Source organism: Tachypleus tridentatus, chromosome 11 (genome assembly GCF_004210375.1).
Source record: "Tachypleus tridentatus isolate NWPU-2018 chromosome 11, ASM421037v1, whole genome shotgun sequence".
Lineage (NCBI taxonomy): Eukaryota > Metazoa > Arthropoda > Merostomata > Xiphosura > Limulidae > Tachypleus > Tachypleus tridentatus.
In genome coordinates this window covers 49,319,421-49,391,509 of record NC_134835.1, presented here as the reverse complement: position 1 = coordinate 49,391,509, position 72,089 = coordinate 49,319,421, and the positions used below count along the sequence as shown (strand labels likewise).

At 32.8% G+C, this 72,089-nt stretch overlaps 1 protein-coding gene across 4 annotated transcripts; it reads right to left on the bottom strand.

The window, feature by feature from the left end:
* Window positions 1-14,996: 14,996 nt before the first annotated feature.
* On the bottom strand, window positions 14,997-58,500 carry LOC143232115 (uncharacterized). Of its 4 annotated transcripts, none has more exons than XM_076467200.1 (7): window positions 58,254-58,500; window positions 28,058-28,263; window positions 26,328-26,454; window positions 24,500-24,976; window positions 23,858-23,944; window positions 21,474-21,599; window positions 14,997-18,410 (listed from the first exon to the last, which is right to left on the bottom strand). In XM_076467200.1, the coding sequence occupies exons 1-7, from the start codon at window positions 58,291-58,293 to the stop codon at window positions 15,481-15,483; spliced, it is 3,993 nt and encodes a 1,330-aa protein (XP_076323315.1). In that variant the 5' UTR covers window positions 58,294-58,500; the 3' UTR covers window positions 14,997-15,480. The 4 variants fall into 4 exon arrangements, with proteins under 4 accessions (XP_076323315.1, XP_076323314.1, XP_076323316.1 ...); XM_076467199.1 differs by lacking the exon at window positions 58,254-58,500 and adding an exon at window positions 48,614-48,764; XM_076467201.1 differs by lacking the exon at window positions 58,254-58,500 and adding an exon at window positions 31,962-32,200.
* Window positions 58,501-72,089: the final 13,589 nt, after the last annotated feature.

The window sequence follows — 72,089 nt, the reverse complement described above, 5'->3', positions numbered from 1 at the left end:
GCTAGCGTAGATAGCCCTCGAGTAGCTTTGGGCGAAATTCAAAATAATCACATCAAAACCCGGTTTTTAGCGTTTTAAATTCACAGACATACCGGTCACCATTGCGGAAGGGGGGGCCAGATCATCTTGGTCACTTCAGTTGTTGAATATCTTTCCTGAACGACGCTTCCAGAATGAGAATGATGCATATGTGTACTAAAATAGAAAATATGAAAACTAACAGTTGAAGTATGTAAAGCTGTTAGCTGGGATACAGAAATATATGTTCATGAAGTTCATGTAGCTACGATTAACAACAAAGAAGAAATATACAAGTTAAAATGAATTTTAACTAAAACACTAACGTTAATTCTTCACAGCTGATCTGTTCAGTGCTTGTGCCAACAAAATTTCAAAAGCGAATTCAATTTTTCCAAAGCTATTCGGTTCTGTGCTGAGTTTTGTTAAATTATTGCGAGATACCCATATATTAAGTAATACCATTAAAGACGTTCAAGAGATGTTGGTGAGTTCTATTATTTAAATGACTGTCTTTTAGCTTTTCAGAACTAAAAATGACTGACATATATGTGGGTTTTTGGAGCTTTAAAAATAAGTAAATACACTTAGTAGCTCAGGAGTTACATGTATCTGAGGTAGGCAGAGTACGTATAACCTGTTGTGTAGCTTTGTGCTTAACAACAAACAAATTGGTATATAATCAATTTTCGACAGCGATAGACAAAATACATATTTAGAAAGTAGATAATATATCTATAACACGAAGAATTGCGGCAGTGATGCTGTGGCGTATTACTATAAACAACATATACTGTGTTAACTTATCAAGCTTCTACTAATTACTATTTCTTTTCTCACAATCGTTGTTAAAGAATAACCCGTGTTAACTACACCTGTGTGAACGGTGGAACATGTCAAGATCTGCTCTCTACGCCTGATGTTTACTTTCTTGTCAATTGTGACTGCCTGTAAGTGTTTGGAATGTATCATCGTGAAACTGATAAGCCACGCTGTCTTCTGTCTTCTTTCTTTGTTTTTGTTGTTCAGGCGTTGTGGATGTTTGTTTTTGTTAGAGTTTTGTAAAACTAATAATATGTAACTGAACAAATTGTCTTCCAAATGTGGTATTGCTTTAGACTGTCAGTGTAGTGGCTATTAACGGAGTTATAAAGAAAATGTATAGTGTTTTATCTAATCGTTATTATATTTCATGGTAATATTTACTCTCAAGGTTACGTAATTCTACCGTATGACTTCTAGGTCCTTAACTGCTATATTCATGGGAAATAAAACCATATTTAGCAGTTATCTTGTCGAGCTGGAAGTCTCAGGTTCGAAACATGGTGTTTCTAAACATGCTTCGCACATTTAGTTGTGCATGCGTTATACGAGAGGCACTCTATTCTGATAACTGGTTAAAGATTCTCGCTTTAAGAGGATAGTTGCTGTTGACTTGTTGCCCGTTGTGTTGTTTGTACTTAACTTCAAAACAAACAAACAAACAAACCAGATCTGTGTTCTGGGCTTAACTCAAACTTCTATTAAATAATCTATGTGGAATATGGAATATATATATATATATATATACATAGCTTAGTTTTAAAATAGCTAACAGTTAACAGTTAATTTACATATTAATAATTAGTTTAAAAACAAACTTATGGGTTAAATAATGAGGTAAAAACATTATTGTTATTAGTTTCGTAACCAAAGGCAATAAGTATCATTACGAATCTTACAAAAAAAATTTTTATTAAATCAAAGGCAAAAAATGGTTTTGTTTTGTATTTTGGGCAAAGCCACACAATGACTATCTGCGATAGCCGTCCTTAATTTAGCAGTGTAAGACCAGAGGGAAGGTAGATAGTCATCACCGCCCAGTCCTAAGAATTGTGGAATTGACCATGACATTTTAACGCCCCACGGCTGAAAGGGCGTGCATGTTTGGTGTGATGGGGATTCGAGCCCGCGACCTTCAGATTACGAGACGAGTGTATTAACCACCGGGCCATGCCAGGCCAACAAAAAGTGCCATCATATGATCCAGTTACTTTGGATTTTTCACGATGCCAACACTCCACTTCGGATTCGACTAACACCTGATTGCACAATCAACTTGAAAATGTGAAATTCAAAGCTAACAAACTAAATGAGCTTTATATAAACAGTTTAAGCATGCAAAAATATATTTTGTATATTCGACAAAGTGGACTCGAAATGAAAATAGTATCAATCTGTTTTCTTTGTGATTCAGCTTTTTTCCTTTTGTTTCCGTGTGTGTTTTTCTGACTGCAAAGCCACATCGGGCTATCTTCCGAGCCTATCGAGGGGAATCGAGTTCCTGATTTTAGCTTGTAAATACGTAGACTTACAGCAACACTAGCGGGGGGGCTTATTGTTTGCAGATCAATGCTGAAACAAGCTTTAAAAGTAAAGAGTTCGCCTAGATTTGCTTTCTGAAAGTAAATTCACTGCTAGAAATTTGGAAGACATTCAAGAAAAAATCAGACCAGAAATTGTGGCTCATTAATTATATTTTATAAATTAACTTCAATAAATTACAATGTTAAAAATCATAGGAAATTAGGAAGCAAAAATTAAAAATCTATAATTTTTTTACTATAATATTTATCTCAATTTTACTGAAAATGTTACACATTCTTATCATTGCAAGATAGCTCATCTAAAGTGCATATAAATTTATATTCAACAAGGAGAATTTCATCTTTACTTCGAAATGTTGTCTGGTCAATCATTTTATTAATTACTTAAGTGACTTTTATCAGCTTCTATTAAACATTTAGTACTTGGTTAGTCCTCCACTTACTCTAATAACCTCTACACGACGACATCGGCATGCTGTGGATGAGATTATGGATGTATTGCACCGTAACTGCATCCAAATTTGTCACTAGAAAGTGCTGCAATTCAGCTATAATAGTTGATTCACGGTCGTGGCAATCAATTTTCCGGTTCAGTTCTACCCAACCGTTCACAGTGGCTATGTTATTCATCTGACTTCCTCCTGTTAGAGATAATCCCGTACAATTTGCACCCTTTGTACAGTGGCATTGTCATCTTGAAACACAAAGTTATTGCTTGTGTTTTTTTACCATAAAGTCACACCGAGCTATCTGCTGTGTCCACCGATAGAAATCAAACCCCTGATTTTAGCTTTATAAATCCGAAGACTTACTGTTGTACCAACAGTGGACCAAAGCTATTGCCTAACCTTAACTTGTTTGATCATTTTGTGGACTGAAGAAATATGAAAATCTAAGAAACTACGGCAGGTACATAGCACTTTTTATGATAATATCTAACTAAAATTATATAAAGTTCAGGTATTTACGAAAGCCACTGTTCAAATTAGGATTTGAGGTCATATTTGAACAGATTTCGTCAATTGCGCTCAGAAAAATATAGTTTCACATATTTTTCTATTAACTAATAATATATACAACAAATTAACAACATTTTCAAGGTAGACCACTTTTCTGTCCACCACATATAGGTCTTAAATTAAAGCTATGAACAACAACTGTTACAAAATGGTATTAAAATACGCTAATATATGCATCAACATTATTTACAGGCCACCATAAGTCATTTTGAGGTCAGTTATAGAGTTACAATATGATTGACTGTTCAAAGTAATCTATATTTTGTTGTTGTATGAGAATGTACTTATCACTTTCTATCACAAATTATTTTCATCTGCCAGTAGATGCATCTCGATCGAACTCCAATTTTCAGACTTATAAGTTCTCAAGCTTACCGTTTAGTCAGTCACTTTGCATCTAAATGAATTGTGTCGAACGAAAACTGAAAGTTTAATGGTGTGTTGATTTCAGAAATATGCATAATACCTGATACATGTATTGGTTGATAGTATGTTATTTACATTTTTGATTACTTGGAAGACAGCTATATTATATTAGAGGGAAACTGATAAACTGGATTTTATAGAAACTCTAATAATGACCGAAGTAGGCAGTCTTTAGATCACAGACAATTTTAACAAAATAATGAAAGCGTAAAAATAAAAGGAGATAACATAGGTTAATACTGAGTAAGAATACATACCTTGACATTTAAAGTGAAGGATAAACAGAGTGTGAAGTTCCTACAACCATTAATGGTGTTGTAATTGAAATCCATATTGTTCCTCGCCGAAGAGGATCGAGTTATGTACGAAACACAAAAGTTTACACAAGGAGGAGTTCATTATACTTGCTAATGTAAACATTATTGTGCAGGTGCTCATTTACTTGTTAATGAATCAAAGTGTCATTCAACTTTTTTGGCAATAACAGTTAACCAATAAAATTATCGCAGTCATAACTTTGACTTTTATTGGCCAACATTTACAGCATGAAACTAGCAAAGTATTATTTTATCAGTAGGGAGTTTTAATTTTGATCTTGTTTTATAATATATATATTTAAATACGTATACTACACACAACTTTATTTTATACTTTAATAATTTATTGTCCAAAGTTGAAATGCAGAATTTCCAAAGAAACTGTTTTGGATAAGTTTCTATTATTGACCACTAAGTGGCTTTTTAAGAAATACAAAGAACCTTCGTGAGTCTTGTTGTACTGTAACACATATTCATTACCTCTCATAGTTTTAATATGAGACTTTCAATGTGTCGCTTTGATTATTTTAAAAATATGATCTCCAAACGACTACTTCTGATCTCTAGTTGCCTCTACATGCATTCATCATTTTCGCAAATTACGGTAATATATCTTCAGTTCTAGAGTGGACTATGCTATACTATGGATAGGGATGTCTTGCAAAATAAGATCTTTTTCAAGATCCACATGTAGTGCGAGATTTGTTCGTGAGTCTTGTCGGTGCATTGTTTAAAAAAAACAGCTCCTTTTTATGTTTCGTTAGTTAGACTTTTAAATAATACAGACATAAGATTACAATTAGAGCGACATGAAAAGTTAAGAGCAATCATAGAGATTGCATATCATCATATCTCAAGACGGCTGGTATGGGTATTAATTTTTTATTAAAATAGAGTAGAGAACAACGTTTCGACCTTTTTAGGTCATTTTCATGATCAAAACTGCCCACAAATAAATGGCTTAAGTATGGACAATCCCATGTCACCAGTTTTAGCCAACATTTTCATGACACAGATTGAATCACAAAAGATCAATTCAGCCTTACACCCGCTACTATACTGATACAGATATGTTGACGATACAATTGCTGGATTCACATCCACAGAATACACACCTAGTTTTTCAATCACGTTAACTCCATACACCCCAACATTAAGTTTACCTGTGAATACGAAAAAACTAACCAACTAGTATTTCTGAACCTCAAGATCACAAGAACCGATACACATTTCAAAACAGAAATGCACAGAAAAAATCAACCATACTGGACATTTCATTCCCTGGGACTCGGCACATGAAACAAATAAACACAGCCACAAAGTTATGCTCACCCGATAAAATTAACAATGAAATCAACAAAATAAAACAACACTACATTAACAGCAACAAATTTCTTCCAAAAACCGTTGAAAACATTACATATACACACCTAGATCAACACGGTCAACAATAAACAATAATAAATCCCAATAAACAATAAACTACAATAAACTTCACGTTGCTGCATACCATGTGTTCCCGACATATGCGAAAATAAACCAACACTTGGATGAAACTTATAACAAGACACAACACTCCAGCAAACACGAAATTTATTCAAAAACCAGGTACAAAACTAAAGTATATTCCATGCAAAAACTACACTGACAAACACAACACCAACATAATTTGTAAAATACAATGCACCAACTGCCACGACTTCTATATTGAAGGAACAAGCAGAAAAATAGGAACCAGGTTCAAAGAACAAAAAAAGCACCTTCATACGTTTTTGAACACTGCAAATCAAATAAACACAATATAACCATAAAAAACACTCACATACTAAGAAAGGAAACAAACATAAACAAACGCAAAATTAACACGATTAGTTACTCGCGTTGGGTAGCCTTACGGCAAGGACACGTTGAACTGAGATCTTCACTAAAGAAAAATGCCATGAAGAGAAACTGAATTTATGAAATTTAGAAAGTGTATGCACAGATGGTGCACTTTCTGTGATAGGGAAACGTAAAGAATTTGTGTCGTTATTACAGAAAGAATTGCCAGATCCAGACACTTCGACTTTTTTTTATTGTATTTTGCATCAACAGAATCTCTGTGCCTAATCTACTGTTTTAAATGATACATTAATAAAGTTATTGGTATTGTAAATTACATTCAAACAAATACATTACGTCATCGCTAATTTCGCAACATGCTTTATCTTGATGATGAAACATTTTGTGTGGATCTGCCATATCATTCTAAAGTGCATTGGTTATCACAAGGACAAATAATTGTCAAACTTTTATCTTTGTGAAAACAAGTCACAAGATGTTTCTGAGGAATTAAATCAACCGTGTGGATTTGAAATGAGGATTTCTGCATAAATGCAAGGTAAAACTACAAATATACATGATATGTGGCTAAAAATTCAGGCACTTCGAAACAAAACTGATCTTTTTCAAAATTCTCCTTACGAGATCGGAACTTTCAGCTTAACACTTCCCTAAACTAAGTAATTAATACAATCAACTCATTAAGGAAATGTGACATGAAAGAATATACAGCTCTTCTATACTTCCTGATTGAAGAATACAATGAGAGGCTTACAGATTTTGAGAAACATGACCTGGCACTGAAACTAGCTTTCCAATCACACCTACTTGATGTCTCCAAATCACCTGATGACTTATAGATGGAATTAATTGAGCTCTCAGAACATAATATTCTGAAGTGTCAATTTGACGATAAGAAGGATTCCATTAAAATATCGAAAAATGCTGTTGAATACCCACATCTATGTCAACATGATCGTTGAATGCTGTCTTTTTTGGCACAATCTATTGTTGTGAATCAACATTTTCAACTATGACACAAATTAAAATGTGTTTGAGATTTCAGATGACAGGTATTTACCTGGAGGACTAATTAAAGCTACGGTCAATGATGTTAGAAGCCAGTATTTGATTCCTATCTTGTAATAAGCAGTCACAAAAAAGTTTTGTTTGTTTTGTAATTTCGCACAAAGCTACTCGAGGGCTATCTGTGCTAGCCGTCCCTAATTTAGTAGTGTAAGACTAAAGGGAAAGCAGCTAGTCATCACCACCCACCGCCAACTCTTGGGCTACTCTTTTACCAATGAATAGTGGGATTGACCGTCACATTATAACGCTCCCACGGCTGGGAGAGCGAGCATGTTTGGCGCGACTCGGGCGCGAACCCGCGACCCTCAGATTACGAAGCGCACGCCTTAATGCGCTAGGCCATGCCAGGCCCCACAAAAAAGTCATTAAATGATTTGTTGTCTAAGTTGTAAACTTATTATTAACTCTATTGTCAACTTTTTCAAACAAATATGTTTTTTCTGAATTTTCATTTTGTTTCAAGATCTCATATTATAGCAGGCCTTAATTAAACCTAGTTAATATGTGGAAAAAATATAACATGTTGATGTAGCCCCCCCCAGTGGCTCAGCGGGTATGTTTGCGGACATAAAACGCTAAAATCCGGGTTTCCGTGATGGGCAGAGCACAGATGGCCCATTGTGTAGCTTTGTGCTTAATTCAAAAACAAAACAACAACAACATTTTGATGTGCATGATAAATTACACTATGTAACAAAATTTTTAATTTTTCTTGTTCCTGGGAGAAAGTGTTATTTCCCAATTACTTATGTTCAAAGTAAATGGAAAATACCTATTTTTTAATTGAAACTTTGCTTTTGTGACATGGGGCTTATAACGAAAACATGATGAGAGATTATATTTGGAGGTTGATACGTGAAAGTGATTTACATTACAGTCGCAAATCTCAAAAAACTACTCACTTCTAAACATTTTTGTATAACTTTATTATAAATACCTGTAAATCTTGATTCATATGTTGTTTTATTCAAACCTTATGTAAATGAAAATGTGCAAATTAGCCCGTTTTTACAAAGAAAATAGGTTAATATCTAAATTTCATTATCCAGGTCGCAAAAGCAAAGTTTGAAGGGAATAATAGCCATTTTCTGTACTTCTACAACATAAGCTGTTTGTTTTTGTTAGTTTGTTTTGAATTTCGCACAAAGCTAATTTAGCAGTGTAAAACTAGAGGGAAGGCAGCTAGTCATCACCATCCACCGCCAACTCTTGGGCTAGTCTTTTACCAACGAATAGTAGGATTGACCGTAACATTATAACGCTCCCACTGCTGAAAGAGCGAGCATGTCTGGGGCGACGGGGAACAACATAAGCAATTAAGAAATAACACATACTATCCAGGAAACAAAAATTGTGTTACATAGTGTTATCGACATACAGCCTAATAGAATATGGGTTAAATAAAATGTGGCCCTGCAATTTAAAAAGGTTACCCACCTCTGAGTCCTAACATATACTGCAACGCCACCTACATTCCCGTATCCTTTTACACTCTCGTCTTTAAGACGTGTGCCCGGCAACGGTTTGTTGCAAACTCTCTTTGTTAACCTAAAGATGACCTTATAAGGTCGAAACGTTGTTCTCTACTTTATTTTAATAAAAGTTTTAGTGCCCATAACAGCCGTCTAGAGAAACATTTTTACTTCAAGAAGGTTTCTCGTCATCACGGTTTCCTTTCGAGATTAAATGCGTTTGTATTAGGTAACATCACATTTTACCTTTGAAAACTCAGAAATTTATTTTCAGATCCGGATATGATCAACGACCCGGAGCATTTTAGTAGTGTGACGAGAAGTCTCAGTCTTAATATGCCCCTGAAATCTGGCACAAATCCGATTACACTATATAGAGTTATGAACCCTAAACCGCAAAATCTTATCTCTTTATTATAAACAAAAATACTTTAAAGTGATCTAGAATCCAGACTAAATTTGGAGAGGACTGTCCAATACTAACTTCCCATCTTTTGTAAAATATTCATGTACGTCGATGTATCAGTTATCGAGATACGCGCACGGAAACAAGGACCTTACTGTAACTCCCTCGCCCCTTCCTCCAGGTACGAGGATGATAGTATAACTGATTAGATTTGATTATTTCTGTTTACTGTGCTTTAACTTTGTTAATGAGAAACAAGCTTTATCGGTTAATAACAAGTACAGGAACGTTGATAGGTACAGCCTACGTCGGCTGTGACACAGATTTTAACACCTTAACATTTTTCTACTTATGTGTATATATATATATATTGTGTTGTCAAATATTTCATAGTGTTGTCTTTGGAATTTCACTACAATTGCTCTGTGTGGTTTACAAAAAAGCGAGAAAAAATTTGGCATAGTTAGTTTCATAATCACTGCGAACACTTGTGTTGGTGTAGATGCATTTCAGCGCATAATAAGGTGTACATATATACTGTGAAATGTAAATCTGAAGTGAATAACGAATAAAGGAGAAGAAAAAATGTGCACTGTGAAACCCTTCTAGAAAATAAGTCGGGAGTGAGATTGGTCTTGTCTTCTAGGAGGAGTTGTGTGGGGGAGGACACTTAAATAAAACAGGCAATTGTTAGTTTGATTCTGTTTTGTAACATACTTATGTGAGTTTTAAAGTTGTCTCTTAAAATAAGTTATCATAGTAAAGTTAAAAACAATCGTTGGTTTCACTTGAATTTAACAACAATGATAGTAAATGCTTGTAGAGTGACGTTTGAATGTTATATATCTGACACTATATATCAACTTCGTGGTTGTATTGCAATCCTGAAAATGCGTTTCTTAAACTACACAAGGAAGAATAGGTTATCCTAGATATGATTTTGAAATGCAAATTAAGAAGAAATACGTGTCTCAATGTTCATATAAAGTGAGGATAGAGTGTCGAATATCTAAACTATATTTTGTCATTGTTTTTGTTCATAGATAGTGGGATACCGCCAAATATTTATAATTTTCTGTGAAGGTTATGTAACAGTACTCTCCGGTGTAAAATTATAAAGGTGTTCTGAGATTGGGATTTATAATTTCAAAAACGGGAATATCCTTATACGTATTGACACTAGAAATAAGAGAACTGCAGATCATCTTGGAAAACCAGGACCATTGGGAAAGATGCTTTCTACAAATACCCAGTTGGGAGTACAGTGTGGCGTATTATAACAGCTGAGAATCTAGTGTCAAAAGGTCAGTGACAAAAGACTTACACGTGTCTCAGACAACAATACGCCAAATAATCAAGAATGATTTCCGTCTGGAAAGGCGACACAATTCACAAACAGACATGTTACTTCCACGATATATCCATTCAGTTGTCGCATATATTGAAATTAAAGAGGGTATCACATACTAAGAAACAACGACCAAGACACTAAATGCAGTTCCTAAATATCTCCGAACGATCGACTGTTGAAACAAGCGCTGGAAAACTGTTGTCCATATACAATAAATGGCTTATGGAAAGCAGTTAGTGAAGCCTTTTGCAATAAAAATTACACTGCAGTGCTCTTTTAAAATGCACAGTCGTGAAATAAAATATGATAAGAAGTGACAGAATATAAAGACTTGTTAAAGTTTAAAATCATTTTGATATAGTGTACTCAACGTCTGAATATCTAAGACTTGTACACAACAAAATTAATAATAGTCTTATCTGCAGAAGAATATTTGATATTGACTAAACGTAAAGAATCAACTTAAAGTGAATATTATAAATGGGTATTATACAGTTACGACAGAAAGTGTTCGTACCCATGCGTCCCGAGTGGTTTTTTGCTCATAACTTAAAAAGTATCACGATTAGGATAATAGAAGTACAATATATTATAAATACTATACCAACACACATCTACATAAATTTTTTATGTAAATTAAACGAAAAATAACCAAAAATAGAAGGAGCAGAGAGTGCTCGTACATTTCAGAACGTGTGAAAAAAACCGATATTCCCGTAAAAATTTTGTTTAGTTTGCCAAATAAACTTCATTATACCATTTCAGAACTAGACACTTGGTTCATAATTATTGGAATTTAGCCAGCAAAAAAATGTACTTCTGGCAATTTCGCGCCGTCTCCCTCATTATCTGCTTGGTCATAATGGCGAACAGGAAACAACTGTCCAGTGATTTAAAAAAACGAATTATTGTAAAATACAAGTCTCGTGTGTTTCTTTTCGGTATTGCTACACAACTTAATGTGCCAAATTCTACAGTGCAAAACATAATTACCAAGTTTAAGCTTACAAGATCAAGTGCTAACCTCTCTCGTTCCGGACGCTCCACCAAAATTCCAGAGAGAACCAAGAGGACAGTTCTCAGAGAAGTTAGTAGGAACCCTCGTTTAACACGTAATGACATACAGAAACTGTTAAGAGAAACTGGGGTTGAAATAAACACCTCTAAGTTACGAACATGTTACGCTCTTCTTGGTTCAAAGCATGCCATTCTCGTAGAACTCTATATTTAAAGCCTGTTCATTTAGGAGCACGACTCAGATATGCAAGAAAGCAGGTAGATAAACCCTTTACCTATTGAAAGAGTATTCTTTAGTCAGACGAGTCTAAAATCGAGCTTTTCGGCCACAATGATGTTCGCAATATTTTCCGTAAGAAGGAGTAACAAATCTTCCAAAAAACACCGTCCCTACAGTTAAACACGGAGGTGGCTCGATCATGCTATGGGGTTCCCTCAGATCTTCTGGTGTAAGCAGCCTTCACCGCGTCAACGGAAACATGAAAAAGAAGAGTACGTTGATATATTAGGCACTTATATCAAGAATGATGCTTGGAACTTGCGACTTGGGCGTCGTTGGATCTTCCACCACAACAATGACACTTTGCACACATCAAAATATATGCAATCCTGGTTGCAGAGGAATCATACGAGATTTCTAGATTGGCCATCGCAGTTACCAAATCTCAACCCGATTGAAAACGTTTGGCATGAGTTGAAGACCAGGTTTTACCAGCGTCATCCAAAAAACTTGCAAGAGTTGGAGGCTTTCTGTAAAGAAAATGGAAAAATATACCAGTCGAGTACTGTGAAACGATCTTGGAGGGTTATGAGAAGAGATTGCGCCAAGTACTTCACCTGAAAGGCTACACAACTGACCATCAAAGTAAACGCATGAACACTTTCTGCCCCTCCTATATTTGGGTATTTGTTTATAAACAGTTTATTTGTTGTGACATTTACATAAAAATTTATGTACATGTATGTTAGTATAATATTTATAATACACTTTACTTTAAATATCCTAATAATGATACTTTTTAAGTTATGAGGAAACAAAAGGTGACGACGCAATGGTACGAACACTTTCTGTCGTAACTGTACCTGCATATAAGATTTTTAGTTTGTAACTAATGTCACATACGTACCTGTAGGATGATTTCTGTTTTGAAACCTGTTGACATCAAGTAAGTGTAAAAGAATAATAATGTCGTAGAAGTAATGCTTTGCCACTAAATAATGAAATAAAGAAAGCCAGGAGAGGCTGCCATGGTCAATGCTCCTACAATAACTATCATATCCTAGACTTCTACTGGTGACCGGAAACATTTTGTTTGTGATCCACACAATACATAGAGCCATAAAATATTACAATATTTCAGCCACTGCTCAACAGGACTCGTCAGACACGTCTGAGCAAGAGTTACTGCGGTAGTGATTATGGTGCAGCCCAGGTGGCAGAACTAAATGAGATGCTAGTTTAGGAATAACCATATGAAGTTCAACATATATAAAAATTACAGTCTTTAAGTTTCAGAAGAAAACATTAAACTATCGGATAAAGGAGAAACCAATGGAGTTCTTCCATATAGGTGCTGTTGAAACAGTTTAATTCAAAGGCAGGGTCCGTTAAAGCGTCATCAAAAGAATGGACAGAGAGAAAGATATGCCTATGGAAGAATATCAATCTTAGAACAACCTCTAGGTTGCTTTAGAAAAAAATCAATAAATAGAAATTTTATACTTTTAACTCAAGAAAAATGATAAAATCTAACAATTTAAATATGATTAAATAGGTTAAGGGTTATCAAGCACTTAAAGTAAAAAAAAAAAGCAGACCTTGAGAAACTGGACATTTTAAAGTGTCAATCACATTACTTCTCCCTTTTCACACCACTCTGTACTTCTTACGACTAGCAGACAGTTCAATAAATGTTATTTAGAGAACAGATGACAAATCCAGTTGCATCCAATTCAGTAATTGTGCAAATATTGGTTCTTAGGAGAACATAACAGTGTTACAGAAAACAAGAAAGTATCATATGATTTGTAATTCCCAGTGCTGTCGATATTGTCCGGAATGATTTTTTTCCTCCAGATATTTACACAAAGTTTAATAATATAAGTCTTGCGAATTTTGATCGCCACAACAGCTCCATCGAGAATGATGGTCAAACTAAAGAATGAATGTCCTTCATTCATCATCACCAAAAAATAGTTATAGCTGTTTCATTGAACCAGATTATCAGATCATTTTGTACCTTCACAAGATAATGAGTACCGTATGAAAAAGAATCTGGAAATAGTTTTGTGTCGAACTGCAGGCTGTTTTTTATTGTTTTGAATTAAGCACAAAGCTACACAATGGGCTATCTGTGCTCTCCCCACCACGGGTATCGAAACCCACTTTTTAGCGTTGTATGTCCGCAGACATACCTCTGAGCCACTGGGGGGCCAAACTGCCGGAAAAACCTTATGTAATATATTATTCGCATTAACCTGTTTCTTTGAAGTGTGTGTTTTCTTATAGCAAAGCCACATCGAGCTATGTGCTGAGTCCAGCGAGGGAAATCGAACGCATGATTTTAGGGTTGTAAATCCGTAGACTTACCGCTGTATCAGTGGGGGACTTCTTTGAAGTAAAACACCCATGTCTACAGTTTATAAGTAGGGATACATATGAATGAGGTTATCATGTTCTGTTGTCCTCTTTTTTTACTTTTTTCTCAATTAAATATTTGAACGAGTTTGACTCAATCAAACGCTACATCATATGAGTCATTTGTTACAAAGAAACACAATTAAGATCAACACCACAAACATACAGTTAAGATTAATACCATGAACAATGGATGATGATAGAGTTTCTGAACAACACTAGCAGGTAAAACTGAAACAAAAAAAATGTGTTACCAGATTCTGGTCCTGTGAGTTTGTGGTTAATTTTCCCAAAATGTAAATAAAACAGTTTTCTTTCAAATTTTCTTTTAACCTCCACGAAAATATACGATATTGTATCATGTCATTGTAAAACAAAATGATAAGTTTATCCAACAATTCCTAAAAACTAGCTTAGCAATTTTTTTATTTTATTCAGACATTTTAAATTTATCTCCCATTAAAAGCGCTTCTAATTTTAACATACGAGCAGGTTTTATCAAATATGGAACTATACTTTAGCTCAGACATTTCATTCAACAATTTCCACGAAGTGCTGTGACCTACATATTCATAACGTGAATTATAACATTTAAGGTTGTGTTTTTTATTTCTCATGAAACACGATAAAAAGCTGGCCAATTAAACAGTAGAATTCAATATAATATTCATAGAACTAACAACTGAGTTTAAATGTCTGAACTCGAAACTACGATATAAAGAAGTATTGACACGAATACAATATAATAGTAATTAATTACAAAAGGTTTAGAAGTGGTAGGTAGCTATTTTTCAGCTTTTTCAATGAACTATGAAATACATCTAAAGTTATGGAAATTTAAATATTAATTTTCACCTATGTATATATATAAACATCAAATCTGATTATATAGTATTTCCCTCGTAAATATTAAAACCAGTTGTTATTAAGAAACAACAGAATGCAACAGGATTGTAAATGTGTCAGGATAATCTCGTTTTTATGCTTTGATTTAGAAAACAATCAATAACAAACGTTTAAATTTAATATATATGTATATATACACACACACAAGTCTTACAAAATAAGTAATTATTGAGTATTTTATGCATATATGTATGTACAAACTGTATATACTTGTATACGTGAAAGTAATATACAGATCAGGAGCATATAGATATATACAATAAACGTAAACGTTCGAAATATTAAAAGACACAATTAAACAAACTCAGTATTCAGCTTACTAAATGTTTAATATGTACAAAAACATAAACGTGCAGACGTATGAAAGGCTCTACAACAAAGAATTTTGCTTTGAAATATAATAATGCAAATGATGCTTTATGTTATTCGAACAAGTCACATAAATGCATTTAAATGTTTCTTTTTTTACAAACGGTTTGACTTAATGAAGAATTTGGAATATTTTTCATAATTTGTCATGATTTATGTATGTAAAGCAAAATGCTTAGTAGTACAAATCACCGATATGCGTAGTCAATTAAATGAATGCTTGAGAAACAGTACTGAAAATATTACAGTGAAAAAATGACATTTGTTACACCTCGTGAGCGACACCTTCCCCATCATGGGAGGAGCAGTAATACTTTTTGTGAGCAATGAATGTGGATAAATATTTAAATGAAATATTGCACGATTTACAGAATTTTGGGCCTTGTTTCTTAGGCTGACTTGTGTTGGAAGAGCTTTTAAAACTGTTGATCTCTTTTTCTTCTTTGGCTACATTTTGACAAAGGCCCGGATGTTGTTTTTTGTCTGTTCGAATGACACAGTCTTTGCTGTGGCTGTTACTTTCTTTTGATAAAGTTGGTGTTAGACAGGAGAGGTCTGTTTCATCAGAGGGCGTTTTAATTCCATCAGTATCGTTAAGAATCGTTGAACTGCTTAATAGAACCATTGCCGTATTAGATGGATCGACGAAGTCTTTGTGAGCACTTTGTATGTGACGGACAACGCTTCCTTTGTATTTAGAATAATACGAGCACAACATACACCAATAGGCTTGTTCGTTAACTAACTGGTAATAAGGGTCGAAGACTTCTTCATCAGAAGACAATACATTTAATTCTCTTTGGTCAGGATATCCTCCGACCACTTCAGTGTCACAAGTACGTGTTTCCAAAGTGGATACTAAAAATGAGGATTTAACAGTATTAGAACCTTCATCATGAATATTGTTCATCCTCAACTGATTCCCAGTTTCTCTTTGGGCTTGATCATCAGGTGAATTGCGTGAAGTTTCAGAAAAATAGTTTTCAATTAATGGCAAACGAAATGTGCTTGTATATTTAGTATTGTGATCTACTGACGATAGATAAGCGCCTTCAGTGCAAAGAGTTTTAGCCACAGACTCAGAAGTTTGGTGTTTACTATCATCCTGCTCAGACAATGAAGAAGTATCTTCAGAGATACTTGAGGGACTAGCTTTCTTAGTATGATGTTTTTTTATTGAAAATGTGTTTTTTTCATTTTCATAAATTGATTCTGAATGAAATTTATTTTCAGCTTTGTCTGAGCGAGTAGCACCTGAATCAGACTGATGACTTTCAGATAAGACAAAACCATCCTGCTTCTTTTTCTCAAAACTTGAGTCATACTTTACTTCAGGCGGAGTTGAATTTCTTTCCAGATGAGCACGAACGTGAGTGCGCATACCTCGAACTGTATGACCTATATAACCACATAAGATACATTTAAAACTTAAAGCCTCACTAGAAGTAGCAGAAGAAGGTATAGTGTTACCCATCATACCTACGACATCAAAAGAGCTGTACATAGACCTTTGTATATGCACAAAGCATGGATGAGACCTAAAGGCATCTTCCGAAACGTAACACACTTTACATCGACTACATATGAGTCCTTGTGGTGCTTCTAGTGGCACAATTTCGGTAGTTCGGTCTCGTTTTGGGCAGTAGTACGTTTGGTGAGCCTTCAAATTTTTTGGTGATGTGAATTTTACACCACAAGCTACACAGAAGAACTGATAAAACTGCCTTGCTGTAGGCTGATTGGGCAAAGTTTGTGGAATATTATCCACTGCTAACACTTCATTGGATGAATCAAGTGAACCCATTTTGAGGTCAGAAGGCTTGGTTTGGAGAGATTTCGTATTTTTCGTTACAGAATTTGTTGTAAAGACTTTATTAGCTGCAGTTTTCTGTTGACGAGACGCACAATAATTTTTCTTGTGAATTAAGTAATTTTCATATTTGTAAAAAACGATATTACACTCTATACACTGGCTACTTCCTTGTTTGACTAGAACTTGAGAGTGAGTTGGATTCCGTGGTATTTCAACGAAAGGGTTTAATGGACTGTTCTTCTGTATTTTGCTAACAGGTATTTGCACACGAGAAGGATGTAACACGGAGTTAGACGCATCTAAAGGCGTGTTTTTCTCGGTTTCATAGAACTGATGAGATTTACTTTTTGTAGGATATGTGGAGTTAGTCTTTACTGGATCTTTAATTTCATCATCCAAACATGATCGAATGTGTTCACTAAATACAGCAGGAAAGTTAGTATTATTGCTGCTTTTCCTGATGGTTAGGTCAATTGGATGATCTAATGTTTCCTGCTCGGAACCTTCAACTGACAAGGAAGTATCCAGTGATAATCTTCTCACAATATTGTTTTCACTCTTTGTATTCGAATCTTCATCACAACTGTCATTTAACTGCGATTTTACTGAGCAATTTTTTTCAATTAATGTACTTGAATTTTCACAAGAATATAATTTCGTTTCGAAGAGAATATTCTTTCCTAAATCTTTATAGTGGCTAGGCTCATTTATCGAAGATGATGTTCTGTTGACCATACCTGTTCCTGGAGGCTTAAAACTGTTTAGAGTTATGGATTCTGCTTCAGTTCCCGAGAGGTGAGGCATTGTGATGAAAGCATTGGTTGGATTTGTACCAGAAGGAAGTTTCTCTGATGAGTCTTTTGCTACCAAGTCGACAGCTTGATAGTGTTTGAGTTCTGAAGACTCCTGGGATCTAAAGTTTGGAGATACTGCAACTGAGGACTCGGAAGAAGTTTTGACGTTTGTTGTTGACTGTGTGCATTGAACTGTCCTGTTACTGCAATAATGTTGTTTGTGAGCTTGAAATGTTTTCATGGAACAAAACTGTATATCACAGACGGAACAGTACTTGGAAATAGGAGGCATTGATACAGGTGGTACGGTAGTGTAGTTTATGAGACTTTCATGAATACGCATATGCCTTGCTAACCCACCCTTTCTATCTGTAGTGTACAGACAATGTGGACATCTAAATGTTTCTAGATGGGAAGTAGAAACTTTGCTTATTGATTGTTCATGCCTATTCACCTCTCTATTCTCACCAGTCACGTCAGGTGGTAGTTGGTTAATACTGCTATTTTCTTTTGTGAGTTTCTCACCATTAGTTATATGCTCATTTTTCTCTGGTACTTTTGTTTCTTTTTGGCTAATTTGGAGTTCACCTGTACAAAAACAACACAAAAAACACGTGAAAATACAAACTGGAATTTGTTAATCGTCTATCAGCTCAATGTTTGTGTCTAACTGTATCCTGCAAAAATACATATTATCATACAGCTTAATCTTTAGTGTAAACATCTGTAAACATTTTAAAAAATTAATAAATATGAGTCAACAAAGCAACATAGCAGAATTTTTGTATTATTATTTCAGCTAAACTATAGAAAAACAATAGTGGTGTCTTCATATTATAGTAAAGCACTGATCATCGTTAGTGCACACCACACAGAGAAGTGGGTGAAGATAGGTTCTTATCTCTGACTCACCAAAATTAACTTCATGATTACTACGAATGTTTTAGCCAAGCTATGAACAAAACCAACAGACTTTTAATCACATTTTCTGAACTAAATAGGTTTAATTTCAACTCTTCGCCATTATAAGTTGTAAATAAAATTTAGAATATCAACAACAAATTAGATGGTTTGTTCCATCGTATGTAAGCTCTACATTTACTTTTCTGTTGAAGAAACAATAATTTTAAATAAAGTATGTCAATATGACAGAGAAAAATACTTTTATGAAGTTTTCATTAGAATGAGATAAGACACGATGAATATTTCATGGTCAAATTTAAAAGCAAAATCATATGGCAAATAATAATTAATCATAAGAGAATTATTTTAAAAAATATTTACTAAATGATAAAGTAAACAGAAGTCACAGAAATATATAATATTAAATATAATAAATTTAAAAAACTAACTAATTTATAAAAGTGTAAAAAAGTTACAGAAATTAACTTCACATTATAATCACTGAAGACTTGAAAACAAACAGACAGATGACGATTGTAGAATAATTTCAAATTTTTTATTTTGTTCACAAAATAATTTCAATTTTTCAGAGCTTGTGAAAACAAGAAACACAATAGTTATTCCAAGAATTATATTTAAAAGAAATTGGCCGAACACGGACTTGTTACAGCTCGACAATTATTAAAACCTGGTTCACATTCTGTAGTCATAAAGAAAGTAGTCCAAATTTTATGTATGGATGCGTTAGAAGATCGATGCTCAAATTATACTATGTGTGTTTGTAAATTAAGCACAATGGGCTACCTCTGCTCTGCCCACCACGGGTGTCAAAAACCGGTTCCTAGCGTTGTATGTTTGCAGATATACTGCTGTGCCACTGGAAGATTCCACTATTTGATCAGACAAAAGTAGCTTGAGAGTTGGAGGTAGAAACTGATGAATGGCAGCATTGCCTCTAGTCTGTTTGTGGTTTGTTTGTTGATTTTGAATTTTGCGCAAAGTTACATAAAAGTTATCTGCGCTAGCTGTCACTAATTTAGCAGTGTAAGACTAGAAGGAAGGCAACTAATCACCACCACCCATTTCCAATATTGGGCTAATCTTTTACCAACGAATAGTGGGATTAAGCGTCACATTATAATGCCCCCACGGCTGAAAAGGGAGCATATTTGGCGTTGCTAGGATTCAATCCTGCGACTCTCAGATTACCAGTCGAGAGCCCTAACCACCTAGCCATGCAGGACTTCTTTTAGTGGAAAGCATAGAAACGGCTATGTGCAATTAGCCTTTTTTGTAGCATTACGCGAACATTCTAAACAAATAAGCTTTACAAGCGTAAAGAATTTAATATTTTAATATCTACATTTTTTCAGTTTAATGTATGTAACCTTACTGTTAAATTTTGTATTGCACAAGTCCTCCTTGTTCTCTAAATTTGTAGAAGTTTCTCGAGTGTAAAAACAACAATATATGTTACCACAATGCTAGCGTATTTTCGAATATTGTTGCCAAGCGAATTTTTCGAGAATCTCACCTAATGAGTATAAAAGCAGGCCATCGAAAATACAGTTTTAGAGTATTGTCGGTCTGCTACAGTCAGTATACTATAAATCTCAGAAGTTATAACTGTGACAATTGCTTATTAATCGGAAAACTACAGATATTTGATGAGGAATGTTTATATATTTCAAACAGTTCAGCTTCAGAAATTTATTAGGTTTCTTTTTAATTTGGAATTAAGCACAAAGCTACACAATGGGCTATCTGTTCTCTGCCCATTACGTGTATCAAAACTCGGTTTATAGCGGTGTGAGTCCGCAGACACACTGCTATGCTACTGGGGGTCTCAGATAATTAACTTCGAACGTTAGTATTTGTACGAGAATATTAGTTATCTATTCCCTTCTGTTTGTTTGTTTGTTTTTGAATTTCACACAAAGCTCCTCGAGGGCTATCTGTGCTAGCCGTCCCTAATTTAGCAGTGTAAGACTAGAGGGAAGGCAGCTAGTCATCACCACCCACCGCCAACTCTTGGGCTACTTTTTTACCAACGAATAGTGGGATTGACCACATATTATAACGTCCCCACGGCTGAAAGGGCGAGCATGTTTGGCGCGACAGGGATGCAAACCCGCGACTCTCAGATTACGAGTCGCACGCCTTAACACGCTTGTCCATGCTAGACCATTCCCTTCTGTAAAAAGCAAGTTTTCAAACCGCGTTAGATCAAACAATAATAGAGCTAATTAGCATCCCCGTCAAGTGAAGTGTATCTATGTATTAACATAAAATGATTTCGCTTGTCATGGACCAGGATCGTCGATAAAATATTCAGTTTCAAACCAGATATAAGACTCAGTGTTGTTTGTAAGTTTGTAAAACTGTTGTATATAAATCATTATTTGTAATAACCGTTATTATTATAAATTACACTGTTGCTTGTACATTCAAATATATTCGTGTTAAGAAAGAAACTTGTGTGTATCGATCGTATTAGCAAATATCATAAATTTGATACATATTGATGTTTAAATAACTTTTAAATTCAAATTAAATTTTCTGATTATTTGATATCGTAATACGTAATATGCGTAACATAATAAATCGGTAATACGTAACACAAGAAAAACTATAAAAAGCGATGACTAAAGCCAATCTGTAGCGTTATATTATGGTCTTGTCAGAGTTGCAATTTCTGAAAGTTCTATAGGCATAAATTTTGTTTTCATAACCTTAAATAGTACTCACTGTTTGTTACGGAGGATGTGGTGTCGCTTTTATTTTCTTGACGATACGAACAGTAAAACTTCTGATGAGCAGTAAGTGTTTTTTGACTACTAAAGGCTATACCACACGGAACACAACGAAAACCACCTAAAAGCCAAAAAGGAAGGGAAATGAGAGTGTCTTATAAAAGTGAATAAAGGTATCCACTATATAACATTGTCTAATGTACAGTGAAACGTTGTAAATAGTGTTTAGCATTGCCAGTTTGAAACAATTATACAACGTTTCGTTTATGCGCTTGTAAATAAAGTTTAAATTATTAAATGCCAAGAAATAACTTACAAAATACAATAAGGATAAAGATGTATTTGAGAAAAATTTTATCTTCTCCCTGCATGAATATAAATAATAGAAGTAACCTTGAATACGTGTTTATTACAGATAGCTAATTGTGAATGCATTTTACAAGGGACATATTTCTCTAAAAGTGCCTAATATATCGGAATAAATTAGTCTGGGAAGTGTGCAGAGTTATTTGGATATATATAAATTTGTAAATTATAACTAGTTAAATTAATATTGAGCTTTCATGTGTTACTGCCACCACAGACAAAAACAAAACAACAAATTAGTAATACAGCTGGACAATTACTTTAAGTATAGGGATTAATTCAATAAATTTAAAAAAAGTTTGTGATAATGTCTAGTTAGAACATTTTTTTGTTTTTCATAATTCATCGAATAATCTAAACAAAAGCTGAAAACTGTTATTATTCTTAACTAATATATTATTTAAACACTTGGTTAGTTTTATTGACAATAGAGGGCAGTAAACTCCAGGGTTAAGTAATGAAAAAGTTATTTTTTATAAACAGAAATGAATTTCACTCAAAGAAGGATTTAAGGTGCTACCAGTTACTCTTTATCTACATATAATTCGAAAGAACAATAAAAATATTCAGTTCAGAACAGTTAATTTTTACTCAGTAATACAAATGCAATTAAATTAATTTTTTACAAACGCTTCACGTACCGTTAAAAGAGAATGATGCTCTATAAAGGCAAATTTCACAAAACTTGAGTTAAGGAAATAATAATTTAATGTCGTTCCTATTACAATTATTAATATCTTTAGTATAAGATGTAATCACATAGAGCCAATGTGTTTTATATAAGTATTTTCTATATTTCAGTGATCTAAGGAAAAAATAAGAAAATGCGTTTATGTTAGTAAAATATGCGACCAACTGCAAACAACTGGGGACACATAACGTACTTTTAATGGACTCAGAGGGATAAGGAATATAATTTTAAGTAACAAAATGCTTTGATTTTTATTGACACAATTAGCAAAACTTGTTATTACAGAACCTTTCTTAAGCGTAAGTACAAATATAGCAGTATAAAACAGGAAATTCATGTTATGTTAGATACTGAACCGGATGTTTTAGGACTACAGAATGCTCAAAGCCATGTTTAAAAGTAAGAGACCTAAGTGTATGGATAAGATAAAAATTTGTAATAAACTATTAATATAAATTGATTAAAACTAAGTTAACTGTACAAGAAGTGGCTTTTAAATTAATGAAGCTAATTCTATATAGCAAAGTGACTAGAATTACATTACGACATAAATTTATACACGAGAAAACTGAAACCTATCATGACTAACATTCGTTAACGATTAGATATCCTCTCTGTTAAATATATTTTAAACCTTTTATCCAGTAAGATCTCACAAGGTATGGTCAACTTATTAATTGTTAGTTATTGTACTTGCTTCAATTATGGATAGACCCCTAGTTTTTAGAACTCTAGTATTCACTCATACAAACACCAAAACCAAAACTGTTTTTAACTATATTTACGTTATACTTACGTTCTTTTTAAATGAAAAGTTAAAAAAGCGGTTTGTCAGCTAACAGAAAAATCACAATGCAGTTAACAAGTGGTTAGGAGTAATACGTTGTATCTAGTACATATGAAATCTAAAATGCCTTTTCTTTAAAGTTGCTGATTTGTTTCTAGTTCAGTACAAAGCTGTAGAATTGGCTACCTGTGCTCTGCCCATCCTGGCTATCAAAACCTGATTTCTAGCATTGCGAGTTCGCAGACTCACAGCTGTTCCACTGCAGAGCTTTTAGAAAAAAACAAACAAACTGATTTCTCTATAACGTTTGGATCTAGATTTCACAGATAACAAAAGCTACACACATTCACCTTTCCGATTTCTCATCTGATATTATCTTCTCTGCTCAGAACTTATGATCACAATCTAACTATTATCGTCGACTAATGGCACTCGGGAATTTACACTGTAAACTAATCCACATAAATTGTGGTGGTTCTTTTGAGATAAAAAGTAAAATAATACATAACCTAGTCTTGAAATATAATTGACTTACTTAGTTTACCAACCAGGTGCACACCACTTGCATCCTGAGTATTCGGTAGTTCAGGAGTAACAAAAGGTATGCAAATAATCTGACCACCTGGAACAAAAATATTCTTTCAGTTAATTTATTACACAGGATTTTAAACATAGAAAATAAAAGCGATCCTATTCAAAATACTAATTAGATATTTATTAAACATTATGTAATTTAATACATTTCAAACACGTTAAGTTTCTGAAACAACAGTGTCATAAAACTTCTAATGCTCTTTAAAATATTTATTTGAAATAGTTAATTTCAATTCACTTAATTTATTTAATACAATTCAAACACTTTAAGTTTATGAAACAACAGCGTCATAAAACTTATAATGCTCTTCAAAATATTTATTTTAAAATAGTTATTGCCTTTTGAGTTTCTAAAAGGTTTAGGTTATGTTGAAGGTATAACTGATGTAGCAAAGTTTTAATATGTAGTATTTAAATTTTATTTATTTTAAAAGAAATAAAGATTAATTTAAGTAAGCCAAGAAAGCTTTAATATAAGGTGATGAAGAGGAAAATATATTTTAGGGTATAAAGAAATAAGTTATTTAAAGGGTTTATTCGGGAACTCCCCAAAAAAAAAAAAAAGAACAACCCCGATACATACCAGGTGATAGTGCAGGTCGTAAAAAAGAAAATGGTGAGGTGAACGAGGAATTTTCCTGCTCAGATCTACGGAAACCATTCTTTTCTGACGTTAAGACTAAGCTGGAAGGATTTTGAGTTTCTTGCGATGTTATTTTTTGGAAACCATTACTATGTAAAGAATTATCTATAACGGAACTACTTGTTAAGGGTGACGGGCTTCTGTTCTTGATGTGAAAAGTGTCGCTATTACTTGTATTTTCAGACAGTCTTAAGCAACTGCTTGATTTCGTCAACACGGTGGGCGAATCAACTCTCTTTCTGTCCAGCAAACGTGTTTTTACATTAGGGTAGCGAAATTTCGGAAAATTTATTTTTATTTTATTTGCACTCGGAGTTAGCTGATCAATTAATGTGAGTGGTGAATTAATCTCGCACCAGACGCTCAGTTCTTCGTTTTTACCGATATCACCTCTCACCGTACACCATATACTGTTTCCTAAAACAACAGAAAATATCAAAGTATTTTAATAACTTTCGGTTGATTATAATAATAGTAATTATGACGCTATTACGCATTTAATGTGAAAAAAACAACTAACAATAAACTATTTTGAAATAGCAACAATAGAATCAGATGAAGAAAAACAATATTAAATTATTTCGTATTTGATAATTCCAATATACAAATGTTTACTTACGGAGGTTAAAAAAAGATATAAAATTGCTTAAAAACAAGGTAACAATTATACAATGCTAACTCTCATTAAAGGATGGGAAATGTCTTAGTTTATTACTCGTCTTCAGAACTCGTACTTCTTCAGGAGTGACTGATGACGTTGTATGAAAGGCCCATGATGACCGATGGGTTCAATCTCTACACACTTTTGCCACACTTTAAAAAACACTCACACAAAATATTCTTCAACAAGACAGATACGGCCTCGATATTAATTCAATGTAATAGCGACAAAAGTAATCCAGAACTCGATTGCATTTTCTTCATTGGAGCCACTTGAAAATGTTAGAATATTACATGTACAATGATATACATTGTCAAGCACTATGACATACTCTCGTAATGATAAAGAATGAATTACGAATCAAAAGAAAGTGCTATCCAAAGAACACATGTGAAAATACGACAACACAGATAAAATGGTAAATTTTATGCGATTTTTGGTTATACCAATTATGATAAGCAAGAGCTAACAGCAGCATCTAAAAATAGTTTCACCATTATTTTTAGCTTTGCATAAAATGTGTAGCACCTCCAACTACAATTGGGTAATGAAACGCTAATTAGGCTAGTGGTAAGTTACCAAAAATATTTTCACGATAAAATAATCATTTTCATTCTGACCTACTTGGTTCGCATAGCCAGATGATTAGGGCGAGCTTAACTCGCAGTATGAGCGTCACGGATACGAATATCCAAACCACCAAATATGTTCGCCATTTTCGCTCGGGGGGGGATTATAATATAACGGCCATTCCCCCTATTTCTTCGTAAAAGAGTAGCCCAAGAGTTGGCTATAGGAGGTGACGATTAGCTGTTTTCTCTCTAGTCTTTGACTGATAAATTAGGGACAGCTGGCGCAGATAGCTTGACACGAAATTCAAAACAAATAACCTAATATACCTTAACTTTTTAAATATTTTTCTATACACAGTAGCTCATCTTAAGGAGTTTTTAATATCCAAATAGTTTACTGATATATAATTTCTACATAATATTGACCATTGTCTTTGTTGAATGTTCAGAAACTTTTCACATAAATAACTACTTTTCACTCGTAATTAAAATATGCCTTTATACGGCTTTGTTCAAAGTTAGACTATACCCATACCTTCTCTCGTAATTATGATATTGGCCTCTTCAGGATTGGTCGCTACCTTCAGAAACTTCAACCAAAGTCCGTTCTCTCCATCAATCTGAAGAGTAATTTCTTCATCTTCTTCGTTAGAATCGTTGTCCTGTGATTACAAACCAACTTATCATGACAACAAGCATTTCATATAACACTAACCTTAAACGAAAATGGTAAAAAGGTAAAGTGTCTTGTAGAATATATTTAGAAACCTACTATGTTTTGACGATCGAACTACGAGCTATAAATATATTCGATTAGTGACGTAAATATGTAATAACATGCGATTACTTAAATATAACAGAGGAAGGAATGTACTTAAGTAAGTAATAAAATGATGTAAGTTAGTGAATTTAAGGTTCAAAACAAATTATTGATAAGTTATTATGTAAATAGTAATATCGCCACATGGTAATAATAATGTTTTTTGCATTTTTTTATAACAACAAACATAAAAAGATTTTTATTAGACAGTAAATTTAAGGTGTTGTATGCAAGCTTCGTGCAATGAAGGCAGTATTCCAGAGTGATTCAAACTGGAGAAATCATATTGTTATATCAACAGGGCAAGTGATAAGCTTTTTGCATTAGAGAGAAATAGAATTTCATTTGCCTGGGATCAGTTACGTAATAGCCAACATCAATGCACGAGAATAAATGTGACATTTTCCCTTAAATTAATTTATTCCTAAACATTACCTTACACCTCTCTAAGTTATCAGAAAATATGGCTTTTTCTCATAAAATGGAAAATATATGAAGAGCTAATATTACCAAAATTCAAAGTAAATTATCAAAATATAAAGATGAATCGAAGCGAAAGGTTTTATATCAAAGTTTATACTGCAACACGAAATCGTATGCCTTGTAAAGTAAGAAGCAGGTGTTATTCTAAATGGAAACATGGTTTCAAACAATACACTAAAAGATAAAAAAAAACGTTCAGATGCAATAAAGCTTACTAAATGAATTAATAAACTTAAATTCATTAATTAATATTCTAGAAAAAACAGGTAAATTTCTAATCATTGGCAAAATAAATTGTATTTGTTTTCTATTAACACGAGATAGTAAGTTTTAGTTATACGTTTTCTGTATCTTAGGCAGAACTCTTTGGTGAACAAAAAAATGGCCAGCCTTCTTTCGAATCTATGAAATGTTATTTTCATCTATTAGTCTAGAAAGCCTTTTACTAGTTTATCCTGTCCTTATTTAAGACAGCAGATCTTGTATGACAAAACTGCACAGTGCCAAACGTTTTCAGTCTACTACTAGTTACAGTAGTTGTATATTCATTTTGGAAAAAAGATGTTCATTCGTTTTAATGAATCACGTGAAGAGGATAAGAAGATACAGAAAGAAAACAAGACGTGTTTGCTAAAACAAGAAAAATATGATGTTCTTTTCAACTAATCATTTTTATCAAAATATCTTAGATTACAATAAAAGGAAAACTAATATTACTAACAAAATACCGACAATTTCAAGAGAACTTGTTAGACTCAAACTTTTATCTGAAATTAAAACAAAGTTAACTCTGAGGTATGTTCGGACATATTGAGGTAAAAATAAAGAACGGTATTTAAACCATTTTACAGTATTGATGACATAGTTTCACTAAATAAGACATATTCTTTAAGCCCTCAGCATATGCATTTGCTTATTCGAGATACACGAATGTCTTTAAGTCTAGACGTTATTAAACTTACTTCGGTGTAGAATTTCTTTGCGTAAGAACTACGTTGTATGGCTATTCTTCCCTTGTAAGGCCCAAAAGCTGTTCCTTTTATCAGAGGCTCTTTCGTATACACGGTTTGGACACTGATATCACCATCCTTAGATTCTTTAATGACGAACACATCTGTGGGTAGTTGAATTAATTCAGCGAGTTCTTGTAGATCGTCTTCTGACTTACCTAAATGTATGTGTGTATAAATAACACGTTGTACTTAACTATAAAGTTTATGGTTACATGCTAGCTATATTAAACTGTAAGATTTTAAAAGTTTTATGTAAATATTAGGTATGTTGTATTATTCAAAACTCTTCTCGTTGTCTGACTTGGTTTGTGATCGAAATAACGAAAAAAGTCGCGAGTGAGAGAAACTGACGACAAAATGTCGGTTGGAAGCTAATTTTAAAAGTTTAGACTAAAAAATAAATATTTTTATATAAAATTATTGTCAAACGAGTTACAAAAATATTTTAGATAGAATAAAATGGAAAAAAAATAACATTTATATTATTAACGTTATCGACAGAAAGAGGCTACACACGCTAGTGATTTCTTTTGAATTACTTGTTGCTGTTATCAACAAGATATACGGTACGATAACAAGTTGTTTTCGTGACATCTATTGAGAAAGACGCCATAACATTATGCTTTACTGATAACTGTAGAACCAAAAACATTTGATATGTAAAAGTACTAGTGCAAAGAGCTCTGTATAATATAAGAATGACAACTTTACTGAATCGAATTCTTGATAATTTGGTAAGCGGGACGACACACAATACAACATTTTACAAGTTTTAACTTTCTGCATCAAAAACACTCCTTCTTTATTGGAAATTTCCACAAACATTTTATTTAAATATCGTTTACAAAGCTCCAATCCAAGTAGATATAATTCACAATAAAGAATATTTCATTCAAAATTTTCTTGTGAGTGTCCCAATTTACAAGTTTCTTGCATGCAGGATAACTTTTCTATAGTTAAAAATTCATTGCAGTCTAGCCCATATATTTCCCTGCTTACCTGTTACTTACATCTAGTCACAGAATTTTACAAGGTACTTGAATACTGCCGTAATGGATCCCACTTAGAATTTACTTGCATCTTGTTGTAATGCTCCCCACTTGCAAGTCAGAGTTATATCTAGCCGTAGTTTCCTGTTACAGGTTCCTTGTCTCTAGTCGTGATACTCCCCACTTACAAGATAGAATTGCAACTAGTTGTAAAGTAGTTCCATATTACAAATTCCTTGCATGTAATCGTAATGCTCCCCAATTACAAGTCAGAGTTACATCTAACTGCAGTTTCTTATTACAAGTCTTTTGCATCTAGTCGTTATATTTCTTCCCTTTTTTTCAAGATAAAATAAATGTTCAACTTTCAATAAATTACCTTTAACCTAGTTTGAATTAAGCCAGACTCTATTTACAGATAAGAGGATAAGGTAGCGAATACCAGTTTTTAGTTTGTTTTTCACACGAGAGTTTTGTAGGTAAAGTGTAAAAAATAGTAACTTAAAAGAATGTTATCAGATGTGTTTTAGGAGGCATTGAGATGTATATACATAGAATTACAGAGTTTCAAAATTATTTTAGGCTGAGATCTAACACTTCTATGTAAAGATCATAAAGAATTCTGCAAACATGGCGCTCTTATGATCCAAAATGTCATAGAGTCAAGTATAAGTTTATAAATTCTGTGAATTTTGACATTCATTTTTACACTTTCATGCAACTGAAGGTAAAAGTGAGAGCCTTAAGGTTTATTCAAAAGTCATAATTAGAAAACGCCAGGTGCATGGATAAAAAAAATACAAAAAAATAATAACGTCCAGTTTGGTGTGTGTTTAAGAACTTTTATTCATGTTAGAAACCTGTTTTCATATTTTTCGGTAACTATAGTTACATATTATACATCCTATAGTGCAATATCTGGTTTCTGTTGTCAAAAAAAGGCTTAATCTGCATAGTTATGAGAGAGCAAATACGAAGCTAAAAGTGTAAAGCTTAAGACAGTGTCTAACTTTCCAAGAAAAGTCCTATTTTATTTACTTATTATTTTCCCTCTAGAACGTCCTAGAAGTACGTGGTCTAATGGAACTAAGCTATCTGAATCACCAGCAAACATTTTTAACGTTAAAGAAAGAAAATCCTAGGGGTTATCAGTAGTTGATGTAACACAGACTTCGTACTTGAGCTATGTAACGCTCGTTTTAAAGTAATCGTAGCTGGAAGTAACACTTAATGCAGGATGTCTTACCGTTAAAGTGGCATGCTTAAAGTTACATACACAACAGCATACTGATATATCATGCACAGAAAATGTTAGAAGTATAAGAGGCCTATCAATATATAATCACGTATCCGTATAAATGAGGCTATCCATATAAAGGGAAATTTAGAACTCACATATACGAGCACATTGTTACAAAACACTAAAGCGGAAATACGCATTGTTCCTCATTGTCTGACTGTTTATCAGTTTGTCTTGTAGTCATTTTAATACGTCATCGATTCAGGTTTCCACGAACGCAGGTTCGTATTTCATCAAGTTTATCTTTTCATATAGTTAAAGGAAAATTTAGTTCGTAGATTCTGTACTCAAGGGCTCATTTCGCTTATCTTATCAGCTTTCGAATCATTCTCTAGCCTCCATATGCTGCATGATTTTTAACGGACAACAGTTTCTGTAGATGCTGCCATGTGAGTCGTGATCTTATTTTGCGACCTAGATGTGGTCGTTTCACTCACAATCTTAAGACGTTAACTCGTGAGAAGAATGATAAATAAAAACTTAAAACATCTTTGTTCTTTGTGTTTGTATGTCTTGAACACCACGCAGACATGCATAATATTTAAATCTACTGTCACATTTGTTATGATAAATATGTAAACAATCAACGTCACTTAACTTTCAGAGATTTAAGTTTCATGTACACCTCGTGGTTAGGTACACATACGTGTGTTTTGTATCTCTAAGGGAACAGTTATAAAACACATAAAAGTATGCAATAGAATTCACAGAAAAATGAAGATAAAAAGTATATGTTTTTGTCATATTATAGCTTATCTTTTTACTTTAAAGTATTTGAATTCGTGCGAGCCAAATCCCAATATTGTTGTCTGAAGTATTTGAATTCGTGGGAGCCAAATCCCAATATTGTTGTCTGAAGTATTTGAATTCGTGCGAGCCAAATCCCAATATTGTTGTCTGAAGTATTTGAATTCGTGCGAGCCAAATCCCAATATTGTTGTCTGAAGTATTTGAATTCGTGCGAGCCAAATCCCAATATTGTTGTCTGAAGTATTTGAATTCGTGGGAGCCAAATCCCAATATTGTTGTCTGAAGTTAAACCATTTACTATAGTAAAATAAGTGATTCACAACCAATTTGTAATGGTGGAAAATGGAAAATTAAGTAAAACATTGCTCTACGTTAGTTTTATTTAAGCAAATCTATATATATATATATATTACGTTTTTTTCATAATTATTCCTTTTCATTTATATATATTAGCTTCATATTATTAATGATATACACATTGGATCGTTTAAGTGTTAATGTTTTATACTATTAAATGTGATTAACAGAGATCTAATGCTTTGAATAAATCAAGGAAGTGAATCTTATGCAAGATAAAACAGTTTGTTAGTGGCAATACAACTGTGTGCGGCAGTGGCATTTGTTATGTGTTAACGGGCCGGGCTGCTGTTCAGAAGTCTCAAATATTCAGGTTTCATATGCCACTAAACACACTTAAAACTATGAAGACGTTATTAATGTATATTAATCCCTCTATTCTATTAAGTGTATCCGTAAATAAAAAAACAAACAACAACTGCCAAAGTAATACTAAAATATAATAAAACAACCTTACCTTCGAAAGTGTGTGTGCGGTATTTGGATATCATGAATAAGCAACACTAAATAACTATCTTTACTTAAACAGGCTTAGCAGCTGTCGATCCAGTTCCTGCACTTTTGCTATGTAGCACCGTAAAGAACTTAGGTTTAAGCAAAACTTTACTAAACTACTTCTATGGACCAACCATGACTTAGTGCCTAGCGTGGCTGGAATTAAAACTTGATGACTTATCGTCCCACTCCCCGTTGTCGCAAAAATGTGCTCCTTATTTGGTAGCTGTGGGTAAGCTATAGGAGTGACAGTAACATCACGTTATTGGGCTAGCCAATACTAATTCAAGAGAAGTAGATGTGTGCTGTTGACCAAATACTTTCTCTCTAGCTTAGAAGTTCCCAGCTGAGGACCAGCTTTTTATACGTATAAAACCCTTGTGTGGCTTTGCGCGAAATTTCTAAACAATAGCAACGTTATTTCTACGCCTAAAGGTAAATAGAAACGACCGTCGTTTATTACTTACGAGAAGTAATTACAGATAAGGATAATGTGTAATTTAAAACATACTAATTGACTTAATAGTCAGAAATATCACAGCGTGAGAACAGTCGTATATTTTAGTAAACTGACCTTTGTAAGGCACTAGAATGTAATATATCAAATTAGTTTTCAAACCTAATTTTCTCTGTATGGCTGAGTAGGCAATATAAGTGAGAAATATGTAATACTTTACTTACTAGGATCCTTATCCTGAGTTGCCAAACCTCAGTTTAAGGTTTTTGAACAAGGCATAATAAAGGTATGACTTTTTTGAAGATACAGCAATGCACTCTGAAGTGTAAACGAAACAGTCATAATAACTGTTGTCTCGTCTTCCCAACAGATGACGCCTGATTTTCTTTTTGCTGTTTCTCTTGTAAAATCTGGAAACACTTCACGAGGTTCTACAAAATAACTTAACAGACAAAGAACCGAAAATTTTCGTAAAGAGCTTTTTCATTTCTCAAAATATTTCAGTCAGCATTTTTGTTTTTATTGCTGTTTATAAAATTTAGTTTATGTTTTATTAATTTGGACTTTCAGTCACTTTATCAATATCTTAAATTTGTTTTGAATTAATTACAAAGCTACACAATAGGCTATCTGTGCTCTGCCAACCAGGGGTATCGTAATACGGTTTCTAGCGGTGCTAGTCCGTAGCCGTACCGCTGTGCCCTCGGGGGCAATATCGTGAGAAAAAAGTTTGAAAAATTACTTCTGAAAGATATTACATACTTTGTATGCGTAAAAGTTTTCTTTTTTAAGTTTTCTAAATGATGTATATCACATGTTTACCAGTCAAAGTGAACTATGGTACAATGCATTCATTCAATTTACGCTGTTATTCATTTTAATAAAATATTCTCTACATAAAAGAAACAACTTTTAAACATACGATTGTTCATTTGTTGTGTTTTGTGCAAAACTACTCGAAGGTTATTTGCGTTAACCGTCAATAAGTTTGATCCGATCAACAAGAAGGAAGGGAAGCTAGCCCGTAGCAACCCCGCAATTGAAAAGTGGGTTTAAACTGTAACTCTTTCATCAGCCACGAAATGTGGAAAACGTTTTTGCAGCGCTCAGATTCACAGTTTGATTACGATAACCACGAACTTACGTCTAGCCCAGGGAGAAAAACAATAAAAGCACTAATAGTGAAATCACTTGTAATACTATAAGAAACTTATTTAGACAATATTTGGGATTATTGTGGACTATTTCTTAATAAAATGCCGCTGAGCAAAAAAAACAACAACAACAACAACAAAATCTTTCATTCTTCATCGCTAAAACAACTTTCCAAGGTCACAGATAAACATCTTTGAAAGTGAAAATTTATCATGTATACTATTCGAGAAAAATGATCACATATATATATAGATAAAGTGTTATTCATAAATAAACCCATGAATTTCTCTTTGCTTTTTATTTTAATTTAGATTTTATCAAGTTATAAATAAATGGAGACAGCGCTTGTCAGTGCCAGATAGCAAAAACTGTTTTTTGTTCCAAATGTAGAGAGATAAGAGACGCCAGCATCAGCAGAGTTTCTATCACATTTCATATCTTTTCATGTCTGAATTCAAGTATTTTTGATAATAGACTTAGTTTGATTAAAGATTAAACGTCCATTAATGGAAAAAAATGGTAATGGTAAAGCTAGAGCTTAAAAGTATGAATTGAAACTTCGAATCAAGATATATACTACGTATATATAGATGGTGAAAACGTCGTCTTGGATTTTTTTCATTTTTGTAAATTCAAAAACAGAGATTTAATAAAGAAATATTAGTTTGTTGTTAGGTTTTGTGCTGCGTAACATAGGAGAAGTAAAAGTGGTTAGATTTTAACATATTATTTGTCACTGTAGAAGTTTGTTGTGTCAATAAAATGAATTTTCTATAATTCTACTCTTTGTTATGACATCTCTATTGTTATTATAGCAAGTTCATAAGTTCAAGAAGCGATCTAATAGAAAAATCGTTATTTTTATTATTAACAACAGTGTTTACAAACCTCTCCAGTGAGAAAGAGATGAATTTATTGATTTAAAAGCTAAAATCCGGAATTCTATTTACTGCAGATAGCCCAATGTAGCTTTGCTCTAAAACAAAGAAATGCAGTGGATTAAACAGTACAAATTAACAATAAGGTACTTTGAGACGAAAAACTTTAATATTTACATTAAACACGACAATATTTAATAGTTGCAGATGTATTAAAACATAAAAGAGGTAAGAATGAAACACGATTTTAAGAAACTTAGCAAGAAAGATTTATTATATGATTAAGTATTTATTCGGCATCAAATATTAGCAAAGACTATATCTGACAGAAAAATACTTTAGAATATTTAAATTATATTTATAGGAAACGTAACTGTACTGAAAGTGATGTTTAAAGAAAGGTTTAAGAATATTGACTATGATATAGAATGTTATTTTTAATAAAAGAATTTTTTATTAAAAAGGATATTTCTGAACAATATGATTTAACCTATTCACGTGTTTTTGCATTTTTCATAATTCACATACAATTTAATTTAGACAAAATATTATAACTTTATTTTATTCGATTAACCCTTTTATGGTTAAACAACTATAATAAGTGGTTTTAATGCGATTTTACTTCTACATTCAAATAACTTATTTTAGAAGTTTTTATCACAGGTTATAAATGTATATATTTAATTAGTCTCCCAAGGACTCAAATTTTAACGATAAATAAATTGTATGATTTGAAAAATGAGAAACTATTAATATAATTCTATAAATGAATCTCCTTCGGTGAATTTCGAGTAGTGTCTTACGTGCTAGAAATTGAGTTTTTAATCCTAATACGTGAATAATGCTTATAACTAATCTTGATAACTAATGATATGATCACTTACTTAAGTCCCCTCGGTGGACTCAGCAGCTAACCTGATGTGGCTTTGCTTTAAGAAAATACAAACATACATAAGCTTTGTCAGCCCCCAGTGGCTCAGCGGTATGTCTGAGGACTTACACCGCTATAAACCGGGTTTCGATACTCGTGGTGGGCAGAGCACAGATAGCTCATTGTGTAGCTTTGTGCTAAAATCAAAACAACAAAAAACGACGTAAGTCCTGTCAACGTATAATCTGACATACTGTTAACTTATTGCTCCAAGCTACTAAAGAAATGTTGAAGTGCGAAACATTACGTTTTAAAGTAAAACTGATGCAAAACCAGTAAAAACATGATTTGTTAAGCAATAATAATTTGTCATATTATAACATGTCACTTTTTGGTAATTTATGTTTGATAAAAGCGAAGTTAATTTGTTGTTTTTCATAAAAAAATTGAAAAAGAAATTGATTTCCATTAGCGTAATGTGTTCAACTTTAAAATAAAAGTCCTTGAAAACCAGTTTAAGATATGGCAAAATCACTATATGAAACTAAACTGGTTTTTTTTCCATCATTCCTGGTATTGGTTGCTTATACTCAACAACATATCTATTATTATTAATGGCCTATGAATTCACAGCGACATCAAATTAAAGATTATCAGTTAGCTGCCACAAGGCTAGAAATCTTTAGAAAGAATGTTTACTAACGTCTTTAGTCTGTCTAGTGATATACACACCTACTGTAAATAACGCGTTAGAAAATAGCAAATCATTGGATATGTTGATATCGTATTACATACTGTCTGGTTTGTCGAGAATTAATCTCTTTGTGATCAGCGTAATTCGTGAAATACGTGCTGTTAAAGGAGAGGGGTACATCTGACATTAAGTACAAAGTGTTGATTTTACACATTTTGTAAAATTGTAAAGAAGGAAACATGAAATGAAGAAATTGTTGATCTGTACGCACTCAGGTGTTTTATTCTTTCTTGTATGACTACAGTGCGCTTTTCAAGACGTTTTGTCAAATATATTAACAACTACACGCCCAAACCAGTAATACAAAAGCATTTACTAGTGTCGCACGTACACACATTGTGAAACATGAAGCGGTGCCCGATTAGTTGAAGTAACACGTAATGAAAATACTATCAGATTTGCACTGCTAATAGAAAGTTTAATTCAACTGTCCAAGTATGAGTGTGTGTGCAGTGATTCATTTTTAAGACGACAGTGTTTTTTACTTGGAAAGAATGGACAGGCGTGGCCCAGTGGTGAGGGCTCTCGGACTGAGACTTAAAAGAAGGACTGGTGGAGCCAGTGGTTAGGGTGCTCGGACTGGAGGGACGGGTGGAGATCAGTGCTTGGGGATCTCTCTCCGCGTCCATTTGCAGCAAAGAAACAAACTCTACATTTTAGGACAGTGAGTGCGCACTAGGAGTGATTTTCAAATCATAGTGTTAGGCCAGAGAAGCCCATGGATGTGTTGTATAACCATCTCCTCTTTAGTCTATTACTTCAAAATTAAGGATAGCAATGCGCGGATGGCCTCATGTAGTTTTGCTCAAAACAATCTAAACAAACAAGCAATAGAACATGAGGTCATTTCAGTGCTTCTTTCAGAAAATACATTTGTAGTGTCCTTGAAACACTTATGCTATCGTTTAATTGAAGCATTAGATAGCGCCTGCGTGTGACAGCTACGGGGACCATAACTTAATGGTCCGACATACAGCTGAACTTTCTTTTATTAAATGAATGTAATGGTAACCAACACAGCCATAACGTATTGACTAAACTCGTTGTCAAAGTGTCCAGTTGCTTACCCGTCAGATATGTTTATCATGAGAGTAGACTACTTACAACAGACTAATAATGCAGTCAGGATAATATAATGTGCAGTCCTTACACATAACACATTTCAGTAGCAATCCCCCGATATATCTCAGCAATAGAATTCTGACCTGCAAACTGAGTACGTATAAATATTATTATATTCATATGTATATATTAAACACTACTCTTAAAATATTAGGACTGTTACCAGTCGCGATAGTCTTACTGGCTATTTCCACAACGGAGTTGAATCAATACGTTACGAACTTGTTGATCGAACGCGTTATAAAGGCAGCATACAAAATATGATTGATTTCTGTGTTATTACTGACACGTTTGTTAATACTTTAAACTAATATTTGACAGTCTCAATGGCTTGACATACTCCTGCACCGCAGATTCTGAAAGAAAGTGAGATTGAAAGTTATAAAAACAATTCACTGCCTCACTGTTGTTTGATTGGTATTAAGCAAAAAGCTACATAAAGGGCTATCCAAGCATTGCCCATCACGGGTACCGAAAACTGGTTTGTAGCGGTATAAGTCCATAGACATTTCGCTGTGTCACTAGGGGAAATTCCGTATTATTAAAAACTAGAAAAAAACGCACAATTTGAGGAAATGCGGTATCGAAGAATCATATTGATTCATAAAATGTCAAATAAGTGTTCATAGTATATTTCTGACCTTGTTAAAATAGTACAAGATATTAAGTGATATACATGAAGTTTTAAAATAGTAAAAATTTTAGGTTATGTACGTGATATTTCAAAATAGAACAAAACTTTAGGCTATATGTGTGATTTTTTTAAACAGTTTCACGCTTTGTGTTTTATAAGGGATTTTACAATGTAGATTTTGTCACACAATTTGTCTGTCTAATTCATAAGGTATTTTTGGTGGGTTTTTTATAGCAAAGCCACATCGGGCTTTCTGCTAAGCCCACATAGAGGAATCAATTCCCAGATTTTAGAGTTTTAAATTCGTTGACTAACCGCTGTACTGGCGGGGAGAAATTCATAAGGACAAGAACAAACATATACTTTGAAAGTTCAGATCAGTTTATATACACAAGTTATTCAAACATTGGAATTTACAAATAAAAGACTCCAGCTTATTTGAGAAAGTCAGTTTCTTCATTGGATTTCATTTATTCAAATAAACTGGTTGTAAATGGCTGTAATACTTTTTATTACAATATACAATCAGTAAGTTTTATAAAGTGAGTCTGCATTGCTCTTTTTGACATTGGAATTAATACTAGTTTGTCTTCTTATCAACATAATAATCTTGAAAAAGAACATTAACGTGTATAACTAGTTTTGGTATCGTCTCTCTGTAGACTAATATTCTATTGCAAGAACTAATTGAACTGCGTAACGAGTTAGTGTCTTCGTCTTGAAATGTAATAAATGGGTGGTATAAAAGCAGGCTTCTCTTTTCCCAGTTAAATAATTAAATTTTAAGTTGAATGTTTTCATGTACGATCAGGTTGATGGAGTTATAATGGATCAATGCTTGCATTTGATACGTATGATCTGTTTTTAAATTATTACGTTTGGAAAAATACTCTTAGCCATATTTATAATGGTATGTTTGGTTCTTTTGAATTTCGTGCAAAGCTATGCGAGGGAAATCTGCGTTAGCAGTCCCTAATTTAGTAGTGTAAGACTAGAAGGAAGGCAACTAGTGAAAACTACCTACCGCCAACTCTTGGGCTACTCTTTTGCCAACGAATAGTGGTATTGACCGTCATATTATAACGTCTCCAAGGCTGGAAGGGCGAACATGTTTGGTGTAACAGGGACCATTTTTATAAATAACAAAATTATTTTAATTAATAAATAACGTCTATTGGTCAATACGATCATAAATATAATTGCATCCTGGATTATTTACTAAGTAATTAGCAATGTAATTTTAAAATCAATGCATATAGTTAATTCACTACAACACTTAAACCTAACTATGTTCTTATGGATTCTACTCGCGGGAAACTATAATTTTATTAGATAAAGAAATAACTTGAATTAGATAATATTTGAAACGCCATGTATTTAACTTTTTTTTTCTTTCACTAAACGATATATCTTTAAATCTTAAAGTTTAATGTACTTATGAACAAAACTAATAGCAATAGTATTACTTTGTGTAAGGAAATAACTGAAATACGTTAAAGAAGAAATTAGTTACAGTTCTAATCAGATTTTATACACAGATGCAAATCTAATGTGTTTTCAGATCCGTTGTAAGAATAGGAAATGTATTTAATTATATAATGTAATAAGACGTTGTTTTAAATCTATAAATTCACGTGTCAGTTGTGCAAATATCACAATGTGTAGGGTCCAGCAAAACAGTAGACAAAATCGTATAATGTGGCATACATATAGTAAATGAGAAAACTGTTGTGTTAGCATGTTTGGATAGAACGAAATGTGATATGACATCCGACAGTTTAGTGATAAAGTGGAGTTGACGACGAGTAATAATCATGACTTTCAGAGAGGTTCCTGGTTGATAAATTAGCCGGTTAGCTTTTTTTCGATTATAGATAACATTTGAGTTACACATGCCAATATTTTGATACTATCTGTTGACAATATTTTGAATTTTGATTTAGGTTCAAACTAGAAAGATGGAATGTTTTGGACTAATATAAACTTTAATATATATTTTTATCTATCCATATTCAAAGTGCATTCCGTTTCAAAGATACCTGCACACTTGTGGATACGCAGTACAGAACTCGTGTAAATCTTTCGTGAAGGAAAAATGGGTTCAAACACTGCTGATAATATGTCATCAAAACCAATGTTAAATAAATATCCAGGAACCTTCCCCACCTATATCTGTATTAATGTTTTAACCATCTCATTTCACTAACAAATATATTTAATGCCACCTACAAACTTGTCCTTACCTTCATGAGTCTGTAACATTCTTTAGTATTCAAGTGTCTTTTTGAATGTAACATTTATCTGATGATGACTAGATGCTGTGGGTCAAAACGTTGTAATTATCAAAATGACAACTCTCCTATTGTAAAATTTGCTGTTATTTTATCCCGAATTAATTATTACGTCACATGTTTAGCATTAGTTGGTAACAAAACCATCCAGACTGTTAATAGCACTAAGTAAAACAAGATATGAATTATTTCCTGCATGGTTCAATCTGTTAAACTATATTCAAACTAAAATAAAATTCAAATAATTCTCACAGTTTAATACGAAATTGAATTTTATTGATTTCGGGCAATCTTACCTATAAATTCTACGTACCATTATAAAATTGACAACTGTAATGCAACATTCCCATAAGTTATTACTTGTTCATTTATACTTATTATATTTTCACTTTTCACTAGGATACTTTATTTTATTGTTGTAAATTATCACCTAATGATGGAGCCTGTGGAATTCAGTGCACAGTAGGAACATTAACATTTGTAAACAACAAACGACATCCTTACACTTCAGCATTAAAAACTCAAACCACAGAATATTTTTCTTTATCAAAAACTAATGTAACTTCCATATGTGGATATGCTATTTTAGATAGTAATGTCGCAGTTATAAAACTATTAATTTTACAGTTCCGTCTCACCAACATCTTGCAAGACATATTTAGGTAATTATTTCAATTTTCGTAAAGGTTTTCTGCATGTAGTTACTAATATCTTTGTGTTCTGGATGTCTGAAGGCAGTAAATATGTATTAATCCCTTTGCTTATGTAAAGGTTACATATACTAACTCTACCTCATAGAGGCTTATACCAGTTGGACCATGTGTCTGTGTCCACTCTCTGGAGTTGGGTTTGGTCACAAGGTGTACTGTAGATACATTAAAAGTTGATGTTTCTTTTCTTTGAAGAGGTAATTTCCAATAAATATTTGACACATGTGACCTACGTATTGTAAGGTATCAGATTATCCCTTAAGTAATGTCCAATTTTAGGTTCAGAAAAAGAGAAAGGATTTTAAACGCTTTTAATGTTATTTGATCAATTATGTACGTTCTATTATTATTAATTACTTCCTGCCAACAATTCACAAGCTTCTGAATGACACTTCTGTAAAATTCTTGGGATTTGGAGGAAAAAAATGTAAATAGGGTTGTTTTGACATCTTCATATGTTCCAAGCTTTTTTTTATTAAGATAGTTCTACAAACTTCGTAATAGATGATAATCAGATGGGGCAAGGTCTGGAGAATAAGAAGGATGTGGAGGTTTTTCCCAGTCTAGCTCTTCAATCTTTGCAAATGTGATCCTTGTTGTAACACATTTACGATTGATCAAAGCAGGTCTCTTTTCTTTCATTGCAACATTTAATGATCTAACTCTTTACAATAGAAGTCTGATGTAAATGTTACATTTAGTTGCAGCAACTGCAAGTGGATCACACCAACAGTATCCCACCAAACGTTTAACAAGACTTTCCTAGGGTGGAGGTCCATTTCTGGCTGTGCTTTAACCAGTTTACCTGTACTGAGCCATTGTCTACGGCGCTTAACCTTTTTATAAAATATTAATTTTTCATGACCTGTCTAAAAATGGTGAGTTACGTTCACAAGAGTGCAGAAACGTGCAAATGTCCGCTCTTGCTCTAAGGTTGGCTTCTATCAACTCATGGAGGACCCATTTTCCACGTTTTGACACCTTTCCAAGCTGTTGAAGATGACGGTAACCTGTTGAATGGGTTGAATTAAGCTGAGTTAGTTCTTCAACTGTTACATCACAATCTTCATCAAGTGCAGCTAACAGCAAGCTATCATTAAACTCAACAGGATGACCTGAATGTGGTGCATCACTTAAGCTGTAGTCACCTGATATGAACTTCTGAAATCATCTTTGACATTTTCTTTCATTGAGATACTCCGCACCATAAACACTTTGAATGTTTCGTGTAGTCTCTGCTGCACTATTGCCTTTAAAAAAAAATTCATAAAGCATTATATATGCCTACACTTTTAATTCTTTATAAGAATTTATTTGATTAATGATTTGAAAAAGTGTAGTTGGGTTAGTTTATTTTATTTGTTTCAACATTTTATACATGCCCTACTACATATTTTAGTCAAGCCTTCTACAAAGATAGAAATGATGATTTACATTCTGTATTAAATTTTCGGACATTACTCATGGAATGACCTGATACTATACTATGACGTTTTGTCTAACTTGGAAAGTAACATTATTATTCTTTTATTTGTCCTATGCAGACACAATGCGGAAAGCGTCTCCAGATACACTAGGTAATTTGAGTACAAACGATTACAGGCTGGCCAGCATGTAAAATACGTTAGAGGTTTATGAATAAAGATCTGTTTTTGCGTTCATTTCTGTTTACTTGTATTCCCCTTGCTGTCTGTTTCTGATTTATTCATCGCTTAACAGTTCTGAACTTGAGTCCTGCGGATAGTTTAGCTTGTGCTAGAATAATACAGTAATAACTTTATTATTTCCAAACGTATAATTTTAGACTTACATCAGGTAAGAGCCCTCTAATGATTCCATGTTAAGATTCGAACATTATAAAGCTAATATCGGGGTGTGATCCACAGGACGCTAAAATCCGAACAAATCAAAGTGAGGTGAAACAGCAAACTCTTGGACAGTAATCTCCCAATTTTGATTCGAAGAGGGGGAGTGTCAGCTTTGCAATGGAATTCACGTAATTACCGTCTACATAATTGTATTTTTCTTTGCTTAACAAACTTTATATGTACACACATTTAATTTCTCGACCAGTTAGCATTTTAAAAGTTTTAATGAAAAAGATATGTGGCTTTCAAAATGAGAATACAATTAGAAAAATGGTATATTATAAATATTGACAACTTAGTTGACTATGTATCAATCTATCTTAAAAGAGAGATCATGTCCCATTGTAAAGGAGGTGAAAGTACGCGGATAAGATCTGAATTTGTACAAAATACGTGACAAACATTGTATAACGCTTATGACATGATTCCTTACCAAGCATAGTTCCTAAGATGAGAGATACTAACATGAGTGCACTTATATGTTGACTTTTGTATTTCTCCGTTTGTTAAATACTTCTAAAACAGATTCAAAAGTACCATATATAATAAATCTTACAAACGTTTTCAGCTCATGTTTTGGTACATGACTACACATCATCATGTTTTATTTTAGCATCACTACGACAGAACGAGAAAGAAACTACCATTATGCGTTACATTAAATACACTTGAAACAAACGTCAGTGTAACGTTATCTACCAATCACTTAAATTACTCTAACTATTGTTATATAGTAGCTTGAATCATGCGTTTCATTCTCGCCAGTAGGATCCCAAATATAATCAGCTATTCAAATACATACTCTTTATGTGATACTGGAAGAAGCAGAGACGTATGCTGATGACGACTAGGTAACATTAATAAAATGTAACAAGTACTACACAAATACCAGCTGATGCATTATAGGAAAATTACAAGGAGAATATCTTTGTTGTATCGTTTAGTAGTCACAGTTTGACCTGTAGCAAACTGCTTTCATGTTTATGATAGAAAAGGTCTTAACCGTAAATTTCTGAAGGATGTTCCGGATATACGGCTTTACTCATTTGAGACGAAAAAGCCAACAGTTAAATTACAAACTTTTTCAAAAGTAGAGGAAAGTCAGAAAATATATCAGAAATATTCAAAGTAGACTCAACAATTAGACGACAAATAGCATATAATCTCGTTTGATCCATAGAGAAACAAAATCATCGCTTCTTGAGTACGGATGTAAACTCTGCTAGAAACAGCAACAGCACAGACTATAAAAGTCAGTAGAAGCTTTCTGTGTGAACTAATGCACATTCACAGCTATATATATTTGGCACTTCAAATCTTATACTATTATTCATTATTTTTACATACGTTTTAAACGTTTAAGAACACAAGTTCTCGGTGAAGCACGAAACTGAAACTTATCACTAATTAACGCTAGCCCATTGTGTAGCTTTGTGTTAACTCCAGAAAGAAACAAACACGTTTCCTTGTAACTAAAAAATAACAAAGGTATAATCAACATCATGTATGCAGTGAAACTGTGTATTTTTCATAATTATTACGAAATACATTAATCCTCAAAATATTTATATTTGAAGCTATACTTAAGATAAAACACGTATAATTTAACCAATGACAGCATTTGGAAACAAACAATATGTGAATCATACTGCACTAAGTGGGAGAAGTAAATAATAGACAAATAGCGTTGCAACAACTACCGGTAAAAATTGTTTGAATTTAAATTTGGTAATTGGTGTTAATTCAGTGTTTTTGCTTCATATTTACTATATTTATAGTGTTAAAAGACGTTAAAATGATCATATTTTACAATTACCAGACGTAGATGGACTAAATTCCATCAGTTTTATTCTGTTCATATGATGATATAATATTTCATAAACTGTCCCAAAGGAAGCTTTATGTGGTTTATGTCATCTTCAATCAGAAGTACAGAACAGAACATAAATTGATCAGTGCACTCACATTTCTAATGGCTTTTTCCAGAGCCTTCAAATTTAGTAGGTTTTATGATGAACATTCTCTTTTAAAATATCATTAAGAACTACACATCTCCTGGTGCAGTGCAACATCTGGGAATATTGATAGTTATCTCTACCTGAATGAATGATTTTTGTTTATTAGAAGCCTTTTAACGGGACATAATTATGAAGAGTCTTGCTGGAATGTGAAGCGTCTTTCTTATCCAGGCGTGAAAGTACGTGTTCTTCCAACATTTTCCAATAACAGGCTTCATTTAACGAGACTACTTTCATTAAATGCTCTCAAAAATTACAATTTATGATAAAAGTGCTAATGTAACTCACCATGTTGCAAAAGAAGCTTCGTTAGATAACATATCCACTAAGAAAATAATTGCACCTTGTTTATGCAGAGGAGGTTTCCAACATGGTTTTCTCTATCATCAACCTCTTAAAAAAATCCAATGTGCGAGGTCAAATTGCAAGGGTCGATCACAATCTTTCCACGTGGAGATGCTTAAACAGACGAGATTTCGCCTATTTCTAAAATAAGGTTTAGTGCCTTATTTATTAACTTTCAACTTTAATTTCACACAAATCAAACAGCATACCTTCACATATATCAAACAGCATACCTTCACACATATCAAACAGCATACCTTCACACATATCAAACAGCATACCTTCACACAGATTAAACCTTCCACTTGTGCCTCCGAAGGGATGTTTATAATCTTATACTTGGATATTCTGATCCAACTTCGTTACTATTTTTATTATACACACACAGTTGTCCAGAATGAAAGACATCTTTTCTTGCAATTCCAGCTTTTGCGAGTGAACGAATTAATTGTTTATAAACTATAAGCCACTTGCATTGATTTATAAGGCTGGAGGTTAGAGAACACGTTGTAAATCAGATAGCTCTTGCTTCACTTCCATTACTGCATTATTGGCTTTGGATGAAAATTGGCAATGGGTGCTTTTGACTAGCTATCTCCTGCCTCTTTTCTTAGTTAAACATTATGGGTGGTTAGCGCTGAAAACCTCTCTGTAACTTTTAATGAGACTAGTGTTACAACTTCCATTGTTTATTTGTCTGCAGTTAAGCACAAAGAAACATAATGGGCTATCTGTTCTCTGCCCACCACGGGTATCAAAACCCGGCTTATAGCGTTGTAAATCAGCAGACATACCATGATGCCATTGGAGGTATCCTTCTTACATCGAAGAAACTTTAGCTTTTCATGAAAAAAAGCCATGAAAAAGAGGATAAGCAGACAGAAAACTAATATATCAATCTATTCGCTTTCATGGTCCATTACATCTCCAGATATTCACTTTCTCAAATACAACAAAGAAAGGAGTGCTATAATAACTTACGATGTACAATAAATTATCAGTGGAGAAGAAGTGCCAAAACCATATTCTGAATATTCTATCACACGTGATTTAGTGTTTTTAATGCATGTTTTCACACAGTTAATTAATTTACTCTCATTCAAAGGAGCATGAACTAAACAAAATGTGTTACTAGTTTTAAGTCGTCATGAAGCCCGGCGTGAACAGATGGGTTAAAACGATCGACTTGTAATCTGAGGGTCGCGGTTTCGAATCCCCGTCGCACCAAACATTCTCGCCCTTTCAGCCTTGGGGGCGTTATAAGGTGACAGTCAATCCCACTGTTCCTTGGTAAAAGAGCAGCCCAAGAGTTGGCGATGGGTGGTGATGACTAGCTACCTTCTCTCTAGTCTTACATTGGTAAATTAGAGACGGCTAGCACAGATAGCCCTCGTGTAGCTTTGTGCGGAATTCAAAAAACAAACAAACAAACTATTTTTCTTCATATAGTCAAAATATTTATTAAATTCTAGTATTCTAATCTGACGTGAAAAATGAAACGTGTGCTGAAAAAATGGCATCACACTCCGAAAGCTTATATATATATATATATATACATTTGTTTCAATAAAAGCTACTTGGAGCTGAAATGCTAAATCACATACATACATTACAAGAAGATATAAAATGTGCAATATTAGGCAGATTATAATAAAAAAATATAGTTTAAATGCAACTGCTTTGCCTTTATTTCTGACTATATGTTATTTTTAAGCCTTAAAAGGTGTCTTTAAGCTTTGTAAAAAAATAAATTAATTTAAAACTACTTGCAATTAATAGAACATAAGGAAAACATAAATAAATGCTTTGCGAATGAAATGTGAGTTTTGTGCAGCTTACATTTATTTTATATTTCTGTTTATTTATATAAACTACTGTTCTAACTTTTCTGCTTTCGTATTCTATGAAATTTAGTGTTCTAGGTCTAAAAGTTAGCGTGTCTAAACCATAAACCCGAAGATGTATGGTTCAAGACCTTTTGCTTCAATAACACACTCCGCAATTTAAAGCCGTGGTTGTGCTATTTGATAGTTAATCCTAATATTCGATCAGATTAGAATAGCCTACTAGTTGGTAATGGGTAGTACAAACTCTCTGACTTCCATCTATCGTGTTAGTCAACAATAGGGAAGATTACGCGCAGCTTAGCGTAGCCTTGAACGAAGTTATGAAACAAACTTACACATACAATGAACTACTTCGCCACTGTCTGTTCATTACTGTGTTCCAAGTAAGATTGTAGTCCAGTATGATTTTATTAAAAGTATTTGTGTTAACTGTCAGATTATAGGAGATTTCAGTGTTTGTTTGTTTGTTATTTAATTTATTTAGAGTTAAATCTATTTTTATAGTGTTTTGTGTAATACTTATTTGTAGATAGTTTTTAAAATTACCATTTTATTACGAACAATGATACTTGATATTAATGTAATATCACGTGGCTAAAATGTAGAGGGGCTACTGGTAACACATGGGAATTACAGGAACAATGTAATTACAAATATAGTGTATTAGCCGTATATCACGTACACTTAGTTGTAAGTGGGGAGTACACGAGTTGAGGAGCATATGAAGCGAGAAGATGCTTTGCTAAAAACTGTACGTTGCTTTCTGAATATATTTTAATAATATAAATTACTCTAATAATCAGGTTGCAAGTCAATTCATGATAAATATTTTACTTGCAATTATATTAGATGAACGTTTTTCAAGATTATTACAATTAGAGTTCTGAAATGAGTATAATATTTCACTGACTTCTAAACGTCCAATATTTCGGGTCCTTAAATATTCTCAGTTTTTGTTTTAACAATAGTATTAATATCGGCTGATCTTTCAACTCTGCAATACCTGTACAGCTAAAACGTAGGGTCCTGAATTTTAAAACAAAAATATACTTGGTTTTATTTCAACAGAAAACTTATGAATAATGTGCTTTGGAAACAAGACATTAGTAATATACAAGTCAACAATAAATTTGTATAAAACTAGTAAGAACATATTAATCCTTGTAGCCACTCAGGAAAAAAAAAAGTATGTAACGTATATATGTGAGTACAAGAAACTGATCCAAGAAAATATTTTATTAGACACTCTTAAAATCCTTACCATTATACCATTGGCAACTAACACACCTAAGGAACATAAATGGATGTTGTAAGTAGTAAGAATGTCTTAGTTCAATTGTTGAATGAAAATATTTTTTTGTATATAATTTTTGAGAAAAATGTTCAAAGTATATGATTAGTAAAAAAAGAAAAAATATGTTATTCATTACGTTTCTTTTATTGTGACTACATTAGAAATATGTATACTATATTTAGCTAAAATAATAAACTAACAGGTAGTACAGATATCACCAACACAGAAAATTGTATCTGCTTAATTGTATTATACCTAGTACCTAGTTATGAGTATTTCTTCTGAACAGGAGATCAAGTCTAAAAAACACTATCTGAAGTATAGCAAGATACAGACCTTAATTATATTTCTCTACGAAATACATACTTACCACAGAAAAATAACTGGAAGAAACAAGCCGTCCTCAAATTATTTCGGTTTTCTTTACAGGTTGTCTTATCACGGTACGTTATATGACACACATCTATGCAGTCTTTATGAAATAACCCCCAGTAGCGCACCTGCATGTCTGGAGATTCAAACCTCTAGAAACCGGGTTTCCATACCCGTGGTGGGTAGGCCACAGATAGCCCATTGCGTATCTTTGTGCTTAATTCCAAACAATCAGTCAAAATTTTATTAAATATAATATACGTTACTTCAGTAACGCAGTGAAATCGTTGCTTGACAGATTAAGTACTTGTTTAGACTGGTCTCAACAGAATTTTATTTAAAAAAATAACTTATAAATGATCAGTACTAATAAGTTATAATAAATTTACTGTTCATTAAGTCACTCTTTTAACTCTAAAAGTAGAATAATACAAAAGAATCTATTTTTATTTGGCTGGCTTTGAATCTCACAACAAATGTTTAACCTTTTGCTAGGTATCAAATGGACTTTAGATTTAGGTATCATCTTCAGAAAGCAAATAAGAAGAAATTCGAAATGATTTCTGTCATATAGAATTTATTGTTTGGTTTGCAGATTCCTTCTTATGGTTTCAGTTAGATGGTCAATTAGAAAGTAGTAGAAAAATGGAAGTCGATACAGAAGACAGAAGGTCAATGAAGTGACATTCTAACAGTTCTGCCCTAATGACATAGATCAGAGAGTTCATGGTTGCAACTAAACAGCTGAATTTATTAGTCTTGAAAATATTTAACATTACAGCCACTTTTGAATTAAAAAACTAGTCTTCTTAGAATGAGTAATACCTGGAAAGACAACCTTTATCTGCTTAGCAAATGTGCCAGCAAAGACCTTAAAATAGTTTTTAATGTCATGCAATGTTCGTTTTCGTTATGTCGAAACTTTAGTTTTTGGATCAGTGCTCGTAGAAAGAAAAAAAATTGAAGAAGTTAGTTTTAAACTGTTAAATAAATAAAAGTAAACATGTATGCATATACGTTTAGCAAGAAAGAGTATTGAAATTGAGAGCATAAATATACTATATATTCCACATTACATATTATATTAGCAGTAAATACATACGCCGTTGAAATTATAACGGATGTGAAAGTTCGGATCTCCGTTTACGAATAAATGTTTAAACCGTGAGAGTAGGAGTTTGTTAATATTACATGTTATATTATGCTGAATAGAAACTATTCACTTCAAGAGCTTCGTTCCTGGAAATCTAACTTTGTTGTAATATTACCCGCTAGAGATTTTGAAACAGCTGTTTTCCAATTCCTCCTACAGGAAGAATTGAAGTAGTTTATGAGATGTGCAATTCAACAAATTTCCAGCAGAGTTTATCAAATACACCCCCGCCCTCTATAAGTTAGTCACGTGTTCGTGAAACCGACATTACTTTAGAAGTTCCTTACTTGGCGTAATCGCTTTTTTGTCCAACACGCAACGGTATCTCTAGCTTTCCTTGTAAGCTATAAACGCAAATATAAGTCAGATTATTTTGATTTTGTCAAGTTTCATCTTAAATGTATCTCTTCTGGTGACCCAGCGGTAAGAATGTTTATATAACTAAAAATCGGATTTCGATATCTGCGTTGAACAGAGAACAGTCATCTCGTCGTGGAGCTTTGTGCTTAACACTAATAAAAAACGGAAAACTGCTAGTGTACACAAAATACTTGTTCATAGTTAATCGATACTGTCGTGTCGTTCCGTATGCCCTGGTGGACAAGTTTGTAGAGATTATTTTAAACGATAAAAAAAGTCTTCGTTGCAGTTCATATCATTTAAGACTTCGAAACAACAGTTTAACTTATATTAATTAATAATTACTGATGCTTTTAGAGTTTCTGTCACGAGTTTCAATGTAGAGAAAATATTCCATTAAGAACTACACATGAAATCGCATTTTGTGGAAACGTTCGAAATTTTGAAAAACAAACAAACTACACTATGAATTGTAGACAGTTTATGTTTGCAAATAGAGGTTTGACGTAAACTTGTCTTCGTCACTAGCTTGTTTAAATATTACATTAGAAACGATCGTTGATAAAGCACATCCTACCTGTGTTATCAGCAAGTTGTTGTCCATGCTTGTGGGGAGTTATTCTAGTTACACGATATGTATGAGTTGTACGCCACGTTTTACTCAGAAGACCACACTTCTGTGTTATACTTTGTTAGAACGTTCAGTTACTATGTTATCATAGAACTAAATCTGGTCCTGTGCACACTTATAGTCACAGAGAATCACTCAAGGATAAATTTCTAATCATGGATAATATCTTGCTACTTAAAGCTTATTTGCGGTGGTATATATCAAGCAATGTCAAATGCGTCATTATGGTGATATACCTCAAGCAATGTTAAATGCATTATTACAATCTAGTATTATTGTTGAAAAGGGAATCAGTTAACTGAGGTTAATAAAAACTTTTGCACACTCATAATTTAAAACTAAAACAATCTTTAAATCTTAAACTCTTGCAACAATCTTTCAACCAACACGCTGAACAAATGTAAAAAAATGAGATACCAGATTATACTTAAAAATCATTTTTAAAAGAGTGCCCATTTACCACTGTAGTAGTGTTCCTGTACCACTGTTTAATTATCGTATTATACAATGGCATTATGAATCGTATTAATGTATAAATAAGAAGTGAATAATTTGGGAGTAAGTCTGAAAAGAAGTAGCTTGACAAGAAAGCCAACAAGTTCTGTAGCGATGAAGGTGTAAAGAATGCTTGTCTGGGTTCGATTCCAGTGAATTTACTTTGATAAATCCGTATCAAAATAATGAATTAAGATAACATTTGTATTCATCAAATTATTGTTACTAAGCAAAAATACGAAGGTGGTTCCGGGGTTTCAAGTTATTATGCATTTTATATATTAGAAGAATGAAGGGATTTCAGTATTAGCCATGGAGAAATGCAATATCGCTATAACTTACATAAATTACATCACAAAATGCAAAGACAAAGCACTAATACGTAGCAACGTTGATAAGGACATGTTCATTACTAGTGCATTCAATAAATAACTATGACCATCCGGAAGTTTCATTATTAGAAATTGGTGGTGCTCATGACACATTTTCCGTCCTATTCCAAACAAGTCCATGAGACTCACAACAAGTTGAACTTGACAGAAACGTCTTTCTCCGCGGACAAAAGACAAAACCAGTAGAACAACTCACTAAACCGACACGAACGCCTAGCGTACTATAAAATAACTCTTTATCACCACTGAAATATTCTATGCACATGGTCACATTCCAGAAGATAAGGCAGAGAACAAGAGCGCGAAATATGAGGCAGCTTATGTCATTATGGGCATTACTGAAATTTATTGTACGAAACAAGAATCATCCACATAATATTGTGGAGCTTCTTCCAGTCATCCCGGTACTTGCAAAGGAATATTATATGAACATATCAAATCACTTCAACCAATCAGCTTCTCCACTTGTGTGTGAAATAATATAACAACATGCATGTAAGTCTGTCTAGTTATGACTTGAGGAATTCTAAAGTTTCAGTTTTTAAGTTGAGTTAATCACACTGTATTCTGACATGTGTTTCGAGCGTTGTAATCTAGGGTCAATCCCACTATTCGTTGGTAAAAGGGTAGCCTAAGAGTTGGCGATGAGTGATGATGACTAGCTGCCTTATCTCTAGTCTCACACTGCTAAATTAGGGACGATTAGCGCAGATAGCCCTCTTGTAGCTTTGAGCGAAATTAAAAAAAACAAACAAACAAACTTATGTAACCGAACAGTGTTATTTGACTGCCACTCTTATTATGAGTACTCCCACGACCTTAAAACGAGGAGCACGTTTCTTTTCGGCAACCTAAAGCCAATCACGAATCTTCTGATTTATAGTCTGTGTACTGCATTCGTAGGCGAATGTTGGCCTCTTTAATTGTTTTTTTAATGTTACTTCTAAAAAATATATACATATATGATCTACCAAAATATATTTCACAAAACATATCTTATGTGCCTTATAGATTTATCTAAGTAAAAAATTCAAACAAAAGTTTTTCTATCGTATTTTCATAGTGTGTGCTATAAAGGATCAATGATGAGAAATACTTGCCTAAGTTCTGTGTTCAGTAGTTATCAAACGTCTAAATATACATTAAATTCTACCTATATTATCCATTATAATATATACTTTTAAATTACTGTATTTGTAAAATTACGCATGAAGAGATATGTAACAAAATTGCCACGTACTCGTGATGAATTATTTGAAGTCGATGAATTAACATGAAACATTAGACTTGCGATTACTCAGTTAATTAACGTTTTTGTAAACTGATGTTCTTCAGTATTAACAGATATATATAATGCTTATCTAACTGTTGGATCAGTTCGTTCTAACCATTTTACAGGAGCGGTCAAAAGTCGTCGCTTTTACCTATTGTTGTTAAAGTGTTTGTTTGGTTTGTTTTGAATTTCGCGCAAAGTTACACGAGGGCTATCTGCGCTAGCCGTCCCTAATTTAGCAATATAAGACTAGACGGAATGCAGCTAGTCATTACTACCCGCAGCCAACTATTGGGCTGCTCTTTTATCAACGAATAGTGGGATTGACTGTACATTATAATGCCCACACAGCTAAAATGGCATGCATGTTTGGTACGACGGAGATTCGAACCCGCAACCCTCAGATTACGAGTCGAGTGCTCTAACCACCTGGCCCTACCAGGCCTGAAGAAGGTGTAAAATATCAAATATTTGCTGACATAGGATATATAAACATGTCAGAAACCATTTATCCTGCCATAACATCATAATATAAAGGTCAAATTAAAGTCATCCATACCCATAATTTTATAACTCACTGTGTACCGAAGGGAAATAACTTCATTTATAAGTCTACCAAATTGTAGCAAAACTCATAAGACCAACAACTTTTCTGGGGGTAATATCGTTGTGCTCTATGACTTACGTATTGATAGATTTTACCAGAGACTGATAGTTTCAGAGATAGCATATGATTGATCATGATTTAACTTTTATTTCCTGTCATCATAACACGTAACAAACGACCTAAACACTCAGGAAGCTTTTGAAATTCCACATCCACTTTACAACACTGATGATAATAAAGACTTTTGAAACATCCGATGAAAAGATCTGTTTTCCAAATTTCCATATACCTACATAGGAAGATATATTAGATTAATTTAATTAATTATTAGATGAAATGGTAATTGTGATTTATTAATGACTGAATGATTGTTTGGAATTAAGCACAATGCTGCACAAAGGGCTATCTGTGTTCTGCCAACCACGGGCATCGAAACCCAGTTTCAAGCTGTGTGAGACCACAGACATACCACTGTGTTATGGGGAGCTTATGATTTATGGATGAAGCATATTGTGATAAGAAGTTCAGGACAACAATTGGTTCTTTAGTTCGACAACTTTATATACATTAAATAACGACTTTCCCAACCCAACATCAGTATAACATGTTAGTTCTTTACTTGCCATATCAGCTATTATGAAACTGACAGAAATCTCTATGGTATTGCTTCCCGTTCAGTTTCGTAAAAAAATTGTATAAGAATGTGGTCGTCATCATTAAAATTTCAAACTTACTAGTTACGTGGCTATGTAACAGCGCCCTCATCTTCACTCCTTCGATAGTTTATGAATTATTACAGTTATTAGATAAAGGTTCTTACACCAACCAACTTCTTTCTCACAGTTTCTTGAAAAATAAAAAAGTTGGTATTTTTTCCTTATTAATTATTAAACACAAATAATATCTTGAATGTAATAGTTTCACATCTCTTCTTCAAGGTAAGGATTCTAACTTGAAACTACGTGTGAAAAATACGTAAAGATTTGATGGACAATGCATAAAACACTTACGCAATAAATTTTACAATAAGAAACACCTAGTGTTTTTCATTTTCAGAATAAAAAAGTGATATATATAGAATATGTGTTAAACTTAACATTAATTTGTTTATGTTTCTATTCCATATCCTCCCCTTTAATGAAGTTGTTATCAGAGTTGTTCAAATGTAGTTCATGTTGTTTACTTTATACCCGTGTGAAGATAGTAAGCATAAAAAACATTAGCTTCCAGTGATAATAAGTGGTTGGTGTGCACGTGCAAAGGCAACACAGAAAACATAAAAGTTGTGTACAATGAAGTTACGAAAGGAAAAGGAAAGAGGGAGAAATAGTCTTAGTAAGAAAACTGGTGAATTAATTCAAACACTAACAACCATTTTTTATCCAGCAAAGATAACAAATACTTATGAGAGTTTGTTTAAATACATAACAATTTGGATTTGGACAGTTTCAATAGAGCTAACTGATTTGGGGATCTTAGTGAATGTCAGAGAACAAACGCCTACTTCTGGGTAAGAGTGAACACGTGCTATTTGGTGATTGTTTGTTTTGCATAACTTCTACATTTTCGTAAAATGTAAACAATTTTATACATGTTTCAAACTTTCAATTTATTTATTTATTGTTATTTCCGAAAAACTAAGATTTAACACGTGTGTTATCTGTCCCAAAAGCCGTCTTCTTGATGACAGAAAAACATAACGACTTTAACATCAACAAAACAACTGAGTAATGATTTGTGTTTGTAGTTTGTCGTGACAGAATCTAGTAATACCATTGCGATGAATTACATAAATAAAAAACAATAATAATTTTACAAGTAACTAGTAATATACCGTTTTGGGCTTTCAGCATATTTCGGTATGTAGAAACACGTTTCTGTTGCGTTACGCATGCAATAATTTTATCATAAAACATATCTAAGTAGTGAATAATCTTTTTGTAACTTTCTGTACGTGCTGTTCTGTTTCTCCCGTGACTTTTTACCCTAAACTTCTGATCCATAATCGAAGGAGTAGCTCGAAGATATACAAAGTGATAAATACATCCGCGTGTACGTATCGACCAACAGTGTGCTGCCTTCGTGATCAGACTGGCCACATCACTGTCTGATAGCATATCATGATCTTGATGGCGCCTTCAGCAGCTAGAAAGATGTCCACCACAGATAAGACTGCAACAGACGTAGCAAATGTTCGATGTTTATCTCTTTCACGTCGCTTAGTTTATATCAAAGCATGGCTTTTTACATTAGACTGTACGGGGACAGTTTTCTCCCCCTTTTTCTCATTAAGACAACGTTATAAAAATAAGAAAACAGATACATCGTCATCAATATAAAAGTTTCGTTTTGAGACGAATAGTCTACACTTTTTATCACTGCAAGGTCATTAGCTCCTAGTGTTTCTTATAAGTGCACATAAACGAAATGGGAACCTGAAGATAAGTACAGCAGAATATTTATGTTCAGATATAGATCTTACCATTACGAACCCTGCTTTATCATTGCACTAGGTTACACTAGTACGTACAGTGCAAAGTGTACTCTCTTGAGCTTCGTTCTACCAGTAACTGTTTCTTTTACATCACCGCGTATGCATTAAAATGCCCTCATTAACACTGTGGTTTCTTACATTATTGATATTTGTATTCTTAAAACGTGTTAATTCTCATAGTCACTTGAGATATCTATTTCGTCGGCTAAAGATTACAATATATGAATTCAAGCAAACAAATAATTAAACATTAGTTCATAAAGCTTATTTACTGCTTCATAGTAACTATTACTTCTATACCTTTATTCTCCTATAACTAATATTCGTTTTCCAATCAGAACAGTATTTCCTGATCTAATGAACGTTCAGTTCTTTTTACTAACTTTGCCATTATCTTCAATACCTATTCAACAGTGATTAGCACATAAAACGTTACTAATAGACTTAAAATTGAAACGATTTTCTTACTCACCCCTAAACACAATCAACGTTTTATAAGCGTGATTAGAAAATACGGGTCAATGTGCTTTTTTCACATTGGAAGATCTTTAATACAGATGTAGGTGTTATCGAAAAAACAAAAAGAGGTACCTGTGGCAGAATGTTCAAATATATGTTTATAAGTACGATTTCTTTGGAATTATGAAGGATACCTTAAGCGTTTGGAATGGGCAGTAAAACGAGGCGTGAAAGATAATTTTAACGAATATCGTCTAACAACACGAAATATTCTTATGTACGTTTCTGGAGAACGTCTTTAACTTCCATTCGTAAGTATTACTTATACGTTTAGCGTCTTTGTTTTCCTTTCATACACATAATCTCCTACTGAGGAATATTGTAAAAAAAAATGTATCTTCAGGCAGCTCTGTTGTTTTGAATTTAACAGCACCTGAATATATGATATACGAAATTTTGCGAAAACTTTTAAATATAAGTTCATGACAAAATAATTAAAAACAAACCAAAATATTTAGCGATAAAATGTTAGATGTAAAGCAGCAATATTAACTCACGACTTTCCACATAAAGATAATATTTATCATGTAATATTGAATATACGTATGTATATGAACATACACACACGTGTATGTGTGTGGGTACGACAAGTAACTTGCTGTAATACGCAACCGTCGATTCGAATATATCGTTCAACTGTATGAAAAATGTTAGCATACTTTAAAATAAAAATATTGTTCGATTTCTTTATTACTGTGATGAAGGAAAAGACTTCATGATGTTCTTGAATTGTATTAAATATGTGAGAAGAAAGTAAAGACACCAGTGGAAAACGTTCGTGACAAGTGTGACGTAATAGGTCTTTTGTTCATACTACAAAAAATCGGCAACACTATTTATTCATCCTTACAATGTGTTAACACATAATATAACATAAGAAACAACGCAGTAACCCCTAACACAGTATAATAATCTTTACATAATTCTTAGGAAGTTTTGTTAAAATAAAATCCGTTAAATATTTATCTGAAACTACTTCCTATTCGAACGCTTACGGTTCTTTTCATAGTTCACGTAAAGAAACAACTAACGAGATAGATCTTATGGTTGACTAACGTCTGTGATTTCTCCCACGTGTTTCGATAGTCTGTGAGAGTATAGCTCGGAACCCGAACGACATATTTCTACCTTTTCTGTGAGCTAATCATTACATACCTATTGCATTATTAATCAGTTGTTCAAAAATGGGTTTTAGTCGACGTTGGAACAAAATAATAATCTCGACTCTCTTATAAGTTACGTTCTTAAAATTATTAACAAAGATTGGACATTTATGTACATTAGTATTTTCTCACAACGAATATCCGCAGTGAACGTTTAAACACCTATTAGTACAACGTATTATTACAACACACTAATATAAATTTCAAAGCAGGACACAGCACATTACACGAATACAATAATAAACATATGAGAATGTAAGCACACATTTATATCTATATTAGCGGTCACACGTGTATGCATGTTTAGGTGTACATATTATCTTACAAGTAAGAGCACCGTGTTGAAGGAAATGTACATGCGCAACAAAACACACCGAAATATTTACATTTTTTACATATACGAAATACTGATTATATTTCTTGGTCAATAATATAGAACAAAGTTATTGAATTAAGCTCAGAAATGGACGTTATAATTGCTAAAATAATGACTATTAGATATAATGTATGAATTTAATATATGTATCCTTATTTTACGGTCACATACTCACGCTTTATTGGTTTGGGATTCGACTGTTTGCGACGAGACATGGGTTAGGTAAGTGGTGAATCCCACAGTGGAATATTTCCTCATGTGAACGTCTAAAATAATTTGTAGTAACGTGAATGCGTTTAGTGCTAACTGTTGTTTTCGAAGGTATACAAATAAGTATTGTTCTTAGGTGAGCTGTCACAAGCTACGAACGTACGAACCTTTTTGACCAACACAAACTGACGCTGGGAACTATCGTGGAAACGAGTCTTATCAAGCTGGCTGCGCAATAGTTTTGTGCGCATCCTCTCCTTCTACTCTTGAAGTCAGGGTTTTGCATTTTGGTAGTGTGTTTCGAAATAAATTCCCAACACTTCTGAAATTTCACGTGAAAATTCTTATTTTATGAGAGCCAATATTTAACTAAGTAAACAATGACTTACACACAAGTAGGTTCTAGTAAAACAGATAGTCAAAAAGCGTAATTTATATGTAAGAGTAATAATTTCACAGTATAAATTACTCTCTTCAAAGTGTAAATAGAGACGTAACAATAAGAAACCACTGGATAGTGAAATATACCTACATTTATTAAGTATATTGATTTTTTGACACGTACAGAAAACTGAAAACAGTGCATATTTAATTTTATAATAAAATATAATTTGTAATGAAAAATAAAATAGTGAAAATTATGAAAGCTATAATTAACAGAAAGCTTGCCAATATAAAAAGCTTGTTGTATAAATAGAACACCATTAAGAATTATCATATAATAAATAAAATATCATTAAGTGTTGTCATGTCATAAATATAATATCATTAGTTGTTCACATGTTATGAATACAACCACATTAAGTGCTGTCTTATAATAAATACAACACCATTAAGTCTCGTTATATAATTGCAGTACCATTATTTTTTGTCATACCATAAGTACAACACCATTTAATGTTTTCATGTCATACATACAATACCATTAAGTTTTGTCATGTCAAAAAAATACAACGCCGTTAGGCGTTGTCTTATCGTAAGTGCAACTCTATCGAATGTTGACGTATCATAAATACAGTTTCATTAATTGTTCACTTGTCATGATTGTAATGACATTAAGTGTTGCCATATGATAAATACAAGACAATTAACTGTTGAAATGTCAAAGTACAACACCATTAAGATTATTCATATCACAATAAAACGACAGTACATCTTGTCACACCATAATTTTTGTTCCATTAAGTGTTTCCATATAATATATAAAACAACATTATTAGTTCTCATAAAATAAGCACTATACCTTTGAGTGTTATCATATTATAAGTATGATACCAATAAATGTTGTGATATGATAAATATCTCACCATTAGCTATTCTCATATCATAAACACATTACTATTAAGTGTTACCATATCATAAGTATAACATTATTAAGTATCACTAAATAATAAAAAACACTAATATTAAGTAATATTATACCATAAATACAATGCTATTAAGTGTTGTCCTATAATAAAATTAATACCATTAAGTGTTGTCACATCACCAATACAACGCATTAATTGTCCTCGTATCATAAATACAACTCCATTAACTGCTGTCACAACATAAAAACATGACCATTAGGTGTCTTCATATCATACATATAATTCCATTAAGCATTTGTGTATCAAAAATGTTGTATTATTACATGTTGTCATTTCACAAATACAATATCTTTAAGTGTTCTCATATCATAAATACAACGCCATTAATTGTTTTCATATAATAAGTACTATACCATGAACTGCTGTCATATCGAAAACTATATACAATAAAATGTTGTGACATCATAAACTCATTACCATTAAGTTTTATTATATCATAAGTACAACGTTATCAAGTATCATTATATTATAAAAATAACAATATTAAGTAATGCTATATTGTTAAATACAACGCTATTAAGTGTTATCATACAATAAATACAATGCCATTAAGTTCTGTGGCATCATAAATACAATGCCATAAGTGTTGTCACAGCAAAAATACAGCACCATTATGTGTTTTCATATCATACGTACAATACCATTAAGTGTAGTCTTATCATACATACAACATCGTTAAGTGTTGTCATATCAAAAATAATGTATCTCTACATGGTGTGATATCACTAATACAATACCATTCATTTTTGTCATATCATGATTACAATGCCACTAAGTCTCTCTAAATCAAAACTACAGCACCATTAACTGTTTTAATGTCATAATCACAAAGCGATTAAATATTTTCATACCGTAAATACAACGCCATTAATTACTCCAATACAATAAAAAACAATACAAATAATTGTTCTTATATCATAAATACAATGTAATGTTGTCGTATCATAAGTAGAATACTATTAAGTATTATGTATCATAAATATATTAGTGATAAATGTTCTCAACTCTTGTCATATGATAAATACAATACCGCTCAATGTTGTCATATCATAAATACAACGCCATTGGTTGTTTTCATGTTATTAGTACAAAACCGTTAAGTGTTCTCATATCATAAGTACAATGATATTACGTGTTTTTTATATCATAAATACAGTACCATTAAGTGATGTCATTTCAAAGATATAATACATTGAGTGTTATCATATATCATAAATACAACACTCTTAAGTGTTGTTATACTGTAAGTAGAATTCCAATAAGTCTTGTCATGTCAAAACTACAATATCATTAAGTGTTGTCGTATCATAAATAGAACGCTATCAATTGTTCTCACATCATTTCTATAAGGTCGTTAACCGTTTTCATATTACAAATATAATACCATTAAGCTTTTTCATGTTTTAAGTATAACACCATTATATGTTTTCATATAATAAGTAATAAATCATTATGTTTTGTCATATCATAAATGTAATATCATTAAAGGTTGTGATGCGATAAATAAAATACAATAACTCGTGATGACGAGAAAACCCACTTGTAGAGAAAAATATATATGTAAAAACGGCTTTTTTCACATATATAAATACAATAATTGAAAAAGTTTCAATAGTAAAGTGTTACTTATGAAATGATAAATTATTTTCTTTGTATTATTAACTCTTCAACATCCCTTTCAAATCATACATATTAGTAATGTTATCGAAGTATCAAGTAATAATGAAACGAGGTATCCAAATATCTTTTATCTATTTATTTCGTAGCTTTTATGTTGCGTATGATAATACATTTATAAGTTTTGAAATATTTCTTTAGCGCCAAGTAGATCTGATTTAAGTGATGCGTCAATTTATCTCTTACTGCCTTACTGCCTTTAACTTTAATCGGCCAAGCATGTTTTTTGGCTTATTTATGGGGTATTTTTATTTTATCTATATTACTCTGAGTGTAAGATTATTTTATCATCGTCACACAGAGCAAAAATAGTGCCAGATTTTTGCGCTTCACAGTTTGATGGGCCAACCATAGAGAGAGATGGAATTCTGATGGTGTTTTGGCTTCTATGTGTTTTCTTTTATCTTAGTTTACTTCTAATATACGTGTAATGCTTCTCCCAGTTTTGTATATCTAAAAAAGATTAATTAATCCGTATCCGACCTCTAATCAATACAGTGTTACCTTTTATTTAAAAATTCCTAATTATCATTTCCTATATTATGCAGTTTGTTGTTTAATTCAGCCACTGACATGACGACTATTTGTGTTTCTTGTTTTCTTTCTATTCGTCTGCATTATTACTAAAGAGTTTTATTTTTATTAGTTTTTACGCTGTGTACTGCCTCTGTCTCCTGACTGACAACATATCACCTTTGGCTTTCCTAAATCCTCGAAATATTCTTTTTTTGAAACGAATAGGTCAGTAATTGTGTTGTATTTTTATTTCGAGTCCCAGAATGATGAACCAAGGAGACAGCTCAATGTTGCTTTGGTCTGAGACAAAAACCAACTCAGAATGCGACTACAGGCCTGTTCTAAGAAACTTTGTATGATGAAGCGGTTCTGATTATTCCTATCTAATTTTAATAAAGTTTTCTGCACAAAGAAAGGGTTATAGAAACGATATGGTAACGCATCTTTAAACGTTCTATTACGAACACAGAAATTAACGTTTTACAAATGCTTACGTAGTTGAAATTTCAAACAGAATTAAATTAAGCAAACATCCATTAAATTTATTTATATGACTCACATACCCATTTATATAAATCAACCAACCTGAAATTAGGTTTTCTTGATTTTCTTTATTTATTTATGTTATATCGTAAAACAGTGTTATCATATGTGTTTGGTTTTAAACTCATCAGAGCTATCTCATAATATTGTTTGTTAAAAATATAGTTATTATTTATTATATCTTTTTCATATAATAATTTATTTTTGTTATCATATTAGATACACTATTTAATTTTAATGACATATGTTGTATATTAATAAAAGTAACTGATTTTTGATGATTATTAGGTGCAATTTTACATAACAGCAAAAGCGACAATGTAATTCAAATATGGCCATTTTTAAGTGTTTCATTATGATTTTTTACAGAAGCTGAAAACAAACAAAGCCTTTCACTTAGTATTTTGCAATAATTCCTTTTAGACAATTAGATTAACTGCCCAGATTATAAGTATCTTTGCTTATCATTATCTTAGTTTTATTGTTTTGTCGTATTATCTTTAACTAATACTTTAATAGAAATGATAGCATAGTTTCATGAAAAGACACAAGTAACTTCCATGCATAACAATTATGAGTAGTCGAAGATGTTGCAGTAAGTGGAGGTTGGCGACATATATATATAAAACTTCAAGCGGTGGGATAAAGTAACAAACATCCATCAAAAAATTCAAAATATACAATATATTAAACCTCTACATTCGCTCAATAAATCGAGGTAGAATCTATCTTTATACCAGTAAGTTACTTTAGGCAACGTTGAGAATTTAAATTATTACATGTCAAATTGTAAACTGCTCTAGCGAAGAAGTCGTGTTAAGAAAGTCTTATCTAGAAACTCTGATGAGAAACTTCGACTATCTTTCTTAGCCTTTTCTAAATGGCCATCTATTTCTACTAATCATTTCCAGAATCAAATGTCATTCCAAGGCAGTTGAACTATTAACATGGTCTACTGCATTAGCGGACAATGATAAAGTCGCTTCTTTATCAGTAATTCAATGAAAGCACGTGCAGGTCGATCATCGATAAGAAAGCTTAGAGTTCAGAAGCGACAGGTGTGATCTAATAATCCTTGAAAAATAAAGCTGTAGCAAAATTAATGCTATTTTGAGGCTTAGAAGTGTATAGGAAAACTATATTCTACATAACAACTCTAGTTCGACTCTGTTTCCTGGGAGTGTTCTGCATTTTTAACACACGATATGAAAACAATGTAATTTTGTGAAGTAATTATAGCTACTATACAATGTTTATTAATTTGGTATCATCCACAATAATTTTTAGTTAAGTTAACAAGTAAAAATAGTCATCTTTCTAAATGCAACAGTTGAGCTTTGAATATGTTTCTTGCCATTAGTAATCTTGCACGTAACTATGAAAATAAATTTTAAGAATTCTAGTTATACTTATTTTTAATATAAAAACTTAATGTGAAATAAATTAAAACATAAAAAACCTAGTTATATTTATATTTAATACCAAATACGTAATATAAAATAAATAGGAATATAGCATCAAAAATTGATTTCATATAAGAAAACCTATATATATATTCCTGAGAAGCAGGAGTCGCATAGGAACTTTTTTGAACATTTTTATACATTAGAAACTAACGATGGTTAAACTATTCTTATATTGAATTACGCTTTTTTACGATCAGACACTTTCTTATTAAAGTTTTACCTGTTTTTCAACAAGCAACTTTATTATCCGCGATAAACCTCAAAAAGAAAAGTATTAAATCACTATAAATACCAGCGTCTTATTAAATTTTTAAAAAAGAATATCATAAAGTTCAGATGGATATTTTGTTACTGTTTTACTTTTTATTCGAGAAACATATTTCCTTATCGAAGATAAATTGTTATTTGTTATAAAACATATTGCTACACGAAGGGGTATCTGTGTCCTCCCCATCACGGCATCGAAACCCTGTTTCTAGCACTGTAAGTCCACAGACATGCTAATATGCCAGTAGGGGGCTATCCAAGAAAACTACCATTTTGTTTCTTAAAGAATTTCTGTCGCGTATTTCAGTGGGTGGGTGTCACTCTAGAACACACCCACGGCTGAAAGGGCGAACATATTTGATGTGACGGGACTCGAACTTGCGACTCTCAGATTATGAGTCGAGCGCCTTAAACATCTGGCCATTCTGGGTCCTATTAACACACATACATAATGGAAAAGTAGTAAAGTGTTCAAAAGAAAATAAATAAAAGTGTTGCAACTGATAAATAAACTAAACCTGTTTCGAAGAGCAGACTTTTCCTTTCCAGTCGGAGCATAAAATATTTGTATGAAGTGTTTAACTATATATCTTTTATATAGCTTTAATATACTCTTCAAAAAAAGAGACGCAAAAGGCAAAATTTGAGACAAATTGTTAACAAGTTTATTCCGGGTAGTTCTGTATGACATGTGTGAAACTTTGCATATTCACTGCTGAACATCCAAAGTCTGCAAAGGCGAAGTCCACGCTCACTAGTTGAAGTTTAACGTCACTCAACGTCAATAACGAGTATGCCCCCCGTGAGCATCAATAACTGCCTGGCATCTCCTGCCCATGGAAGCGATGAGATGACGAATCACATCCTGTGGAATGGCTGTCCACTCAGCCTGCAAAGCTGCTGCAAGTTGAGGTAGAGTCCGCGGTTGAGGTTGTCGCCGTTGGAGACGTTGGTCCAACTCGTCCCAAAGATGTTCGATGGGGTTTAAATCTGGTGATCTGGAGGGCCAGGAAAGAACGTTGATATTGTGGTGTTTCAAGAAGACAGTGGTGAGGCAGGCTGTGTGAGGACGGGCGTTGTCATGTTGAAAAACGTCGTTGACGTTCACCATTATGGGTTGCACATGGGGCATAAGAATCTCGTAGACGGTTGCGTACGGTCTGATAGAAATCCTACGCAGCCCTGGTATGGTTGAGGCAGTAGACGTCGCAGTGGTGGTTGTATCCCGAAGGTGACGTAACCAGATGTAGCGATCTTGTGCGGGCGTGGTCACACGAGGTCTGCCAGATCGTGGACGGTCACGAGTTGATCCATGTTGTTGGTGACGATTCCATAGCCTTGTGATGGTGCTTGGGTGGGCATTCACAGCTCTGGCAACATCTGATCGAGATTCGCCTGCTTCCAACGACCAATGGCGTTGTTGCGTTGTGCTTCAGTCAGTCTTGGCGTAACAGCATTGCGTGTCGGTGGCTTAACACTGAGCTATGGAAACCGAGAACCCGTCACTTTTATAGGGATTTTGCACATGTTGCACTTGCAGAACATGCAGATCTCTCGATGTTTTCCTCCGTTTTCAAAGTGCACAACTTTTATTGTCATTTTGGTCTGACAATCAGTGTCTTAACACGTGTAACATCACATACTCTGAGCTTGTAACGTTCTTACATATATTTCTCTTTAAAATAAAAAATATCCCTTTTGCGTTTCTTTTATTGAAGAGTATATAGTGAGAGTTTAAAACTTACTTGTATTTAAATGTATTCTCGTTAGGAGTTTATTAAAAATTTCCGTGTAATAAAAATATTTCAATCTACTCCTTTAAATATAAAAAACAGAACTGTGGGAGTTGCTGAAAACAAAATATATTGTACATTTTTAAAATGTCTAGAATATTTTGGATATTATTTACAATCAAAAATTAATTGAATGACATATTTTATTCTTTATTAAACTTTTTAGTGCTGACTATGGGATAACAATAATTTACAATGAAAACAATGAAAACTTGAGATAATTTTTCTTTTTTATTCTTAAGTCGAAATGTAGGGAACAAAAATAAAAACTTATCTAAGTTGCTGTCGTCTTTATTGCAATAAATTAGAAATTGTTAGAAGTTTATTGTTTGCTGAATTCACTGAAAGCTTATCGAAGAATATCAGCGTCAGCCCTTCCTAATTTTGATGTGATAGTCGGCTAGTCAACACCACCCACCTTCAACTCATGGGTTACTCAAATCGAATAATGTGATTTGACCATCATTATTATGATGTACGTACGGCCTGTTAGATGTACCAAGCAAATCGTGAGAAATATTTCTGAGAACGGCTGGTATGGGTATTAACACTTTTATTGATAAGAAGAGAACAACGTTTCGACCTTCCAAGTTCATCTTTAGGTTAAGAAAGAGAGTGTGTTTGAATGTGACCGAGACGATTAGGGACGAGAGTATAACGGGTACCGGATTGTAGGGGTGTTGCAGGTGGATGTTAGGTTATTAATTAGTAGAGGTATAAAGGTGTTTCTTTATATTGGTTTAATTTTGGTTTTAATTGCTGTATAAGTAGGGCTTCTTTGATTTGGCGTTTGTTTATATTTGTTTCCCTTCTTAATAACTGGGTGTTTTCTGAGGTTATGTTGTGTTTATTTGATTTGCAGTGTTTAAAAACGTGTGAAGGTGTTTTTTTTTTTTTGAATCTACTTTCCATTTTTCTGTTTGTTTCTCCAATATAGAAGTCATGGCAGTTATCACATTGTATTTTATAAATTATGTTGGTGTTATGTTTGTCAGTGTAGTTTTTAGATAGTATGGACTTTAGTTTTGTACCTGTTTTTTGAATAAATTTGGGGTTTACTGGAATTTTGTGTTTTGTTATAAGTTTTTTCCAAATGTTGGTTATTTTTTCGCTAATGTCAGGAACATATGGTATGCAGCAGTATAAAGTTTTGTAGTTTGTTGTATCTTGGGATTTATCATTGTTTGTTTGTTATTGGTCTAGGTGTGTGTGTATAATTTTTCCACATTTTTTAAAGGAAATTTGTTGATGGTGAAGAAGTGTTGTTTTATTTTGTTGATTTCATCGTTAATTTTATCAGATGAACATGGTTTTGTGGCTGTGTTTATTTGATTTCTTAGTATATTGAGTTTTTGTTTTGTTTCATGTCCTGAGCTCCAGGGAATGTATAATCCAGTATGTGTGATTTTTCTGTAGATTTCTGTTTTGAATCATATATCAGTTCGAGTGATCTTGAGGCTAAGAAATACTATTTGGTTAGTTTTTCCTGTTCACAGGTGAACTTAATGTTAGGGTGTATCGTGTTAACGTGATAGAAAAACTAAGTATGTATTCTGTAGATGTGAATTCAGCAATTGTTTCATCAACATACCTGTACCAGTATAGTGGTGGGTGTAAGGCTGAATTGATCGCTTGAGGTTCAATCTATGTCATAAAAATATTGGCTAGAACTGCTGACACGGGATTCCTCGTATTCTCTCTTTCTTAACCTGAAGATGACCTAGGAAGGTCGAAACGTTGTTCTTTCCTTAGCAGTAAAAGTGTTAATACTCATACCAGCCGTTCTGAGATATATTTGTATTTTAAGTGGGTTTCTCTTCATCAAGAAACCGTGAGAAATATACCAATTCAAGTTTATTGATGATTCATATATTTAAATTTTGGTAATAAAAGAGATTGAAACAGATGAAATGTAAGTAAAATCATTTGTCGACTCAGTCGAAGCTGAATCATAATTTTGTTTTTACACTAAGAACATTTGTTTATGTTCTGTACAGAAGATTAATATTTATAAAAGCAATTTACAAAAAGCCTTAAGATTTTGTTATCTAAATCATTGTCCAAACTATAATTTTATTTTCTTGCACATCAATGTACATCAGGTCACAATGTTGTTAAACATATTAAACTTCTTCAAATACAGGCATTGAACTTATCGCTACCACACACCTTTACGTAATATACAGTTAAATACTTAAATCAAGTGTATGTTTATGTGTTGTTTTTCTTCTTATAGCAAAGCCACATCAGATATCTGCTGCGTCCACCAAAAGCAATCGAACCACGAGTTTAAAGTTGTAAATCCTTAGATTTACCGCTGTCTCAGCAGGAAATATTTAAAGCGATTATAATATATGCACAAAGATACACACTGAGCTATTTGCCTCCTGTCCACTACATGAAATCAAACCCTGCATTTTAGCATTGTAAGTTCATTAAGTACCATTGACGTCTATTGTCAGATGAATATCTTAGCGAAAAATGTAGTTTTGTATGGGTTCAAACGAATGTAATTCAAAATATACAACAGTTTTTAATATTCAGTATAATCGGTAGGTTCTTTAAAGAAGTAATTAATATATTATGCATATATGTTTATTCTCGTTTAGCTCCTTATGTGCTTTTATAAAATAACTTTTAAAATTGCAAGTGAAGATATATTTTGTGATATCATTAAATGTATATATTACTATATCAAGGTATATATTACTACATCAATGTATATATTACTACACCAATGTATATATTACTATATTAAATGTATATAAATACAAAGAAAGTAAAATCAGAGAAATTCTACTAAAAATTATTTTTAGTTACAAATATGGTAATCTAAGAACTTGACACAATTATATGCGGATGTACACCTTAAACCGCATATAAACGCACAATAGTCACAGTAAACTATCATTTTATTGATGTCGTGTTAATTAGTTCCTTTACCGAATTGAGGGTAGGAATGCTAACTTCAAGAGGTACGTTTTATCTTACTTACCCCCAAATGGTTTTACCTTATTTTCATTTTTTATTTATCTTTAATCTTTTTATGTTTATCTTTTTTTATTCTTATTTTAATCATGGAGAGTAGTCACCTTCCTCTAGCTGTCTGCAGGCAGTGAAAGGTTATATAGATGTGGGACGTTGTGAACTTGAGCACCCAAATCTTTCTTTCCTAATTTCCGATTTTCTTGTGTGAGACTAGCAAATTTAAGGTCAAGACTGATAAACGGTGTATCCCCACCGAAATGTTGGTCCTACTTATTCAGTCACCTCCAAAACCTAGAATACATTTTATAATCCCACGTTGTAGCTTTTACCCAATGATCCTTTTCAAAAATAGGCAGCCTATTTTATTTCATGTTAATGTGTTTTACTTATGGCTTGAAAATTTATTATTATAATATCATTAAAAAGAGATTGGATTTACTGTTTTTAACACAGTCCTTCTTCATGATTTTCTTTATTCATTTAGCTTCATTTGGATGTAATTATTTAATTTCACTAAAATTACCATATCAATGTATATATTACTATATCAATTCATATATTACAACATCAATGTATATATTACTATAACAAATGTATATATTACTATATCAAATGTATTTTCCGGAAATGAAATCAAATTTGTTAAATATTATTTGCCCTCCCCCCCCAGTGACAGCGGTACGCCTGCGAACTTACAACGCTAAAAACTGGGTTTCGATACCCATGGTAGGCAGAGCACATATAGCCCATTGTGTAGCTTTGTGCTTAATTCAAAACAACAACAACAACATAAATATTATTTATAAAATTCTAAGATGGCTTTTTTCTCATTTAGATTTATATTGTGTTTGTTTTATATTGCTGAAAATTACATATTTTAAGCTTAGTTTCTAGTGAATTTTCGTGTTTTTTAAAATGTATTTTATTTATGTTATTTTTTATCGCGTAAAGATATCATTCACGTAACTAAAAACAATTTTCTTTCAGTCGCTTTGAGCTCATAGTAATTAGGAGTCGTTAGAATGGTTTGTTTTGTTTTGAATTTCGTGCAAAGCTATACGAGATTTTCTGCGCTAGTCGTCCCAAATTTTGAAATGTAAGATAAATGGAAAGCAGCTAGTCATCACCACCCACCGCCAACTCTTGGGCTACTCTTTTATCAACGAATAGTGGGATTGACAGTCACATTATAACGCCCCCACAGCTGAAAGGGGGTACATGCTTGGTGTGATGGAGATTCGGACCCGCGACCCTCGGATTACGAGTCGAGTGCCTTTACCACCTGACCATACTGGACCTTTCAATGAAGAGATAATAGACTCTACATGCAAGGAAATGATAGAAAATATACTCATGCAATATTTTTAAAGCCTTAGAGGATCAGAAATTAATGTGCACACTTCTGAAACTTGGCATATGACTTGTGTAAACTAGTGTCTAGTCATACATGAAGTTTGTAAACTAGTGTCTAGGTCATGTATAATAGTAGGTCATGCACGAGGGTCGTAAGCTAGTACTTAGGTCATGGATGAAGGTTATACACTAGTGTCTAGGTCATGCATGAGGATTGTAGACAAGTGTCTAAGTCATACTTGAGGCATTAATGTGTGCGGAAAGGCACACATTAAAGGTAAGCAAGTGTCATATACTTAACATTGTTGAATTTACTTTAGTCTGACCTATCCACAAATAAGGAAATGATTGTAAGTTTAATCTATTTAGTTTGACTTAAACATTGTCATTTCATATACTCAGGTCCTTTAATTTGTTTATGTGAAACATAATTTAAATACATCTAAGAAATGCAATAATAATAGAAGAATTTTGAGATATCCATTTTATTAGCAAATCAGCCCTTTATGTGCTCTTAGTAAACATAAGAAATGGATTTTGAGCAATATTAAAAACAGGAAAACTAACCATAGAATGGGTTTGATGTATAGTATATTTCTCGTGGATTTAAAATAATTTTCGATTGAAAACGCTTTCAACACTAAACGAAGTCAAAATTTTAAATATACCAATGTTTAGCTCAAACATTTATTTCTATTATGTGACTAGTGTGACTTTTCAATAAACAATACTTGCAACTTATCTGTTTATACAAATTAACAAAAACAGATTTTATTTTCATCGAGTAATCTCTTAAAACTCACCAACACTACTGCCTTAGTTCAGATAAGAGTACATTTGTGTAGAAGCTTTACCTAAAGAATGATTAATTCGTGGATAAGCTGTAGTATTTATTTGTTTTCATCACAGACACTTGGAACTTACATTCGTTTGTTCTGAACATTTGGTTTATCACTACATTATGTAATACTGACTTGTTATGAAAATAATTGTGTACCTTTCTCTGATTTGACGAAGATATAAACTCATCTATTGAAATATAGCTGCAAACGCAGTTGAGTAATTACAGTACAAAGATTATTCTATTTTATCAAAGATGTTCTATTAAAGTTTCGAGACCACAAAACATGGTTTTCACTATTTTCCTTCATATAAAAAGGTCTTTGACCTTAGCAAAACCCTTTATAGCCACGAATATGGAAATGTGTTTCAACTCAATAACAACATTAATTTAAACAGGTATTATAAACCCAGCAGATAAGATTATTCATATGTCTTATTGTCTACAAATCTTATCATTCAGAGAAGAAGTCGTGATAATTCTGGAAGCTCAAGTGTACAGAACTATTGGCGCCATGGTGTAGAGGCTGATCTTATCGATAAAATGAAGCTATGAAGAAATTATATTTACAAAACTAAAACTTTTGAATTTTAGCTGCAATATTTAATCTGATAAGAAAACGTAAATACGCTTAGGGTACATGTATATGTGACTCGAGGTAAAATTACCCTACGTTTTTGTTTTTTTTGTAGATGATGCATGCATGTATTATCACTGAATATTTAGCATGCTTCATACGACGCTGTTTAATCATGTTTATTAAAGTAAAAATCAAACACGATATGAAATACTAGTAACTACAAGATTATTTTGATATCAAGCATTGTATATGAACAACAATGATAATTAACGAGATAACATTAGTTTCACATAAGTGTAGTCTCCAGCGTATTAATATAAATTAAAGTGTCGGCATATAATTCATGATTTATTGTTATATATCGAAAATCCATTACTTCAGTTTTCCTTGTACTACTTGTCTGTATC

Coding starts and splice junctions, on each gene's coding strand:
- LOC143232115 (XM_076467199.1), bottom strand. CDS start 48,749: ATGCAGGTGCGCTACTGGGGGTTATTTCATAAAGACTGCATAGATGTG. Junction 28,264..48,613: donor CTTCCAGTTATTTTTCTGTG/GTAAGTATGTAT, acceptor ACATACATTTAG/GTAAGTCAGAAGACGATCTA. Junction 24,977..26,327: donor TATCATAATTACGAGAGAAG/GTATGGGTATAG, acceptor CTGTTGTTTTAG/GAAACAGTATATGGTGTACG.